Below are 70,812 nucleotides of genomic sequence, written 5' to 3'. Positions count from 1 at the left end.
AATCAAAATCACTGCTCATAGCAATTAATTTAAAACAAACAAACAAACGAAACAACTGAGAGAAATCCTTAAGATTCCCCCCCTTCCCATAATGCAAGACATACACAAGGAATCCTTCAAGCCTTGCCGCCACAGAGCTTCAGCAGAACTTTCCTGTAGTCTCCTGAGCAGTCTCCTTGGGAATATAAAGGTGAATAAATGAGAAGAAGGGAAAAGAGGAGGATAGAGAGAGGAGCAAGGACAATAAGGAGAGAAGGAGAGGAGAGAAAAGATAGAGCAGAACAAAGGAAAAAGGGGGGAGAGGAGCTTCTAAGGGGGAAGAACAGAAGAATCTCAAGGTCAGTTTGCGCTTCACTGGGATAGGCAGCGGACCTTTCAGGTCCTCCCACAAGGGTACGTGCATTTGCCAACATACTGTCATAATCTAGTGGCAAGTGACCTGGCTAATTGGGGAAAACCTGACAATGTCAACTTATATCATTACACTGATGATCTCATGTTGACATCCAACTCATTGGAGGCGGTAGGACAAGCAGCAGATTCATTAACTACTTATCTGCAGGAAAGAGGATGGGCTATGAATCCTCAGAAGGTGCAATTTTACGGGCCTGTCCGTAAAATTCCTTGGGTCAGGGAAGACCAAAGTACTACCCAGTGCTGTAATAGATAAGGTTCAGGATTCCCAGTCCCTACAACAAGAAAGCAGCTGCAGGAGTTTTTAGGTATATTGGGGTACTGGTGCTCCTTTATACCTCATTTAGCACAGTGCTGAGGCCACTGTACAGACTTACGAAGAGGGGGCAGCTATGGGACTGTGGAGAATGGAACAGGATGCTTTCCAACAGGCAAAACTGACAGTTAAACAAGCCCAGGCATTGGGTATATTTGATTCTACTCTCCCAGCTGAATTGGATGTTCATGTCATTCAGGACGGCTTTGGTTAGGGCCTGCGGCAACGCCAGAGTTCTGTTCAGACCCGCACTGGATTCTGGTCTCAAGTCTGGCACAGAGCAGAAGAAAGATACAGTATGATTGAAATACAGTTATCGGCTGCCTACACTGCATGGCAGTAGAGCCGAAAACTTAAACGGCTCAAATCTTAGTGAAGACCACTGCCAATTCAGGGGTAGGTGAAAGATCTGACCCACCTTCCTGAGAAGGGGGTGGCCCAAACACAAACAGTGGCATGATGAATCATCTATCTCAGCCAGAGAGAGGAGTAATCTATCTTCATCTCCATTAAAAGAAGAACTTCAGAAGATCCTTGACCCAGTGACATATCACAGCAATGCACCAAAAGAAACATTGGTCGCTCCACCAGAGAAGAGTCCCGTTCAGGAGGGGAAATATCCTATCCCTGAAGATGCCTGGTACACAGATGGGTCCAGCAAGGGCAACCCGAGCAAGTGGAGAGCGATAGCATACCCTCCCTCCACCAAGACAATCTGGTTTGATGAGGGAGATGGTCAGAGCAGCAATGGGCAGAACTGCAAGCCGTGTGAATGGTTATAACCAAGGAACCCAGTGATGGAATCCTGAATATCTGTACAGACAGTTGGGTTGTGTATCGGAAGCTCACTCTTTGGATTGCACAGCAGGCCACCCAGCTAGGAATGGACTATCCATGCCTGACCAATCTGGGGCAAAGACATGTGGTGAGACATATGGAATGCAGGTAAACACAGGACTGTACGTGTCTACCACATCTCTGGTCACCAACCCCTACAGTCACCAGGAAATGGCAAAGCTGGCCACACTGTCTCAAGTTGATGGATTGAGAATTCACTGCCTGAGAACATTGTCCATTGGTTACACCAGAAACTATAGCATGCTGCACAAAAGACAATGTAGGCAGCTGCTAAAGCACAGGGGCTGCCCATACAGCTACATGACATCACCCAGGGATACTGAGACTGCGACGCTCACTCCAAGATGAGACCAAGATCATTGCCGGAAACAACAGCCCATCTTGCTAGAGGACACAATCCTCTCCAGCGATGGCAGGTCAATTACACTGGACCCCTTCCTCGGTCTGAGGGGGCGAGATATGCCCTGACCTGCATCGACACTGCAAGTGGGCTTCTGCAGGCCTATCCAGTGCCAAAAGCAAACCAGGCATATACCATCAAGGCACTGACTAAACTGATGTCTGCCTACGGGACACCTCAAGTCATCGAGAGTGACCAAGGGACTCATTTTACTGGTGCAACGATACAGGGCAGAAGAAAATAACATCGAATGGCGATTCCACCTGCCATATAATCCAACGGGGGCAGGCCTCACTGAATGTTATAACGGTATTCTTAGAGCTGCCCTAAAGACAGACTCTCAGTCCCTGCAGGGGTGGACAAAAAGATTCCATAAAACCCTGTGAGACCTGAATGAAAGACCTAGAGATGGCAGACCAAGCGCCCTAAGAATGCTACAGACAACATTTGTCTCCCTGCTTAGGATCCAAATTACAGGCACTGATCATCAGGTAAGATCCCATATTGGTAATGAAAATAATCTGCTCCCAGCCCTTCATAATTTAGATCCAGGTGCCCATAGAATAAAATCACCTTGGAAGGTACAGGTAGGACCTAAGTGGTGTTGGCTACTTGCACTTTGGGTGAAATTATAAGGTGGTGGGATGCTCGGTAGTCCCTCCAATAATAGGTCCATGGCCTACTGATATTGTGGTCAACAATCCAATCTTTATTACTAAAGGACCCTATCATGTCCCTATGACAGATCAGGACACCTCCTCTGGTATATAGATATAGTTATGCAGCTGCAGATATCTGGCCAAATGGTGGCTGGGGCATGCCCCAGTGCAAGTTGAAGTGCTGACCCAGGATACGGCCTGTATCTTGCCCTGGAGAGCATACCTTTCTCTCCTGGTACCTCTGAAACATCTGTATTACTCCCTGTATAATCAACAAATATACTGAGTGGTGTGGTTAGGCTGGTATCTACAAATCGTATAGCTAGAAAAATTATCATGGTGAAAAGGGATAATTGGAAATAAATGAAAATGCTCACCCGTGTCCTGGGCTCACAGAAAAAACTCCAAGGGGAGCAATCTCCAGAGAGAGATCCTTCCCGAGCGGCAGTCAGCCCTTACATCGGGTCCAGGAGCGGTGCAGCCAGACTCCACCCCTTCTGGTAGCGCAGCTGAACAAGAAAGAAAAGAAAAAGCCTGGACGTTTGTGTGAGCGTGGCTGCTGATGCCCATCGACGACCCCGAGAAGACGATCCACGCGGGGCCGAACTACCCGAACTACCGCGACCGCCGCCTGCAGCGGGATGCCGAAGTGCCCGCAGAGCTGTTCGTTGTAGCGAGTTCCGCAGCGCCATGGCCGGGCTTCGCCGCCCGCCCGGACGCCCCGCTCCCCCACCTGCGGGCAGCCGCCAGCCCGCGCTCGCCGCTCTCCAGGAAGTCCCGCACGGAGCGGGGCGGCGCGGGCTCAGCCTCGCTGCGGTCCCCCACGTCCCCGCCCTCCTCCTCCTGCAGCGCCAGCCGGAGCCCGGCCGCCCCAGGGCCCCAGAAGCGGAGCGGGCGCACGGCGATGGGCGTCGCCTCGGGCAACCGGGCCGGGGCCGCGCGGGACGCGCGCGGTGATGGCGCAATGACGGCGCGACCGCGGACGGAAAGGACCCCGCGCGGAGCGCCCGCCCCGTTCCGTGGACCGACCGATGGGAGCGCGGCGAAGGCGGGGTCGAGCGGGGGCTCTCTGTCAATGGCGGCTGCGCAGCCGCGGAGCTCCGTGCGGGGAAAGCGGCGTGCCTCGGGGGACGCCGGGCGGTCAGGGGAAGACGGAGCGGGGGCACCGCCGTCGGCCCCGTCTGTCCCCCGTCTGCACCGAGCCGTTCTCCGGAGTCGTCGTTAGGATGGGAGCTGGTTGGGAATACGGTCATTTTTCTGTTTATTGCTCTGTATGTTAAACGATTAAATGTTTAGCATTCCTTTTGCTACATTTCTGCCTGCAGTCATTTCTGCAGCTCCAAAGACCCCCCCGTCCCCGGGCCCACCTCAGTGCAAGGACAGAGTAGCACAGCGGCCGCGTCATAGGACTGCAACCGCCGGCCCCGTTGCTCCCCCCACAAATCCCCTCCCCTCCTCAGCGCCGCGTGGGAAATGGCTGGGCTGGGATTCTGGGAGAGCCGGGGCGGCTCAGCCGGCAGAAGAGGAGGCTCGGGGGGATCCCGGGCACGGCCATCGGTCCCTGCAGGGAGGTGCGGAGAGGGCGGAGCCGGGCTGCGCCCGGCGGTGCCCAGCAGCAGGGCCGGAGGCTCACGCTGCAGCACAGCAGGTTTCCCCGCAGTTCTGCCGGCGCCGCGCTGCTTCCCCCTGCTTGCACCAGGCAGGCTGCAGAGCACGTGCACGCAGCGCACACCCAGAGGTGCCCGTGCCATAGGGTGCGTCCAGCAGCTGGGGGATGTTGGGGTGGTTGCAGAGAGCCCAGAGCTGCGGCTCCCCCAGCTCCTCCTCGCTGCTGCTGCCAGTGCCCCCGTCGCCTCGTTTTGTGCCTGGGGAAGGAGATGGTCACGTACTGAGCATCGGGTGTGTTGACGTGGGGGCACTGGGCAGGACTGGTGGCTCTGGGAAGCTACTGAGGGCCGCAGAAAGCACTGGGCTCATGTGCAGCACTGGGTCAGTTCTGGGTTCCCCAGCTCAAGGCAGACTCTCCTGTACAAGTGCTGCAGGGAAGCTGCTCTGGGGGGAGGTTGTACTGCGCTCATCTCCAGAGGTCCCTTCCAGCCCCTGTGTTTCTGTGACAGGTGGATGTGTGAAGGAAGACAGCCAGCAGGTGGAAGTTTGGTGGCTTTCCAGAGTCAAAGCATGGCAGCCCTGCAATGCCGTCGCATGTTTGTGTGTCATCAGCCACGTCCCTCCTTTTGCTTCCATTCACTGCAATGGGAGCTGAGTCGAGTGCACCTACAGGGATGGGGCACCCACAGCCTCTCTGTGCAGCAGTGCCAGGGCCTCAGCTCCGTCTGTGATGAAATTCCCTGACATTTAATGCAAATCTCCCCATTAAAACCATTCCCCTTTGTCCCATCACCATCTCAACACGTAAAAAGTTCATTTTCATCATGTTTTTCATCTCCCTTGAAACAAAGGAAGTCCACAATGAGCAGCCACACCAAGCGTTGGTGACAGGGCAGGCACAGAGCAGTGCCTGTGACAGTGTCACAGAGAGTCCTTGTGAGCTCAGGGGAGAGGGGCTGACCTCAGCAGTCACGGAACCCCCCGCTGCCACTCTCAAGCTCCCTTGGCAGGTAAGGCAGCAGGCTCCTCCTGCTCCTGGCATTGAGGCCCTCCAGCTGATCCCACTGCCCCCGATCTCACCCCAGTGCCCATTTGGGCATTTCTCCACAGACAGAACCCCTTCAGGGATGCTGACGGTGCTTCCGACACCTGACGCCGCTGTATTTGGATCTTTTGTGCCACCACCGACCACTGCTGCAATGCAGCCCAGCATCGGTGGATCAGTGCCAGTGTCACCGCAACCCCTCCCTGTCCCCAGTGGCACCCACATGGTGCCTCAGGCCTCTGTCTGGCCTGGGGTACTAGGTGACCAGGGACAGGGAGCGCAGCTCCCACCTGGGGGGCCGCCTCCAACTGTGGTTCAGCTGCCACCTGGGGGGCAGCAATTACCACTGTTGATGCTCCTACCTGGGGGGCTGCACCCAGGCATGGCTCCCCCCACGGCCCCTGCCTGCTGCTGGGGGCATCCCCTGCTGGCAGGGATGCTGCAGCCCCAGCAGCCAATGGGGCTGTGGCCTGGGGCCGTGTTCCATGGGGAGCCCCCGCCGCCTGCAGGCAGCTGCCCGCTGCAGGCCCCCAGATGCCCTGTCCTTCCACCAGCACCTTCAGAGCAGCAGCAGGTGCTCCCCGTGCCCTGCACCCTGCCCAGCAGCTGGGAGCAGATAGCGGCGTCCTTTGGAGATGCCGTGGTGCACACAGAGGACCAGGGGCATCCAGCACCCACCAACGTGTCCCCCCGTCCCACCACGGCTCCACACACCTGTAGCACCTCAGCGTTGGAATCAGGTGGTGAATTTGGGGGCTGCAGAGTGGGTGGCAGGCTGTCCGCACCAGCTGGCTGTTGAAAAGCTGGCATTGCCTCACTGGGGATTTCCTTGCTTTTCCATCAGGGACAATGAGCGTAGACATCTCAGAGGACATCATGGACACTGATGACCTCCTGACATGGATGAACAATGGTGAGTTTGGGGGCAGCAGAGCTGGCAGGGGGGGGTTTGCACTGAGTGGCTGTGGGAAAGCTGGAATTGCCTCTGTGGGGATTTTCTTCCCTTTTCCAGAAGTGGCATCCAACACAGAGATCCCAGACGACATCCTGGACATGGATGACCTCCTGACGTGGGTCAACAACGGTGAGTCTGGGCGCTGCAGAGCTGGCGGTTGGGTGTCTGCATTGAGTGGCTGTGGGAATGCTGTGATCATATTCTTGCTTTTCCAGAAGTGACAAGTCGTCTGGAAGTCCCCCAGCAGAACCAGGACCTGGTTGGTGTCCAAGCAGAGGGGACCGAACACACTGAGACTGCGGAAGAGGAAAATGGTCCTGCTGATGAGCTGCTGCCAGAACTGAACATCCAGGAAAGGGCAGAGCTGCTGCAGTGGATTGATGCCACACAGCCACTGAGCCCAGCTGTCCCCAGTAGCCTCAATAGTGCTCCTTTCATCACAGTGCTCTCTGAATTTCCCTGGGCCAGCACGGAGCTCAGCGGAGAGGCAAAGGCTGACGCCAGGCCCATCAGTGACCTGTTCTGGAGGCAGCCAGCATGCTGTGGGCAGCTCTCCAAATCGCTGCCTTGTGGGGATCTGATTGAAGAGGCACAGCAGAGGCAGCCATGGGTGGTTCTCACCTGCCTGGCACTGCCAACCCCCCTGGATGCTCCCGTGCCTCCTTCACCCCACACCACACGACTGATAGAAGAGGTGCAGCAGAAGCAGCCCCGGGTGGTTCTCACCCGCCTGGCACTGCCACCCGGCTGTATCTCCTGCCATGTGCCAGGCAATGACTACGAGGATGGCACCGAGCCGGCCGAGTGCCCAGTGCCTGCCTGCACCACCAGGAAAGGCAAAAGCAGAGGGCACAAACAGCACGCTGGCAGCAACACAACCAGAAAGAGGAAGCTGCCCCTGGGCCAGGATGCTCCAGGACAGAAACGCTGGCGCTAGGCAAAGCTGGGTGGACGCAGCACGACTGGGAGTGTCCTCAGAAACCGGCCCACGTGGTGCAGCAGGAGGCACGGCCAACAAATAAGGCTACCTGTAGCCAGGGCTCCTCACCAGCCCATACAGGGCACATACAGAGCAGTGGCAGTACTCCAGGGGCACCAGCACTGGCCCCAGCCCTACCCCTCCAAACCTGGGCTGTCCACCAACATCGTCTTGGACTGGGACAATGTGGGACTGTGTTAAATTATGTTACGTTAAATCCCGTTAGATTCTGTTCAATTATGTTATATTATGTTATGTTACATTATGTTATACTATTAAATTTTTTGCATTCACTTTCCTACATCTCCACCTGTAGTCATTCATGCAGCACCAAAGCCCCCCCACACTCCCTGCAGACACCTACAGAGCAGGACGGGGCAGCACAAAGGGCCGTGTCCCAGGGCTGCCCCCACCGGCCCCATCCCTTCTCTCCAAAATCCCCTCCCCTCCTCAGTCAGTCTGCAAACGTAGGCACGGGAAATGGTTGGGATGGGATTCTGGGAAAGCTGAGACGGCTCAGCCTGCAGAAGAGGAGGCTCAGGGGAATTCTGGGCACGGCCATCAGTCCCTGAAGGGAGGTGCAGAGAGGACAGAGCCAGGCTGCGCCCAGTGGTGCCCAGCAGCAGAACCAGAGGCACTGGGCACACCACTGCAGCACAGCAGGTTTCCCTGTATGTCACCACTGAGCCCCCAGCATGGGTCAGCGCGGTTGGATATTTTTGCCAATGATCACGATGCAGGAGATGAGTGCATCCTTGTGAAATCCACCAGACATGCTAAGGCACGAGGTGTTGCTGGCACTCCCGAGGTTTTTATGGGGCAGCAGGGAGACTGGAGGGCTCGGGGCAGTAGTTGGGGGCTCTTGAAGGAACTTTGAGGTGCTATGGATTCAGAATTGTTTTTCTTCCTCATGTTTCACACAGAAGGCGGCAGTTTGGCTCAGTACCTCGGGGTAGGCGCAGGACCCCCAACAACGAAAACGTCTGTTGCCTAGAGTTCTGTGTATAGCTCTGGGAAGGATGGAGGGTGTAATAAACGTAGAACATGCACAGGACTTATGATTTACCATGACACAGGGATGACATATTCATATATCCTTTCTATATCTTTTCTATATCCCTCCAGCAGTTGGGTTAAAGCCTCCTGAGATCATATGAATGGTAAATCCCACTTGACCAACCTGATGTCATTCTATGACAAGGCGACCTGCTTAGTGGATGAGGGTAAGGCTGTTGATGTGTTCAACCTGGACTTCAGTAAAGCCTCTGACACTGTCCCCCACAGCATCCTCATGGAGAAGCTGGCTGCCCACAGTTTGGATGGGCGTACGCTCTGCTGGATGAAACACTGGCTGGATGGCCGGGCCCAAAGAGTTGTGGCCAATGGAGTAAACCCAGTTGGCAGCCAGTCATGAGCGGTGTCCCCCAGGGCTCAGTGCTGGGGCCTCTTCTATTTAGCGCCTTTATTAACCATCTTAATGAGGGCATTGAATGCACCCTCAGTAAGTTTGCAGATGACACCAAGGTGGGAGGGAGTGGTGATCTGCCTGAGGGACTGCAGAGAGACCTGGACAGACTGGATCAATGGGCTGAGTATGAGTTTCAGTAGGGCCAAGTGTTGGGGCCTGGGGGCTAGTTTCTTCTCACTGGTGACAGGATGAGGGGAAATGGCCTCAATTTGTGCCAGGAGAGTTTAGATTGGATATCAGGGAAAATGTCTTTACAGAGGGGGTGGTTAAGCACTGGAACTTAGAGAGAAGGAAGTGGTGCAGGACCACATCAAGTGCCTTGCACAAGACCAGGGAGATGACATCAGTTGCCCTCCTGTTGTCCATCAGTGCCAACACTGCATCACAAAAGGCCACCAGGTGGATCAGGCACGATCTGCCCTTGGTACAGCCATGCTGGCTGTCCCGGCTCACTTCTTCATCTCTCAGCTGCCTCAACACCTGTTCTAGGAAGATCTGCTCTATGATCTTGAATACCTATGAGGTCACTGTGACTTACACACTAGGCAGGTGTTGCATGGAAACTTTTTTCTCTGAAGAGAAGCCAAGGTGAATGTGTTCTGGGATAATTAAGCAGAATGTGACACAGCCAGCAGAGTTAAGAAATAGCTCTTTTATTCATTATTGCACGAGCAATCTGGAAAGCCACAGCTGGTGGCAGCAGTGGTTGTCCAGGTGTGGGATGTGGTCCCTGCCCCATACCCCAAGGGGACGGCTGCCATCTGCTGGAGGATGGGAGCAGGGACAGTCGCAGTGCCCAGTGGGGCTTGGGGTGACTCAATCTCTTTTGCATGGCCAGGGGGATGTAGGCCGGGCTGGGGGGCCACAGGGGCTGCGCTGGGAACAGCGGAACTGGGGTGCTCTCTAGTCTGGGGGGGGTGATGTGTTGGGGCTCTGTGGCACCCAGGCTGGATGTCTTATGGAGGCTGCTCTGCATCCCATTCACCTCCACTCACATATGTAAACAAACAGTACAGAGCAGCTTATGTCAAACACGTCCATATAACATCTCCAGATGGGAACGAGGGATCACTCCATGGTACCCTTCTCTCCCTTCCACAAAGCAGCATCTCAACCACAGATGCTGCGTGCCTGCAGTGGCACCGTGCTGATACATAACAATCCATGTGTGAAACTGTCTGGAGACAGGGAGGGGAAGAGAACGGAAAGGAGATGGAGAGGGGAGGAAAAGAGAAGGGTGGGGGGAGCCCCAAAGGCTCTGTCCTTGCAGTAACTTACCTCTGGGTTCCACCTCAGGAACAAAAGCTGTGTCTGAACAGAATACTGGATTAAAAAAAACAGTGTAGTCATCTAGAATTACAAACAGATGAGAGAAGTTCCCATTAAATGCTGTGATCTCTTTTTCCATCAGAGACCAGAGCTGGGTCACGTAATGGGATGGGAGAAAGATCCAGGTTGTTAGTTCCACAGCTACAGAATGGGCAGGGAGACCATCTGGTTGGCCATGGGCAGGTTGCAAAATACTCTCCAGACTGTGTGCATCACCATTTGGACACTCAGGCCTTACTTACTGCAGATCAGTGGTGGGCACAAAGGAAGCTGACAATAAAGGACAGGAGGAAAATGTGCAGCCAGAATTCTGCTCTCCTGAAGTTCAGGGTCCTGACTCCACTTTTTGCCATTCTTCAAGATAACAAACTCCACCAGGGCATGTCACTACAGCACAGGCTGCCTCCAATCTTAACCCTTCTAATGCTCTCCTTTGCATTGGTGAGCACCAGGTCCAGTAAGGCTTCACCTCAGGTTGGTCCATCTATTACCTGGATTATTTGGACCAGGAGATTATCCTTAACAGACTCCAGGAATCTCCTGGATTGTCTGCCACCCACTGCTATCCCAGCAGGTACCTGGGTGGTTGAAATCCCCCATCAGGCCAATAGCCCTCGAGCACAACATCTCCTGCAGCTGAAGCAAGAAGGTCTCATCAACAGCCTCCTCCTGATCAGGTGGCCTGCAGCAGATCCCAACCAATAGATGCCCTTTACTGGACTGATCCTTGATTTTATCCTACAGGCTCTCAACCTGATCATGGCTGTTCCTAGATTCACCTAGGAATGAACAGATACGCACGGGTGAGTGTCAAAATTCCACTGTCCAAAGGGGCAATGGCTTGCTGTTGTTTTTCAAGCAAGCTTCAAGCAGCATCCAAGATGCTCACCGTGTGGAGTTAGCAATAGCTGTTAATTAAGTGTGCTCAAACTCCTTCTAAAGCAGTTATCAGGTCTGATTTCATCTCAAATTAAGCTGTTTGCAAAAGCAAAACTAGCTTATGCATGCTGTGGTTCTAAGTCTTTCTGAGAAATCATTTTCCTTCCAAGGCTGCCTTTTTCACCTTAGAAGAAAAAGGGGGCGATGGCAAGGAATGAAAGGCAGGTGAGGTCAGCTGTACAAAATCCCAACACAGATGGATAAGCTGCATCATTAACAAGTCCAGCTTTTACTGAGGTGGTGACCAGCATCTGTGCTGTTGTTTATCTGCAGTCAGGAATGTCATATCGCCTCTTTTTTCAACCCGCATTTACTGTTTCACAAAAGAGTATCAACTTTTGATACTCGTTCATCAAACTGGGGACGAGTAGCTTGGACAGGTTGGAAGACAGCTGCTCCACACACCCATCTTGGCACGGCAGCTCCTTGCTGGATGTGCCTGTGATAGCTGGTTAGTTCCTGACAGCAATCCCCTCACAATGGGGAGGAGAGCAGCACTTCCACAGTTGGTTTTACGAGCACTAAACAAGCACAACTAAAATGCTCAAGGGAGACTGTCTTAAAGCATTGTCACAGAATGTGTTAGCTATACTGAAGACTAAAGGATATCACTTCCAGTTGGCATCAGGGAGAAGACACAGAATAGCAGAATCACAGAATTGCCAGGGTCGGAAGGGACCTCAAGGATCATGAATCTCCAACCCCCTGCCACATGCAGGGCAACCAACCTTCCCACGTAATGCTAGACCAGGCTGCCCAGGTTCCCATCCAATCTGGCCTTGAACACTTCCAGGGATGGATGGGGCATCCACAGCATCTCTGGGCAGCTGTTCCAGCACCTCACCAATCTCTCTGTAAAGAATTTCCCCCTGACATCCAACCTAAATCTTCCCTCCCTCAACTTAAAACCATTTCCCCTTGTCCTGCAGTTATCTACCCTTTCAAAGAGTTGATTCCCCTCCTGCTTGTAGGCTCCCTTTAGGTACTGAAAGGCTGCAATGAGGTCAACCTGCAGCCTTCTTTTCTCCAGGCTGAACAAGCCCAGAAATATGAGTTTTATCACAAATTTAGGACATCTTCTCCCAGAAATACCAGTTTTCTCCCCAAATGTTGGACATTTTCTCCCAGAAATACTACTTTTACACGCCTGAAGATCACACTTACCTTCATTAAGATGGCATTTGGTCACAGAAATACCAGCTTCTGCCCCCCAAAATGGGACTTTGTCTCTCCAAAACAAGATATTTTTTTCCCAGAAATACCACTTCTCTTAGAAATACCTCCAATTTCAACACAACAATACCACCTGACTCTCCTCAAGATCACACCTACTCCCAACAAAATGGCCTTTTCTCCCACATAGACCGGGTTTCTCCCAAATACACGACATTTTCTCCCACATAGACCAGGTTTCTCCCAAAGATGGCATACATTCCCGCAAAAATACCAGCTTATTCTTTAAAAAACGGCCTTTATTTCCCAGAATACCAGCTTTCTCACAGACACATGTCAAGTTCCAACCAAGTCTGCTACTATCTCCCAGAAACAGCCAGTTTCCGAGAAATACCTGACGTTTGCTCTCCCAAATACTACTTGACACTCCTCCAGAGGACATTGTCTCCCCTATTTACCACGTTTTCTCCCCAAGAGACCACTTAGCACACTCCAGAGGACATTTTCTCCCCTATTTACCATGTTTTCTCCCCACGAGAACACTAGGCACACCAAAAAGACCACCGTTGCTCTCCAGTACAAGATATTCTTTCCCACCTGTTCCCTCTTTCTCCTTCAGCTATGTCATTTCCTCCCAGAAATGCCACTTTTCCCTTGGAAATTTCACCTTCTCTTCCAAAAAGAGGAGATTTGCTCCCAGAAATACCCCTTCTCTTACAACTGCCACACGCTTTCTCCCCAAAAAGCCTCCATGACAATGCCAAATGGGACACTTGCAGCCAAGAAGAGGACACCTTCTCTCAGAAAGACCACTTTTCTCCCCAAGAGAGGAGATTTTCTCCCAATTGGATGACATTTGCTGTAAGAAAGACCTGTTTTCTTCCCTCCAGAGGACATTGTCTTTCCCACTGAGGACATTTTCTCCCAGAAGTGCCGCTACTCTTTGAAACACCTCCGTTTCCTCCCAAATCTACTCCATGACACGCCTCAGGATGACACTTACTCCCCGATTTGGGGCATTTTCTCCCAGAAATACCACTTCTCTCCCAAAGGGATGGCCTTTTCCCTCTCTAGCATCTGTTTCCTCACCAATACCTGGCATTTTCTCCCAGAAACACCAGCTTTCTCACAGATACATCACCTTCCCCCCCCCACATCAGACCTCTTCTCCCAGAAATACCAGGACTCTGCTGAATATTTCCCATTTCCTCCGGAACATACAGCATTAACTCCGCAAGAGGACAGTTTCTTTCAGAAATGTGGCATTTTATCACAGATACACCATTTTTATGCCCAGTAGATCTCATTTTCTCCCACAAATACCACTACTCCAAGAAATAGCTCCCATTCTCTACCAAAAATGCTGCTTTACACTCCTCAGGATCACACTTACCCCCATCAAGATGGCATTTGGTCACAGAAATACCAGCTTCTGACCCCAAAATAGGACATTTTCTCCCCAAGACAAGACATTTTCTCCCAGAAATACCGGGACTCTCAGAAATACCTCACGTTTCATATCAAGAATACTGCTTTCCACTCCTCAAGATCACACTGACTCCCATCACAATGGCCTTTTCTCCCACATAAACCAGGTTTCTCCCAAATAGACGACATTTTCTCCCACATGCACACGTAGCACTCTCCAGCAAATCCAACTCTCCCCAGCGGGTCACCGAGAGTGCCGCTTTCTGCCTTCAGCAGCAATCTCGTTTTTCTCGGGGGCCGAAAATGTGCGACCTCAAGATACCGCATTGCCTGGAAACAGGGGTTTTTTTCTCCGCAGTACAGAAACAATGGCTCATGACTTTCTATAACGACCTCCACGAAAGGACAACGTGTGCCTCTCCTGGAACATCTAGCTGCCTTATTAGAGGGGCTTTTCCCTTCTACTCTGTTCGTCACAGAATGCTGAAGAGTAGCATCGGAAAAACAGAGAAAAACGAAATGTCGCTAGGAATCAAGGGATAAGAATGAGAGAGAAGCCTAGTGCAGAATGCATGGACACAAGGAGAAGTCAGAACCGCTCCTTTGCGATGTGCGCAGAAGAAGCCGCTCGTCGGAGAAAAGCATCCGGCTGAAGTGGCTCTAACTCGGCATCCGAGAGAGACGAGACCACTGCTGAAGGCTGCAAGCGGCATTCGGGGAGAACCGCGATTTCTCGGCAAGCAACTGCAAACTCTTTGTAGCGGTTAACAGAGAGTGGCGCTGTCCACCGACGAGAGATACGTAGCGGAATTGCGATGCCGAGAACGTGCGTTTCAGCATAATACTTTTCCTGAAAACAGGGGTTTTTTCTCCGCTGGAAAGAATCCACAGCTCTCCGCTTTCTGTAACGTCCTCTCCGAAAGCACAACGTGTGTCTCTCCTGGAACATCTAGCTGCCTTATTAGAGGGGCTTTTCCCTTCTACTCTGTTCGTCACAGAATGCTGATGTGTAGCATCGGATAAAAACACAAAAACGAAATGTCGCTGGGAATCAAGGGAAAGACATAAGAATGAGAGAGAAGCGTAGTGCAGAATGCATGGACACAAGGAGAAGTCAGAACCACTCCTTTGGGATGTGCGCAGAAGAAGCCGCTCGTCCGAGAAAAGCATCCGGCTGAAGTGGCTCTAACTCGGCATCCGAGAGAGACGAGACCGCTGCTGAAGGCTGCAAGCGGCATTCGGGGAGAACCGCGATTTCTCGGCAAGCAACTGCTAACTCTTTGTAGCGGTTAACAGAGAGTGGCGCTGTCCACCGACGAGAGATACGTAGCGGAATTGCGATGCCGAGAACGTGCGAATTCAGCATAATACTTTTCCTGAAAACAGGGGTTTTTTCTCTGCTGGAGAATTTCCCACAGCTGTCGAATTTCTGTAACGTCCTCTCTGAAAGCACAACGTGTGCCACTCCTGGAACATCTAGCTGCCTTATTAGAGGGGCTTTTCCCTTCTACTCTGTTCGTCACAGAATGCTGAAGTGTAGCCTCGGATAAAAACACAAAAACGAAATGTCGCTGGGAATCAAGGGAAAGACATAAGAATGAGAGAGAAGCGTAGTGCAGAGTGCATGGACACAAGGAGAAGTCAGAACCGCTCCTTTGCGATGTGCGCAGAAGAAGCCGCTCGTCCGAGAAAAGCATCCGGCTGAAGTGGCTCTAACTCGGCATCCGAGAGAGACGAGACCGCTGCTGAAGGCTGCAAGCGGCATTCGGGGAGAACCGCGATTTCACAGCCAGCAACTGCAAACTCTTTGTAGCGGTTAACAGAGAGTGGAGCTGTCCACCGACGAGAGATACGTAGCGGAATTGCGATGCCGAGAACGTGCGAACTCAGCAGTATGCATTGCCTGAAAGCAGGGGTTTTTTTATCCGCTGGAAAGAATCCACAGCTGTCTAATTACTGTTACGTCCTCTCTGAAAGCACAACGTGTGCCTTGCCTGGAACTTCTAGCTGCCTTATTAGAGGGGCTTTTCCCTTCTACTCTGTTCGTCAAAGAATGCTGAAGAGTAGCATCGGAAAAACAGAGAAAAACGAAATGTCGCTAGGAATCAAGGGATAAGAATGAGAGAGAAGCGTAGTGCAGAATGCATGGACACAAGGAGAAGTCAGAACCACTCCTTTGCGATGTGCGCAGAAGAAGCCGCTCGTCGGAAAAAAGCATCCGGCTGAAGTGGCTCTAACTCGGCATCCGAGAGAGACGAGACCGCTGCTGAAGGCTGCAAGCGGCATTCGGGGAGAACCGCGGTTTCTCGGCAAGCAACTTTTAACTCTTTGTAGCGGTTAACAGAGAGTGGCGCTGTCCACCGACGAGAGATACGTAGCGGAATTGCGATGCCGAGAACGTGCGTTTCAGCATAATACTTTTCCTGAAAACATTGGTTTTTTCTCCGCAGGTATGAATCCACAGCTCTCCGCTTTCTGTAACGTCCTCTCCGAAAGCACAACGTGTGCCTCTCCTGGAACATGTAGCTGCCTTATTAGAGGGGCTTTTCCCTTCTACTCTGTTCGTCACAGAATGCTGAAGAGTAGCATCGGAAAAAGAGAAAAACGAAATGTCGCTAGGAATCAAGGGATAAGAATGAGAGAGAAGCGTAGTGCAGAATGCATGGACACAAGGAGAAGTCAGAACCGCTCCTTTGCGATGTGCGCAGAGCGGCTTCGCTCGTCCGAGAAAAGCAACCGGCTGAGGTGGCTCTAACTCGGCATCCGAGAGAGACGAGACCGCTGCTGAAGGCTGCAAGCGGCATTCGGGGAGAACCGCGATTTCTCGGCAAGCAACTGCTAACTCTTTGTAGCGGTTAACAGAGAGTGGCGCTGTCCACCGACGAGAGATACGTAGCGGAATTGCGATGCCGAGAACGTGCGAATTCAACATAATACTTTCCCTGAAAACAGGGTTTTTTTTCTCCGCAGGTATGAATCCACAGCTTTCGAATTTCTGTAATGTCCTCTCCGAAAGCACAACGTGTTTCTCTCCTGGAACATCTAGCTGCCTTATTAGAGGGGCTTTTCCCTTCTACTCTGTTCGTCACAGAATGCTGAAGTGTAGCCTCGGATAAAAACACAAAAACGAAATGTCGCTGGGAATCAAGGGAAAGACATAAGAATGAGAGAGAAGCGTAGTGCAGAGTGCATGGACACAAGGAGAAGTCAGAACCGCTCCTTTGCGATGTGCGCAGAAGAAGACACTCGTCCGAGAAAAGCATCCGGCTGAAGTGGCTCTAACTCGGCATCCGAGAGAGACGAGACCGCTGCTGAAGGCTGCAAGCGGCATTCGGGGAGAACCTCGATTTCTCGGCAAGCAACTGTTTACTCACCGGAGCGATATAGCGCGAGTGTCGCTATCGACCCACGAGAGCGAAATAGCGGAATTGCGATGCCGAGAACGTGCGAATTCAGCAGTATGCATTGCCGGAAAAAAGGGTTTTTTTTCTCCGCAGGTATGAATCCACAGCTTTCGAATTTCTGTAATGTCCTCTCCGAAAGCACAACGTGTGTCTCTCCTGGAACATCTAGCTGCCTTATTAGAGGGGCTTTTCCCTTCTACTCTGTTCGTCACAGAATGCTGATGGGTAGCATCGGATAAAAACACAAAAACGAAATGTCGCTAGGAATCAAGGGAAAGACATAAGAATGAGAGAGAAGCGTAGTGCAGAGTGCATGGACACAAGGAGAAGTCAGAACCGCTCCTTTGCGATGTGCGCAGAAGAAGACACTCGTCCGAGAAAAGCATCCGGCTGAAGTGGCTCTAACTCGGCATCCGAGAGAGACGAGACCGCTGCTGAAGGCTGCAAGCGGCATTCGGGGAGAACCGCGATTTCTCGGCAAGCAACTGTTTACTCACCGGAGCGGTTCAGCGCGAGTGTCGCTATCGACCCACGAGAGGGAAATAGCGGAATTGCGATGCCGAGAACGTGCGAATTCAGCAGTATGCATTGCCTGAAAAAAGGGTTTTTTTTCTCCGCAGGTATGAATCCACAGCTTTCGAATTTCTGTAATGTCCTCTCCGAAAGCACAACGTGTGTCTCTCCTGGAACATCTAGCTGCCTTATTAGAGGGGCTTTTCCCTTCTACTCTGTTCGTCAAAGAATGCTGAAGAGTAGCATCGGAAAAACAGAGAAAAACGAAATGTCGCTAGGAATCAAGGGTTAAGAATGAGAGAGAAGCGTAGTGCAGAATGCATGGACACAAGGAGAAGACAGAACCGCTCCTTTGCGGTGTGCGCGGAAGCCGCTCGTCGCAGAAAAGCATCCGGCTGAAGTGGCTCTAACTCGGCATCCGAGAGAGACGAGACCGCTGCTGAAGGCTGCAAGCGGCATTCGGGGAGAACCGCGATTTCTCGGCCAGCAACTGCAAACTCTTTGTAGCGGTTAACAGAGAGTGGCGCTGTCCACCGACGAGAGATACGTAGCGGAATTGCGATCCCGAGAACGTGCGAATTCAGCAGTATGCATTGCCTGAAAGCAGGGGTTTTTTTCTCCGCTGGAAAGAATCCACAGCTGTCTAATTACTGTAACGTCCTCTCTGAAAGCACAACGTGTGCCTTTCCTGGAACTTCTAGCTGCCTTATTAGAGGGGCTTTTCCCTTCTACTCTGTTCGTCACAGAATGCTGAAGAGTAGCATCGGAAAAACAGAGAAAAACGAAATGTCGCTAGGAATCAAGGGATAAGAATGAGAGAGAAGCGTAGTGCAGAATGCATGGACACAAGGAGAAGTCAGAACCGCTCCTTTGCGATGTGCGCAGAAGAAGCCGCTCGTCCGAGAAAAGCATCCGGCTGAAGTGGCTCTAACTCGGCATCCGAGAGAGACGAGACCGCTGCTGAAGGCTGCAAGCGGCATTCGGGGAGAACCGCGATTTCTCGGCAAGCAACTGCTAACTCTTTGTAGCGGTTAACAGAGAGTGGCGCTGTCCACCGACGAGAGATACGTAGCGGAATTGCGATGCCGAGAACGTGCGTTTCAGCATAATACTTTTCCTGAAAACAGGGTTTTTTTCTCCGCAGGTATGAATCCACAGCTCTCCGCTTTCTGTAACGTCCTCTCCGAAAGCACAACGTGTGTCTCTCCTGGAACATGTAGCTGCCTTATTAGAGGGGCTTTTCCCTTCTACTCTGTTCGTCACAGAATGCTGAAGAGTAGCATCGGAAAAAGAGAAAAACGAAATGTCGCTAGGAATCAAGGGATAAGAATGAGAGAGAAGCGTAGTGCAGAATGCATGGACACAAGGAGAAGTCAGAACCGCTCCTTTGCGATGTGCGCAGAAGAAGCCGCTCGTCCGAGAAAAGCAACCGGCTGAGGTGGCTCTAACTCGGCATCCGAGAGAGACGAGACCGCTGCTGAAGGCTGCAAGCGGCATTCGGGGAGAACCGCGATTTCTCGGCAAGCAACTGCTAACTCTTTGTAGCGGTTAACAGAGAGTGGCGCTGTCCACCGACGAGAGATACGTAGCGGAATTGCGATGCCGAGAACGTGCGAATTCAACATAATACTTTCCCTGAAAACAGGGTTTTTTTCTCCGCTGGAAAGAATCCACAGCTGTCGAATTTCTGTAACGTCCTCTCCGAAAGCTCAACGTGTGCCTCTCCTGGAACTTCTAGCTGCCTTATTAGAGGGGCTTTTCCCTTCTACTCTGTTCGTCACAGAATGCTGAAGTGTAGCCTCGGATAAAAACACAAAAACGAAATGTCGCTGGGAATCAAGGGAAAGACATAAGAATGAGAGAGAAGCGTAGTGCAGAGTGCATGGACACAAGGAGAAGTCAGAACCGCTCCTTTGCGATGTGCGCAGAAGAAGACGCTCGTCCGAGAAAAGCATCCGGCTGAAGTGGCTCTAACTCGGCATCCGAGAGAGACGAGACCGCTGCTGAAGGCTGCAAGCGGCATTCGGGGAGAACCGCGATTTCTCGGCAAGCAACTGTTTACTCACCGGAGCGGTTCAGCGCGAGTGTCGCTATCGACCCACGAGAGCGAAATAGCGGAATTGCGATGCCGAGAACGTGCGAATTCAGCAGTATGCATTGCCTGAAAAAAGGGTTTTTTTTCTCCGCAGGTATGAATCCACAGCTTTCGAATTTCTGTAATGTCCTCTCCGAAAGCACAACGTGTGTCTCTCCTGGAACATCTAGCTGCCTTATTAGAGGGGCTTTTCCCTTCTACTCTGTTCGTCAAAGAATGCTGAAGAGTAGCATCGGAAAAACAGAGAAAAACGAAATGTCGCTAGGAATCAAGGGTTAAGAATGAGAGAGAAGCGTAGTGCAGAATGCATGGACACAAGGAGAAGACAGAACCGCTCCTTTGCGGTGTGCGCGGAAGCCGCTCGTCGGAGAAAAGCATCCGGCTGAAGTGGCTCTAACTCGGCATCCGAGAGAGACAAGACCGCTGCTGAAGGCTGCAAGCGGCATTCGGGGAGAACCGCGATTTCTCGGCAAGCAACTGCTAACTCTTTGTAGCGGTTAACAGAGAGTGGCGCTGTCCACCGACGAGAGCTATGTAGCGGAATTACGATGCCGAGAACGTGCGAATTCAACATAATACTTTCCCTGAAAACAGGGGTTTTTTCTCCGCTGGAAAGAATCCACAGCTCTCCGCTTTCTGTAACGTCCTCTCCGAAAGCACAACGTGTGTCTCTCCTGGAACATCTAGCTTCCTTATTAGAGGGGCTTTTCCCTTCTACTCTGTTCGTCACAGAATGCTGAAGTGTAGCATCGGAAAAACTGAGAAAAACGAAATGTCGCTAGGAATCAAGGGTTAAGAATGAGAGAGAAGCGTAGTGCAGATTGCATGGACACAATGAGAAGTCAGAACCTCTCCTTTGCGATGTGCGCAGAAGAAGCCGCTCGTCCGTGAAAAGCTTCCGGCTGAAGTGGCTCTAACTCGGCATCCGAGAGAGACGAGACCGCTGCTGAAGGCTGCAAGCGGCATTCGGGGAGAACCGCGATTTCACAGCCAGCAACTGCAAACTCTTTGTAGCGGTTAACAGAGAGTGGCGCTGTCCACCGACGAGAGATACGTAGCGGAATTGCGATGCCGAGAACGTGCGAATTCAACATAATACTTTCCCTGAAAACAGGGTTTTTTTCTCCGCTGGAAAGAATCCACAGCTCTCCGCTTTCTGTAACGTCCTCTCCGAAAGCACAACGTGTGTCTCTCCTGGAACATCTAGCTGCCTTATTAGAGGGGCTTTTCCCTTCTACTCTGTTCGTCACAGAATGCTGATGTGTAGCATCGGAAAAACACAAAAACGAAATGTCGCTGGGAATCAAGGGAAAGACATAAGAATGAGAGAGAAGCGTAGTGCAGAATGCATGGACACAAGGAGAAGTCAGAACCGCTCCTTTGCGATGTGCGCAGAAGAAGCCGCTCGTCCGAGAAAAGCATCCGGCTGAAGTGGCTCTAACTCGGCATCCGAGAGAGACGAGACCGCTGCTGAAGGCTGCAAGCGGCATTCGGGGAGAACCGCGATTTCTCGGCCAGCAACTGCAAACTCTTTGTAGCGGTTAACAGAGAGTGGCGCTGTCCACCGACGAGAGATACGTAGCGGAATTGCGATGCCGAGAACGTGCGTTTCAGCATAATACTTTTCCTGAAAACAGGGTTTTTTTCTCCGCAGGTATGAATCCACAGCTCTCCGCTTTCTGTAACGTCCTCTCCGAAAGCACAACGTGTGTCTCTCCTGGAACATGTAGCTGCCTTATTAGAGGGGCTTTTCCCTTCTACTCTGTTCGTCACAGAATGCTGAAGAGTAGCATCGGAAAAAGAGAAAAACGAAATGTCGCTAGGAATCAAGGGATAAGAATGAGAGAGAAGCGTAGTGCAGAATGCATGGACACAAGGAGAAGTCAGAACCGCTCCTTTGCGATGTGCGCAGAAGAAGCCGCTCGTCCGAGAAAAGCAACCGGCTGAGGTGGCTCTAACTCGGCATCCGAGAGAGACGAGACCGCTGCTGAAGGCTGCAAGCGGCATTCGGGGAGAACCGCGATTTCTCGGCAAGCAACTGCTAACTCTTTGTAGCGGTTAACAGAGAGTGGCGCTGTCCACCGACGAGAGATACGTAGCGGAATTGCGATGCCGAGAACGTGCGAATTCAACATAATACTTTCCCTGAAAACAGGGTTTTTTTCTCCGCTGGAAAGAATCCACAGCTGTCGAATTTCTGTAACGTCCTCTCCGAAAGCTCAACGTGTGCCTCTCCTGGAACTTCTAGCTGCCTTATTAGAGGGGCTTTTCCCTTCTACTCTGTTCGTCACAGAATGCTGAAGTGTAGCCTCGGATAAAAACACAAAAACGAAATGTCGCTGGGAATCAAGGGAAAGACATAAGAATGAGAGAGAAGCGTAGTGCAGAGTGCATGGACACAAGGAGAAGTCAGAACCGCTCCTTTGCGATGTGCGCAGAAGAAGACGCTCGTCCGAGAAAAGCATCCGGCTGAAGTGGCTCTAACTCGGCATCCGAGAGAGACGAGACCGCTGCTGAAGGCTGCAAGCGGCATTCGGGGAGAACCTCGATTTCTCGGCAAGCAACTGTTTACTCACCGGAGCGATATAGCGCGAGTGTCGCTATCGACCCACGAGAGCGAAATAGCGGAATTGCGATGCCGAGAACGTGCGAATTCAGCAGTATGCATTGCCGGAAAAAAGGGTTTTTTTTCTCCGCAGGTATGAATCCACAGCTTTCGAATTTCTGTAATGTCCTCTCCGAAAGCACAACGTGTTTCTCTCCTGGAACATCTAGCTGCCTTATTAGAGGGGCTTTTCCCTTCTACTCTGTTCGTCACAGAATGCTGATGTGTAGCATCGGATAAAAACACAAAAACGAAATGTCGCTAGGAATCAAGGGAAAGACATAAGAATGAGAGAGAAGCGTAGTGCAGAATGCATGGACACAAGGAGAAGTCAGAACCGCTCCTTTGCGATGTGCGCAGAAGAAGCCGCTCGTCCGAGAAAAGCATCCGGCTGAAGTGGCTCTAACTCGGCATCCGAGAGAGACGAGACCGCTGCTGAAGGCTGCAAGCGGCATTCGGGGAGAACCGCGATTTCTCGGCAAGCAACTGCAAACTCTTTGTAGCGGTTAACAGAGAGTGGCGCTGTCCACCGACGAGAGCTATGTAGCGGAATTGCGATGCCGAGAACGTGCGAATTCAACATAATACTTTCCCTGAAAACAGGGGTTTTTTCTCCACTCGAGAATTTTTCACAGCTGTCGAATTTCTGTAACGTCCTCTCCGAAAGCACAACGTGTGCCTCTCCTGGAACTTCTAGCTGCCTTATTAGAGGGGCTTTTCCCTTCTACTCTGTTCGTCACAGAATGCTGATGTGTAGCATCGGATAAAAACGCAAAAACGAAATGTCGCTGGGAATCAAGGGAAAGACATAAGAATGAGAGAAAACCGTAGTGCAGATTGCATGGACACAAGGGGAAGTCAGAACCGCTCCTTTGCGATGTGCGCAGAAGCCGCTCGTCCGAGAAAAGCATCCGGCTGAAGTGGCTCTAACTCGGCATCCGAGAGAGACGAGGCCGCTGCTGAAGGCTGCAAGCGGCATTCGGGGAGAACCGCGATTTCTCGGCCAGCAACTGCAAACTCTCCGTTGCGGTTCAGCGCAATCGACTCACGAGAGCGAAATAGCGGAACTGAGATGCCGAGAACGTCCTATTTGAGCCTAATGCTTTTCCTCCGAAGAAGAGTCCTTTTGTTCCGCACGCAAGAATCGATCGCTCTTGACTTTTTATAACCTTCTCCTTGAGAGCACCACATCTGCATGTTCCCGAATATTCAGTTGCCTTATTAGGAAGTGCTCTCCATTTTTCTCTTTTTCATCGTAGAATACGAGAATTGTCTTAGTAGAGAAGCTTTCCAGTCTATACATTTTCGTCACCGCCTTCAGAATTGTTGAAACATAGAACCACCCAAAAACCAGGACGTATATTTAAGAAAACCTGTATTTCTGCTAGAAAGTGTCATTTCTTTGGGTGAATCATGGTTTTCATGAATAAATGAAATCTCCTTCTGTGGGGAGAAAATGCCATGTATTTGGGGGAAATGGGACACTTCTAGTAAAAAACGTCATCGATTTGGCGAAAGGCTGTATTTCCGGGCGATAATGTCATTGGATTGGAGAAATGTGGTATTTCTGGGAGATAATGTCCTAATTTGGGGAGAAGATGCCGTTCTGGGAGGGAGAAGCATGCATTTCTGAGAGAAAATCTCCTAGTTTTGGGTGAAAGTGTCATCTTGCTAACGAACGTCATGGAGAAAGTATGTGGTATTTTTAAAAAACCTGGTATTCCCTGGAAAGAGTCTCATCTTTTATTGAGGGAGGGAGAGGTGATGTATTGGTGACAAAGCTAATATTTCAGGAAGGAAACGTCCCACATTTAAGAGACAACTGGTATTTCTGGCAGAAAATGTCCCAAACATGGGAGAAAAATGGTATCTCTGTCATTATATGACGCATATTTGGGACAAAAATGCAACTTGAGTGATAAAAAGCCTTATGATTGGGCAAGTGCCATTAAGCCTAATTGGGAGGAAATGGGAAGTATTTCCAAGAAAGCTGGCATTTCTGGGAGAAAAGATGGTATTTCCGGGGGAAAATGTCCTCTATTTCGGGAATGCTGGTATGTCTGGAAGGAAATCTAATTTGGGAGGAAACTGTGATATGAAGTCTAGAAAAGTATGATGGTAAGTCTCATCCTGTGGAGTGTGAAGTAGTACTTGTGGTAGAAAATGTCATCTGTTTGGGAGAATGGTGATATTTGTGGGAGAAAAGATCGTATTTTTGTTGGAAAAAGTCACCTTTGGCATTGTCATGTGGTATTTTTTGGATGAAGTGTGAAGCATATCTCAAAAAAGCCGTATTTCAGGTAGAAAACTTCATCTGTTTGGGGAGAAGGCTGGCTTTTCAGGGAGCAAGTCTCCTTCTTTGGGGAGGAAATGTTCTCTTTCGAATGGCCATATAGGACTTGTGGGAGAAAAAGCCAAGAATTAGGGAGAAGGGTGGTATTTGTGTGAGTAAATGCCATAGGTCTGGTAGAAAATGTATTCTTTAGGATTAAAACATGATAGTTGTGGTGGAATAGATCATGTGTTTGGGCAAAAAGCGGTATTTCTGGGAGCTGATGTCATTGGATTGGAGAAAGCTGGCATTTCTGGGAGCTAATGTGTTCTTTTTGGAAGAAGATGCCATCCTCTGGGTGAAAAATGGGAATTTCTGGGAGAAAATGCCATCGAATGAGGAGAAAGCTAGAACATCAGGGAGCAAATGAGATAACTGAGGGAGAAAAGTGGGAAACGGTGGGAAAGACAGTCTTGTAGAGGAGAGCAACTGCGGTATTTTTGGTGTGCAAAGTGGTCTCGGGGAGAAAACATGGTAAATAGGGGAGAAAATGTCCTCTGGTGTGTACCAAGTGGTCTCTTTGGGAGAAAACATGGTAAATACGGGAGACAATGTCCTCTGGAGGAGTGTCAAGTGGTATTTGGGAGAGCAAATGTCAGGTATTTCTCAAAAAGTGCTTTTTCAGGGAGACTTGACCTCTGAGCTCAAATGACATATTTCTGGGAGAAAATGCCAGGTATTGGTGATAAAACAGATGCTAGAGAGGGAAAAGGCCATCCCTTTGGGAGGGAAGTGGTATTTCTGGGAGAAAATGCCCCAAATCGGGGAGTAAGTGTCATCCTGAGGCGTGTCATGGAGTAGATTTGGGAGGAAATGGAGGTGTTTCAAAGAGTAGCGGCACTTCTGGGAGAAAATGTCCTCAGTGGGAAAGACAATGTCCTCTGGAGGGAAGAAAACAGGTCTTTCTTACAGCAAATGTCATCCAATTGGGAGAAAATCTCCTCTCTTGGGGAGAAAAGTGGTCTTTCTGAGAGAAGGTGTCCTCTTCTTGGCTGCAAGTGTCCCATTTGGCATTGTCATGGAGGCTTTTTGGGGAGAAAGCGTGTGGCAGTTGTAAGAGAAGGGGTATTTCTGGGAGCAAATCTCCTCTTTTTGGAAGAGAAGGTGAAATTTCCAAGGGAAAAGTGGCATTTCTGGGAGGAAATGACATAGCTGGGGGGGAAAAGTGGGAACCGGTGGGAAAGAAGATCTTGTACTGGAGAGCAACGGTGGTCTTTTTGGTGTGCCAAGTGGTCTCTTGGGGAGAAAACGTGGTAAATAGGGGAGACAATGTCCTCTGGAGGAGTGTCAAGTAGTATTTGGGAGAGCAAACGTCAGGTATTTCTCGGAAACCGGCTGTTTCTGGGAGATAGTAGCAGACTTGGTTGGAAAATGTCAGGTGTTTGTGAGAAAGCTGGTATTTTGGGAAAAAAAGGCCGTTTTTTAAAGAACAAGCTGGCATTTCTGGGAGAATATGTCCCATCTTTGGGAGAAAACGGGTGTATGTGGGAGAAAATGTCGTGTATTTGGGAGAAAGCTGGTGTATGTGGGAGAAAAGGCCATTGTGATGGGAGTCAGTGTGATCTTGAGGAGTGGAAAGCAGTATTCTTGAGATGAAATGTGAGGTATTTCTAAGAGTCCTGGTATTTCTGGGAGAAAATGTCTTGTTTTGTTTTATTGTTTTTAATATTTATATATTTTTTTTGTTGCAATTTCAAGGAAACACTTCGATAGAAATTGCTTTTAATTCTTTTGGCATACATAGAAGATGCGAAAATGCACATCATATTTTCACATGAATGTAGTAACACAAAGAAAGTTCAAAGCAGTAACTGATACACTCAATTATAAAAGCTGCCCTTCCTGTGCAAGAAATGTAACTCAGCCCTTGGGCTAGATGCCATTCTGTGTCATTGATGTAAACCTGGCGGATGGTACAAATACTCTGAATTTAAAATGGCATGACTAAAAATGGAGTCTTTCCTCTAGCTTTTAAGTTTTAAGAAACATAAAATATGGACGTATGCTTGGCAACTTTTCCTTTCATTATATACAAAAGTGACTCTCTAAAATAACTGTCAAACTAAGAGGGACTGTCAGAAACCTATCACAGGAGGTAATCTATTTGCTCAGGTTGCTGAAGAGCAATGAAAAAGTAGATATTGAGTTTCAGTTTTCAGCACATACATTAAAGTCCCATGCCTGTAATTAGGTCTCCTACCTTCCAAATAGAATTTTAAAAAAAGTTTGATACATGATTATTTTAAATTATTTTTCTATAATTGGTTAGTGGTATTGTGGAACACATATTTAAGGATTAATGATGAGTAAGATTAGAAATCCAAAAAGTGTAAAATTCCATGCAAACTCAATTAAGTTTCAAGGACATTTCCATCAGAAAGAATGGAAATGAAGAAAGAACGGAGCCCCCAGGCTGGTTGTTGAGTGAGAATTACTGCTTACCCAGCATCCGTTTGCTTCATCAAATGTCCCCCATCTGCTCACAGAAACCTCTCTGAGATGCTTTTCTGAAGAATATTTGGCAGCATGTTTCCCAGGGCTGATGCCTAGAGGAGAGGGTTACATGGAGACTTGCTGTCTATCTTGATGGCAAACCCCTCCTAAGTAGGAATCCAGAGCTGGTGACTCACTTTGTAGTCTTGTATAGGTCTGGGGCAAGACAACATTATGGCAGTGGGGAGATATTCATGGTCAGGCTGGACAGGCCTCTGAGGTCTCTGACCTCTGTGGGTGTCCCTGTTCATTACTGGGGAACTGGACTCAATGGTCTGTAAGAGTCCCTTCCAACTCAAAAAAAAATTCTATGATTCTATGATTCTATGAATATTCCTGGTTTTATTACACGTACAAATACTTATCAGTACTACATTCAAATTGTTTATTCCTTGCTTTTGGAGAAGCTAAAACACTAGCACTAGGAGTTTTAATCAACGTAGATAATAGCTTGTCAGTTGTTATGCACAGTGGTACGTGCACCCAGTTTGAAATTTCAGTGCCATTAATGTTTTTAATTTTTTAAGTGATATGACACAGTACATGCAATCAACAATAATGAACATACCATGGTTCAGGACCCCTGATCTCTCAGCTAGTAATTTAAAATATTTTCATGTGTAGAGACAAGACAAGTATTATGTCCTAAATGGAGTCTAGGTCCCCAGCACTATTTCTCTCTCTATTTGATCCCTAAAAACAACTGTTTTCTTGCCAAAGATTTTGCATCGTTAAATCTCCTTTCTGAAACAATGAATATTGTGTAGTTGCAGGCCACTTTTTCAAACCTGTGGACATTCCCTTTGCTTCTACTTCTTTAAGCAACCTGCAGTTGCAATACACTTTTGCAGTACAGTCTTGAACCTCTTTATTCCTTGTTTTTCAGTCACCATGGGCTGTGTCTGTGCTGTCTTTGTAACCAGGACCAGGGAATGACCTCTTTTCTCCCAGTCAGTTTTCTCAACACATCTACTGGTGTGGATGAAGCAAGCAAAGGCAACAAGAAAAGCAAATACAATTATACTAGCAAGCAGGAGTATCATTTATTATAGATGATAATCACATGTTGGTTTGTCACTAGGTGTGTTTAATCAACTACTTTCTTTTTGAAATAAGAGTGAAGATAAAAGAAAAGTTCAAATAGGATTCCTACATGTCTCGTTTTCATTAAAGATTAGATCTGCTACAACACGATGAACTGAGGATAATATAATGTAACGTCCAAACACTTTTTTTCAAGTAATGTTAACACTGAATGAAAGGTATACAGGCTTCAATGAAATTAGGAAGTTGAGGCCTAGTTGAATGCTATTTGTTGTTGAATGGTATTTGTGACAGTGTTGAAAGAAATGGCTGATGTTATTGTAAAGTTACTGTCTGTCATCTATGAAAAACGGTGTTCTGCACAGGTCTGTGAGTGTTAGAAATGGGCTTTCTTGAAGAGAATCTTTTTCTTGCTCTGACTGGTTTGAGAGCCTATTGTACTGAGAAGCAAAAACAGATTACAAGTAAAACACATAAAACAGAATACAAGCATGTCTATTTCTAAGTTCTCTGGTACTCAAAAATCTAAATACCTATTCATGTAGCTGCATTCATTGCTTTAAGTCATTAGCCAAAAGTAAATACGTAAGGAGAAACAGAGACAAAATTGACTTTATAAGAAGAAAATATGTTTTAATATTCAAAATATTCTAAGTCACCATGCTGCCCTTTGAAGACAGCATTCATGTCTCATCTTGATCATGCTGACAAGCATCTCACGGGTATCTGCTTTCACTTATGTTGATTGTACAGTTTAGTATCTGTAATACTGAAAAGACCTGATGGGAAATGTTACCTTCCAAATTTTGCTCTGTGTATATGCATTTCCTATTTAAACCCTCACTCAGCAAGAGAAGGAAAAACACTTCTCAGTTTCAGTGTAAGTGCCCCATGGAATTTTCTACAGGAAAAATATCACTTTAGATCTGTCAGACAATAACATTTTATTACCTCAAGGATGTTATCTGAACCTGAGGTCTAATATCTAAATGAACTGCAGTTCAGATTATTTGAGATTTAGCAGAAAGACAGAGGGATGGAAAGTTTCATAGAAAGATTCTATGGGGAGAAGTCTCATTCATTTATTGTGGATAAATATGATGAAAAGGTATTCATATACCAAGTTTTAATAACTGTATGGTTAACAGGAGGAACAGTAGACAGCTTTGAGCAGTAGCTGACATACAGAACAGGAGAGTTGGAAGAGTAATATTTCCAAGAAGATTAATTTAATTTAAAGGCAGAATGTTTTTTGGCTATTGGAAAGTTCTCTGTTGTGTTGAGCAAAAGGATATATATACTGGCTGAAAATAAACCTGTAAAAGTGAGGTAATGCATTTACTAAAACAACAATAATTGCTATATCAGGATGGATCATATATTAAAGGCAATAAAACTCTGATTAATAGCTGTCAGGTTATTTCTTTATTTTTCTCAAATATTTATTTGAGCGCAACATACTATAAATACTTTAAAGAAAATGTTTATCTTATATTTGTACATGATTGCACTCAGTAATACATGGAAGAGCAGCCACTGAAGTGGGAGGATCATAAGCCCAATGTATGTGAAGAGAGAGAGCAATAAATTTGATTCTTCTCAGCATTTTTCTGTTACAGGTTTTGAGAAACTTGTTAGATTTTAGTACCTGTAAATGTAAATGAAACCAACATAAAATACCATACATAACCTTATTACTTTAAATAACATAGAAAATATGGATTGGAAGACTCGTGTGCATGTTCTTTTTTTCTGTCTTAGACCTGAATAAAGCTGTAAAGAAGAAATTAATGCTCTAGTAAGTCACTGTCAACTCTTGCAAGTCCATTTGGGAGAAAATTTGACACTCCATTTTTTTTTTCTTGTTGTCCTTCTATCTCCTACTCTCCTTTTTGTGTATGTTTATTATTTGCCTCATTTCTGTGAAAACAAACCAGGCTCCATTAATAAAAGCAAAAACTGTTTAAGGCCATCCATCTTACTCTTTCTCCTCAAAGGTTTGCTGCCACTTGTTCTATCACAGAGGACTGCAAAACTTTTTTGCTCCACATTGTTACCCTCTAAAGATAAAATGAATAAATTGCTTAAGAAGATGTTGAAAGACTCTTAATGGTGCATTTATGATCATAACATACGTATTTGTGAGACCTAAGGATTTTTATTCATTCTATTTTTGTTCAATGTAAAATCAAGATTAACTTCTTAGATTTTCTGGACATCCTCGTTGAATAAATTTAATTTTTTACTCCTTTTCCTTGTACAACTTCTGAAATCTGACAGTAAGAACATTTTTATTTTTGTCTCAAACCTCTTTTTTATTCTTTGTCCATCTATTTTTTTTTTCCCCCTATGATGCTTCTTATAACTTTACCAATTACTTTGTGTTCCATTTCATTACGTTACTTATTTTTGCTTTTTCTTTAGGGCAGGATATGTCTACTGCTATGCATCTGCACAGTTCCTACAATGGAGCTTTGATCCTGGTTGGATTGCTTAAGTGCCATTAACATAAACGTGGTTAACAAAAATAGTAGTTTCAGCTTAGTATTTTTCATGCTAAATCAGGTTCAAAACTAGAAGAATAAAAGTTTTTTTGTAAGAAACATAAACATCCATGTTGATTTCATAAGTGAAACTGATTCTGTTTTTGAAGAGCGGAAGAAATTTAAATAATTCATCTGAAAGCAAAGTTCTCTTCTGTTTTTATATTCTCAGAAGTGAATCATCAGATTAAACTAGCATGCCACAGTTTAGTGGTAAACCTCTAACACTACCAAATCTACATATGTAGATTTTGCTTTAATGTCACAGGCAACAGAATGTAATCAACTAACAAACAAAACAAGCAAACAGAAAATTCACATCCAAATAAACCAGAAAGAGGAGTTTGTAGACACTCTACAGAACTGTTAGCTGTGCTATGCTTTTCAAAAGCTGGAATTTGTCCTACAGACATCTCAGAAGTTGCACATCTGTCCAAGAAGAATCATTGCACTTTATTTCTACTGTACATGTTTATCTTCTATCTTATTCTTCATTACTGTTATGTACTATGCAAAATACATAAAGAAAAAAGCAGTAATCAAACTATACATACTGTGAGCAGGGCTTTGTGAAGGCTGCAGTACTGTACAGAAGAAAGCCTTGAACAGATCTATCTCAAATTCAGGGTAATAATACATTTATTTCCTACCCACATTGCTCATGTAATCCACCAACTATTTTAGGAACGCCTAGATTCTTAAAAATACAGAAATTAAAGTGATTTCCTGATCAACCCTTACAGAAAGACACAAGTTTAAACATGAAAGCAACTATGAATGCTTTGGAGAGAAAAAAATAGAATGTAATGTTAATAATCCCTGTAATGTTAATAAGCTAAGTAACAGTTTCAAAGTTTAGTATCTTGATGCTTTACGGAGCTCCCATAAAATGGCTCTGAGCCTTCCCTTTCTAATGATTTTGCACACCCACGCAACTTGCTCTGTGGGGATGGAAGATAACAGGATTTAGATCCTTGACACACTGCAATTGATTTAACAATAAATATTGTCCATCCTAGTTTTGGGTTACTATAAGATGAAAGCAAGAATGTATATACTGATCTACTGGTTTTCTTTTAAAAAACATTCATCTGATGCTGAAGGCTAATTCTGTAAAGCTGAAACTTAAATCCCAGCAGAAACAGGTTCCCAGATATTAAAAACAAACAAACAAACAAAAAATCATAAAAGTATGTATAATGAAATCTTTAGGCATGTGACAAACTTTGTTTTATATATTATATGATTTCAGAACATGTCACACACACTCACAAACTTTCCTTAGAAGGAGAAGCAGAAGTTTAGATGATGATAAAGTTATGTTCTTACCACATTAGAAGGTTCCAATTTCTTCCTTCTAGCAAGGTCAGTGATATTATTGCCATTGTAGTTGATGCTCTCCATACAGCCTTTGAAATTTTTTCTGCTGTTAGAACTTGGCTTCGCAGAAAAAGGCATGCCTCCAAAGGTTATCTTTGACTGTATCAGAAAATGAAAGACAGTTACTGGAGGACAAGGGCTTAGAATTTTTGCTTACTAGAAAAAGAAAGTATCAAACAAGTACTGGAAAAGTAGGAAAAAGTCTATGATGAAGTCATGACTGCAAATATTTTTGGTGGTGAATTGTATCTGTTATTAGGTTTTCCCAAATACAGAGAAAACATGTATCACAGTTACATATAGACTGTAACGAAGAGAAGGTCTCTAAAAGGAATGCAGTTTTAAATGCTTGGCAGAGCAAAATGTCAGTATTGTTAAGAAACAAGAATTTGTTGGCCAAAGAATGTGCTGTCTGTCTGATCTTGGAGAAGAAAAGTCTGCCTTTCTTTACAAACCTGAATGCAGAAAGTTTGAGAAGTAAAGGTGCCCAGTAAAACCTATTTCAATATGTAGACTGAAACAAACATTAAAATAAAAAAAAATCTACTAAATCAAAAGGGAAGAAGGAAAGTGTTGCTTTATGTAGAACATCCATCAGTTTGGTAGAGTGTCAGAAGTGAGAAGTGGTTGGTGGCAAGTCAGGAAAATAATTCTTCTCTATTCTGATGCTAAAACTAACTAAAAATTGATGATAGGAAAAGAGAAGCAACTGGCACCTATAGAGAGCTTCCCTGTTATAATATTAGCCTAGAACATGGCTTTGAGAGCACAGGGTTGTCAGCAAAAATGAGTCTGAGGGCAGGAGGGAAAACGTGAAAGAGCAAAAATGTTACAGCATTTACAAAAATACATTGTTGGGGAAAAATAATTCCCTCCTCCCCCTTCACCCCCCTTCCATATTATAGTATGTATATAGTTATCTTAATCAAAAAAGTAACCAAGGAACAAAGGCTATAAAATACAGGTGTTGTGCTGTTTCCTGTTCAATCATCCCTTCCCTAGGGAACAATCTAAATACTAAATACTATTACTAAAATTCTGAAAAATGAAAGTAGTATTTCTGACCCTTATTACTACTTGGGAGAAAAAGGAGATATCACATGAAGGACTTGGAATGGGAAACTCGAAGTTACTGTAGACAAATTGTTGGATAGCAAAAAATACAGTGAGTTGTGGCCAGTTTACCAGGCAAAACGTTTACTCTTTACATATTAAATTGCATGGACAAGACAGTGTTATACTACTTTGCATGCCCAGAATGGGAAAAAGCAGATTTCAATTCAAAACTTAAATATCAATAATAAATGGAGACAATTGTGAATTAATTTCTTTTTTATTTAGTTTAAAAACAAAAACAACAGCACAAAAATGTTTCTAAAAATCTGTTTTTACTCATGACTGGAAAATCCAAATGTGATTTCCATGCATCTCGTGGGCCTGAGATAAAGACAATTTAAAAGGAAAGAAAGAAAAAAAAAAAGGGGAGGGGATGCTATGATGGTAATGTTTAATATTCGTGTGGGGGGTGAAAGGTGTACTTGAGTTGCCTAAGCACAAGCTTCTACTGCTATTGGTGATACCTGGGGTAGTGTGCCTTAGTAACCTCTGCTTTCTGCTTGAGGAGGTATGCATCTCTATAAATTCTCTGCCATTTCTGCCAACACCATGGGAGTGCTGCAGATATCTAGGGGTTCTTAAACGTTGTTGTTAGGGGAACACGGTAATTTCTGGAGCTAATGGTAGCTCAGGGATCTCCAGCTCTGCTGACTGTAATAGTAGCTTGAACACCTAACTCATGTGCAGATATCTGAATTTAGATGTATTAATCTGAAACCAAGTTCCACCTGAAGAGTTTCGGTCGAAGAAACCTGCTTGACAAGTCTGTCCAGGTTTAAAGTGGGGCTTTTTTTTAGAGGTCAACACATACGAGGAGGAGCTGAGGTTGGCTCAGCGCAGAGCAGAGGAGCTGAGGGGAGGCCTGATGGCGGCTGCAGCTCCTCACAGGGAGCGGAGGGGCAGCGCTGAGCTCTGCTCTGTGTGACAGCGACAGGGCCCGAGGGAACGGCATGGAGCTGTGTCAGGGGAGGGCAGCTGGGGCTCAGGGAAAGGGGCTGCACCACAGGGCGGTGGGCATGGAACGGGATGCACAGGGCTGTGGGCACGGCCCAAGTGCTGGAGTTCAGAACTCTCAGACGTTGGGTTTGATTTTGGGTGGTGCTGAGTGGAGCCAGGGGTTGGACTCCATGATCCTTGTGGGTCCCTTCCGACTTGGGTTATTTTATGATTGATTTTTTTCTTTTTTTTTTTCTTACACGATAGGAAAAAAGCACCTGTCTGTTGATAAGAATAGTCACAACAAGGTCTAGCCAAAAACAAATTGTCAAAGTGCCAGATTAGAGGAAAAAAAAAAAGGAAGTGCTAAAGGTTTCTGGCAGAAGGAAATAGATTGTATCAGCTGCAAAAGTTGAGATTTCTGAGTTGAAGTCTGAATTGTGCTTTCTGAAGTTTAGTAAATCATGCTGTTTTGATGCTCAGATTTGAAATTTAAAAATGGAAGAGTCAGATAAGACTGTAATATATTGATGCATGTTTAAAACACAGAAGTACTTCCCATAAGCTTTACTTGTCTTGGTTTACCAGGTACCCAGGGAAGGAGTGTTACGTTATTAATACAAACAGTTCAGAAAATGGTTTAGCTACGTGCATCTTGCTAGTCTCTGCATTTATGGCAGCAGCAGTCTCATAAAAGAGGAACATCAGTATCATAAAGCACAATTTGTCTTTCTGTTTTTTCTACTCCGTTGTCACTTGTATTTCAAGCATCAAAATTAAGCTATAAAAAGTGATTAAGCATACTGGTAGCTGTCCAATGCGCTATTATACCATTTATTAAATAGCTTTATTTTTATTTCCCAATTTTTAGGTTTAAATGAAAATAAGGAAAATAAGTGAAATAGAATTGGAAGAAGATTGTGATTTGAAACTGGAAGGAGTAGGGATTTTTCAGTATCAGAAAATATGGCTACTTCATTATTTCTTACTTCTATTTTATATCTGTGGTTGAAATTAAACAATGGTGTCAAATTGTAAAATGATAGGGATTAATGTTACTGTAGTAGTACAACAGGATGAAATGAAGCCCAGATTATTTAAAACCAAGACAGTTGCAGTAATGCTGGTTTTCCATGAGAAGGCAAAATAATAGCGGTATTTAAAATATTTAAAAGCTGTTCTGTCTTTTACATCCATTTCATTACATTCTTGTATAATTTTTTATGGGGGGTGGGGGAGGAATCTTGCCTGGAGAAGCCTTACCAAAAACTGTATGGAAGAATGAAAGTTTCAATGCTAACCATTATCATTAGTCTAGTAGTCAGCAGAAAACACTTTCTTCACGTGTTATTTTCAAAGAAGCATTTTAGGGCTGTGGGACTCTTAACATTCTAACATGATAACCTTGGGTTAAAGAAACTGTTAATGCCCAACGTTTATGAAATCCCAGCATTCAGCAGAATGCGGGGAGAATTTGCACAGGGCTGGCATCAGTTGATAGAGCTCAACTCCCCAGGCTTCCTTCATTTGTGCCTGCATCTTTAGTCTGAATAGCTTCATGCACCTCTGCTGTGCCTGCAAGGCTGAGATTAGTTTTGACTTTTGTGGAAAGTAAAGGAGAAAAAGGCATAAATCAGAAGATTTCAACATTTTTAAAAACATAAAATGCAACCTAGTGCAAAATATAAAACCTGTCAGCATTCCTCACAGGTATGAGGCAGGTCAAAGGGATCCACAATCCACAAGCCTATGGATTGTATATAAGCTGCTCATTCAGTTTACGTGTTTGTCTTTTTCTTGGATGAGAAATAGTTGCTGTTTATTATTTCCTTAAATGCAACACAAGCATTTACTCATAATATCCAATCTGAGAACACCGTTCTTGTAACTGCTTATGAAAATCATAGATACAGAAATCAAAAGAAACTGTTTCAATCTGCTTGCATTTAAGGAAATAGGAAGTCTCTTTCCACCCTTGCGCATATTTAAGACTGTTTTCTGACAAACTGCTAGCTAAAGGCTTCAGTCTTTCTTTTTGTGCTTACTCCCTCAATGGAATAGCTGAGCTTTTGTAACTGTCCCTACTTTGAAGTTTTCTAGTGGATCCAGGTTGGTTTAAGTATCCTCTATTCCTCACTTCTTTCTTTTCTACCATTTTCTTCAAAAAGGAGCATGTTAAGAACATACATTTCTATTCTGTTAAGAGTCTTCTCCTGCAGTTAGCTGGTTAGTAAATAATACTTTGCTTTCAGAAGATAGGAAATGGATTTGTGGTCATTCTAGATGTTTCTTATCAGGTAAACTCTCATATGTATGTGTTGGGGAAATTCTAATCAGTTCTTCAGTAAAGGTATTATGAAAGCTCAGACAGACTGTTCTGTCATTATTTACCAAGAGATCTGTCTCTTCCTAAAAATAAACAAGACTTTTTGAATTAGGATGTAATTTCCTTTTAAACTGAAAAATTGGAGAAAGACATTTTCTCAAGGGGGAACTGCAGTGGTTGGAAAGAATCTCTGCAAGTCATTGAGTCTAACAAAGCTGGTTCCCTACAATAAGTTACAGGAAAACGTCCAGATGAGTTTTGAGTATCTCCAGAGGAGACTCCACCACCTCTCTGGGCAGTCTGTTCCTGGGCACTGTCACCCTCACAGTAAAGAAGTTCTTCCTTGTGTTCAAATGGAACGTCATTTATTCCAGTTTGTGTCCCCTGCTCCTTGTTCTGTCATTGGGCTCCACAGGCAAGAGCCTGGCCCCATCTGCTTGACTCCCACCCTTTTGGTATTTATAAGCATTGATAATATCCTCTCTCAGCCTTCTCTTCTTCAGGCTGAACAGCCCCAGGTCTCAGCCTTTCCTCATACAGGAGATGCTCCAGGCCCCTCATCATCTCTGTGGCCCTCCACTGGGCTCTCTCCAGAAGTTCTGTATTTCTTGAAGTGAGGAGCCCAGAACTGGACACAGCACTCCAGATGTGGCCTCACCAAGGTAGAGAAGAGAGGGGAGATCACCTCACTCAACCTGCTGGCCACATTCTTTTTAATGCATCCCAGGATACCATTGGCCTTCTTGACCACAAGGCCACATTGCTGGTTTGTGGTCACCCTGCTGTCTACAGGGACACCCAGGCCTTTCTCTGCAGTGCTTCTTTCCAGCAAGTCAGACCCTAACCTGTACTGATACATGCAGTTACTCTTCCCCAGATGTAGGACTCTGCACTTGCCCTTGTTGAACCTCATAAGGTTTTTTCTCTCCCTTTCCACCCTGTCCAGGTCTTGTTGAATGGCAGAAAGATAAAAACTGATCAATGCTTCTTGAGGGAAATTCCCAATGTATTTTAGGTGTATACAAGATTATGTAATACTGTGTGAATGTTGTTATGACTGGGTGACAGTTCACCGATCAGTTCACAGATGTTTTTGCTTCTCAATTGTTTTTACAAAATGTAAATAGTATTCATGAGAAGAGAAGAGAATGTGATTGACTTCACTTCTTCTAGCAAAATTTTGGCCTTGGAGCTTTGTATCTGTGCAGACTGGAACCATAAGTCAATCACAGAACTTGCCACATCACCATTTGCTTTGGTAAACCATCACCACCCCCTTATTCAATATTCTTGAAGGTTCCCTTTTAAGTGAATTCAGATCCGGTCCAGCTGTGGAACTTGCAGCTTTCAGCGTAAGAATATTGTGAAAAGAAGAAGTATCACTAGTCTGTACAGGACTAACACATTTCATTTTACATATGACATTCTTAACAATAGGCTTTTATTATTCATTCTTTGTCATATATTAAAATAAAGGATGTTTTATTTTCTTTCATGTACCAAACCGTAATACCAAACAGTTCCATTTGTCTTAAATACTCTATACAACTGCAGATAATTACAGCAACATAAAAACCAGCATTATGACATACCTAGAGGGATTAGTTTGACTTGTGTTTGGTTCCCAGGTCCCAAGATGCCAGTATCTGGGAAAGTGGCAAATGGAAATTCAACTGTGCAGAGGAACAGGAAAAAACCCTATATCTGTATATCAGCAATACAGAAATAATTGATAAAATGCTCAGGAAACAAGCTGTGTTTAACCAGCACTGTCCAATCCAGCCTGTTGCAGGGTCCACGACAGCAGTGAGAGGAAAGAGCAGCAGACAAGACTCCTCTGGCTTGTACCATGGTATTAGTTCTAGCACGCTTAAGTTCTGCATTTGAAGTTACATTAGCAAGCCTGATGTGCTTGGCAACAGCACAACATCTCACTCCATATGTAACGTATTTTCTGTGGCAAAGAACTTCTTTGTTCATAACTCACAGACTTTGCATGTTCATAAAAGCTGTTACATACTTTGGAAAGTCCAGGCATACCTTCAATCCTCCTCTGTATTCGATTCCTACTGACTTCATAGTAACTGCTGTTCCCAGCAGAGCTCAATGACAGCCGGCGCAGGATCGGGGCTGAATTTGAGGTAGCAGTCACTGGCTGAAAGGAATTCCTGTAATACGCTGCACTCCCCGAAGTACGATATTCAGTGGAATTTCGACGGGCTGGGCTTAACAGATTTACTGAATTAAGTGCAGAATTCATAGAGTCCTCAGAAAAGCGATGCTCTTTGGAAGTGCTGTTTTCTTCTATACGTAACGTTTCTGCTACAGAAAACAAAAGCATCAATCTGTTCAAAACGATGGGCTTTGCAGCTTTGTTATTTAATTCCTTGCTATGTTCTCTTGAAGATAATAACAAGCTCCAAGCCTGTTAACAAGTCTCCTGTGAGACAAGACTTACTGAAGAATAGTCATTCTCAAGTAATCACTGGTCCTTTACTACATTAAAAAATTTCCAGTAAGATGTCTAATAGACAAGTTTGAGACAGTCTTCCATAAATCATCTCAGCTGTATATGTTAAATATTATGAGCAGGATGTGGACATAAGGTTTGATTTTTTTTTTCATTGTCTGATATTAGCATTAACACATATGCAATCTCAGTCAAGCATTTTCATTATCTTTCTTAATGGTTATCTTCTGAGAATTTGTTTAGGAGTGCATTATGTTTCTATTTTTTATAAATATAAAAAGAATTTTTTAACATAAAAAAACCTCTCATGTTAACTAGCAAATGTTTAATTTGTTCTACACAGTAGAGGGAGTCTCTAACTTCATATGCAAGAGGACAATTATCATCTGTAGATCTCCATATGTTCGGAGACAATAGCCATCACAAAAAACTGAAGAGACTACATGCAGAGCTGCAGAAGGCTGTAAATCCTAGACTCACATGCACACTAACACAATACAGTCTGATCACAATGCTGCAACTACGAGTCGTTAAACATCAGTGGGAACACCACTCCATTCTCTCATCATTGTATGTTCTCAGCTCCACTTGCACTAGGCCAACATCTAGCCTGAGGAAGAAGTTGGAAGCCTGATGCAAAAATCTGCATGAAACAAATGCTGCTTTGGCAAGAGAGTTAAGAGCTGGAAAATATAGTTAACAGGTTCACAGAAGTGTAAACTCCACATTACCATCTTGAAAATTACTCTATGAAAGTTATAAAACATATGCTAGTGGAGCAGCATATTCTTGGGGGTAACTGGTACAATCTGTGAAACAAGTTCCTAGAATATGCTCTTTATTACTCTTCTTATATGACAACTTCCAATAATTTCTTGGGAAAATTCCAGAATTAAATAAAGGAAGAGTATTTTCCACAAACAAACAAACAACAGCAACAAAAAACACACAGAGAGCTTTTTAAGCACGTTTAACTTGTTCTATTAGCAATTACGTTCTCTCTCCTGAAGTCTGTATAAAACTGGAGTTTAGTGAAGAACTTGAGGTGTATTTCACAGTTATGATCTTCAGGCAACATTATCCCAAAGTGGAACAAAGACACCCAGAGAACCGGTTCCCTACTGTGGTAGTGAGGGTCTGGCGCCCGGAAGATATCGCGTTGTACGGGAAGACAGGGTCCCCCTCCCGATAGCCAATAGCGTTCAGTGCCCAGGTTATATAAGGCTGTTTCTCCCGCCAATAAACGCCATTTGCCGTCCACCACATTGGTGTCAGCGAGCTGATGGACCGAGCGACCTGGGATTGGTCGCCGTGCCGTTCCCGAACCAGGTCGCCATGCCTACGATAGGCAACAAGTGGTGCCGAAACCCGGGATTGTCGCCTGGACAGGTGAACGGCGGCCGGAGCGGCAGGACCAGCCCAGCGGGGAGGACGCTCCCGGACCAACAAGGAGGATGGAAGTCCTTGTGAAGGTCGTATTGCAGTTAGATAAGCAGTGGGGTATCGATTGTAAGCCCAAAGATTTTATTCTCGCTATTGCGAGGCTTTTGCGAATTGGGGCCGTTGACCAGCCGGTGGATATTCTCCACCCCGAAGTGTGGGATAAGCGCACTAAAGCGTTAACTGAGGAGACGATGTCCTCGGGCTGTGGGAGAAGCCTAGAGTCGTGGGGGAGAGTCGTGCGGGCCCTGCGCAGGGCCATGCGGGAGCGGGAGAGCTGGAGGGCGGCAGAGAGCCGTTTGTTGGCCACCCCGGGACTGGGAGTCGGGGCGGCCACGCGGACTTTGCACCCCTCTGACGATGACGTGTCCTCTCAATCGAACTCTGACCCGCCCACGGAGGGACAGAAACGTGCTAAATCCTTCTGGGGTGGGTTAATCGAGGAGGCCAGGGCTGCCGCGGAGAAATCGGAGCCCGAGGAAATTTGGGCTCGACCGCCCCCCTATGCGCCCCAAGATGGCGCCGAGCCAGGAGAGGGAGGGCGGGGGGAGGACGCCCTTGGCGGGAACATCGAGGAGGTGTTAGATAAAGGCGGTGGGAGTGACCGGGAAGGTGAGGGGAGCGTGAGTGAAGGGTGGAAAGCCAATCAGAGCGGCCGTCTGAAGAAATGCCGCTGTGGGGCGAACATCCCGCTGGGCAGAGGGCGGGACGAACCAAGAGGGAGGGAGCGGCCTGCCCGCAAGGGAGGCAGGCGGGGCCGGAGCCTAACAAAAACGTACGAGAAACCGGAAGTGGCCGCTCAGTCGGGCTCTGACTCCGGATCAGACAGTGGCTGCGACGAGTGGTTCGCAATTGACTTAAACTCGGAGGAGGAGGGAATGAATACGAACAGAGTTAAGAGCCGAAATATTCCATCCAAATTAAAGAGAAACCGCGAGGGGGAGAAATCCCTCTTACAGACTGGAGAGAAATAAAGATTGCATGTGCTGACTGGGCCCCATCGGCCACACTAGCGTTCCCGGTCCGGGTGATGGATGGGGGACAGAGGGTCCACTCGCCGATAAACCCTAGGGATATACAAGCAATTGTTAAGGCAATTGCAGATAAAGGGCTTAACTCAGCTATGGTCTCCACCCTTATAGATGGTGTTTTTGGGGGAGACGATATGCTCCCATTTGACATAAAACAAACCTGTAGACTAATTTTTGACGGAGCAGGGATGATTGTTTTTAAACAAGAATGGGAAGATAACTGTGCAAGACAACTAGCTCAAGTAACTGGGGCAGATCACCCACTACATGGTTCCAGCCTGCAGCAGCTGATGGGTACAGACCCAACAATGATTACCCCCCAAGCGCAGGCACTGGGCCTGCGGGCCCATGAAGTTATGACGACTACTCGTGCGGCCAGAGACGCTATTCGCACAGCCTCTAAAGTTATCGTTAAGCCATCGCCATGGTCCACCATAAGACAAAATGAAAGTGAGAGCTTTACACAATTTGTGGATCGCCTCCAGGCAGCAGTCGACTCCTCGACCCTGCCCGCGGAAGCGAGAGGCCCAGTTCTTGCAGACTGCTTACGTCAGCAGTGTAATTCGGCAACCAAAGAGGTCCTACGGTCACTGCCAGTAGGGTCAAGTATTGCGGACATGATTAAGCATGTTGTAAAGGAAGAGCATCTAGCCCCCATTCAGATGGCCGTTCGCACCGCAATAGCTAATGTGATGGCATGTTTTAAATGTGGCCAGGCGGGCCACATTGTGGCAAACTGCCCTCAGTTGGGGGATCCGCCAGCAGCGCTCCCCCCGCACAAAAATCAACCCAGAGGTCCATGTTGGGTCTGTGGAAAGAAAGGACATTTCGCCAAGGAATGCAGATCTAGAAACCAGGGAAACGGGAGGGGGAGAGGGCACCCAGGCCGCGCACAGCCCTCTCCCAATTGGGACATGAGGCGGCCCAGTTACGTCAACCCCAGATGGGGCAAGACGCCCCCGAACCCACTGCTCCCTCGAGAAGCAACCAATTTTATGGTTCAACCAGCGACCCAGTCAAACCTGTCCCTACCTCAGGGACAGCAAGAACCACCTCCTGGGGGCGAGACCCCAGGGTGGCCCTGGCAGTAAGGTGTGACAACCCGCCGGTGGTGTGGGGGATTTGTTCACTCTATAATACCTTAAATAGCACCACCATTAGTGTCCCTTTTCTGATTGATACCGGAGCAGATGTCACAGTTATTCCTGAGACAGATTGGCCCCCACATTGGAAATTGGAAGACGCCCCCATGGTGGGCGGAGTTGGGGGATTAACCCGAGCTCGGAGGAGTGCTCATCTGGTAGCGATCGCGCTCCACACTGAAAAGGGACCGGAGAAAGTTATTACCCTTTTCCCATATGTCATGCCAGGAGTCCCACCCCTGTTGGGGAGGGACGCTCTAGCCCTATTGAAAGCCAGGGTGACAAATTTACCATAAGGGCCACTGCTGCATACCCACTCCCGCCAATTAGACTGACGTGGAAATCGTCCGACCCAGTGTGGGTCGAGCAGTGGCCCCTGTCAAAGCCTCGAATGGACGCCCTTCTTGAACTAGTCGACCGCAAACTACAGCGAGGTCATATTGAGCCTTCCATTAGCCCATGGAACACTCCAGTTTTTGTAATATCCAAACGAACTGGCGAGGGGTTTCGCCTCCTCCACGACCTACGTGAAGTAAATAAAAGAATCCAACCAATGGGTCCTGTTCAAACATTGCTGCCCATGAACTCTATGATACCAAAAGGACTACCCTGTGCTGTCCTTGATATTAAGGACTGTTTTTTCTCGATACCTCTGCATGAGGGGGACAAGGAACGGTTTGCTTTTTCTATCGTGTTCCCAAACAGCCAACGCCCCAACCTACGTTTCCAGTGGAAAGTGCTGCCTCAAGGAATGGTCAACTCGCCTACTATCTGCCAGATTACAGTGGATCGGGCATTGGCACCGGTTCGACACAGTAACCCGACTGCAACCATCATTCAATACATGGATGATATCTTAATTGCTGCACCGTCAGGGAGCCAGGTGGACCAGTTGGTGTCAATGGTCTCAGAAATTCTGAAAACAAATGGGTTCGAAATTGCAAGCGCGAAAATTAAAAGAGGACCATGTGTGACTTTTTTGGGAGTGGGGATCACAAGTTCTTACGTGACCCCCCCCCCAGATAAAAATCCATCGAGACGTCAAGACACTCCATGATGTGCAACAGCTAGTAGGGTCCTTGCAATGGCTCCGCAACACTGTCCTGATCCCTCCCGAAATCATGGCCCCCCTGTACGATCTTCTAAAAGGAAAAAACCCATGGGAGCAAAAAACTCTAACGACGGAAGCAATGAATTCCCTTGATTTTATCGAGCAACAGGCATCATCAAGCACGCTCGCGAGATGGAATCCAGATGTACCACTTGACCTGTATGTGCATTTTACTGAGGGAGGAGGAGTAGGGGCACTAGCCCAGGGGCCTCCTGAAAGAGCTCAACCAATACAATGGATAGTTCTGGGAAAACCGTCACGTGCATTCTCTCCAGGAGTTGAGTGCATTGGCAACCTCATCTTGAAAGGCAGAAAACTCGCCCTAAGACACCTAGGCATCAAACCCGCCAAGATATATTTACCCTTCCGCAAACAGCTCCCAATGCAATCAGTGGCGATGTCAGAATATTTAGCTATAGCTCTCGTTGGATTTGGCGGAGAAGTCCAGTATGCTACAAAACCCCCCTGGACTCAAATGCTGGCAATTGTTGACATCGACCTTCCACCGAAAATCATGAACCGGCCCCAACAAGGACCAACGGTTTTTACAGACGCATCCTCAGCTACCTCAACTGCTGCGGCGGTATGGCAATCAGGAGGAGAATGGCACTGCATTAAAATGACCGATTGTGCGCTCTCAGTTCAGCAGTTGGAAGCAACAGCCGTAGTACTAGCATGTGGACTGTTCCCAATGGAACACCTCAACATAGTGACCGATTCGATGTTTGTGGCCAAGCTCTGCTTAGCCATGTCGGGACCTGGCGTGTCAACATCCAAAACAGCTCTAATGCTGGAAGAAGCACTTTTCTCCCGAAAAGGCACCATATCAGTCATCCATGTCAACAGCCACAATCCAATCAAAGGATTTTTTCAAATCGGTAATGACAGAGCAGATGCCGCTGCAAAAGGGTTGTGGACGCTAAAAGATGCCCGTCAGCTACACGAGTCTCTCCACATCGGAGCTAAAGCGCTAGCGAAGAGATGCAGGATCTCAGTCGGTGACGCAAAACACATAATTGCCACGTGTCCCCACTGCCAGAAAGCACCACTGTGGTCTAGTGGAGTCAACCCCAGAGGCCTTAAGGCCTCCGAGGTGTGGCAGACGGATTTCACACTATGTCAATTGCTGAAACCTCGAGCATGGCTAGCAGTAACTGTAGATACATACAGCGGAGTGATCGTGGCCACACAACACCTTAGAGCCGACTCCAAAGCAACCATCCAGCATTGGCTTACGGCCATGGCGTGGCTTGGCGTCCCTAGTCAGATTAAAACAGACAACGGTCCAAATTTTGTCTCTAAATCAGTCCAGGCATTTGTTCTGAAATGGGGCATAACCTTAACACACGGCATCCCATATAATAGCACAGGACAAGCCATAGTCGAACGAGCGAATCAAACGCTGAAGTCCAAATTGGAGGTATTGGCAAAAACAGAAGGTTTTGCCAATGTTGTTCCCCCAAGAGACCAAGCACGCCTGCTAGCAACCGCTCTTTTAGCACTCAATCAGTTCCCTAGGGGGGAAGAGACGAATAGCCCCACACAAAAACATTGGGCCACTCAAGCGCTAGAAGAAGGCCCGTTAGTTGTAATTAAAAACGAGCTGGGAGAATGGGAACGAGGGTGGAGGCTAGTCCTGACAGGGCGAGGATATGCGGCAGTCAGAAAAGATGGTAAAGTTAAGTGGTGTCCACTTAAGTGTATTAAACCGGACCTTCACAACAAAACTAACGAGAACTGTGAGTTTCTGTCCACAGGACTGGATCATCGAACGCCCTTGTAACCTGTACGACCCAACGGTGAGAGAGGACGACAAGTTGACAAAACACCCTGATATCTACCTCAGCTGGACCAGTTGCGATGATCGTAATGACACTGATCTTCAGACCCTACATACTGAATAGACTTGTGTCATTTGTTAAGAGCCAATTAGAAGAGGCTGACATCACGTTGGTAGAGCACCAACAACTGTTATAAGAATGTTCTTGTTCAGAGCACCTTATGTTTTCTATTTGAGTTTTCTATTGAAGATTGTTCTATTTGAGTTTTCTATTGAAGATTGTTATATATTGTTATATTTTACCTAATTTAATTGTGCATAGGGAGGGGGGATATGTGGTAGTGAGGGTCTGGCGCCCGGAAGATATCGCGTTGTACGGGAAGACAGGGTCCCCCTCCCGATAGCCAATAGCGTTCAGTGCCCAGGTTATATAAGGCTGTTTCTCCCGCCAATAAACGCCATTTGCCGTCCACCACATTGGTGTCAGCGAGCCGATGGACCGAGCGACCTGGGATTGGTCGCCGTGCCGTTCCCGAACCAGGTCGCCACGCCTACGATAGGCAACACCTACTTAGTGAATTCAGTAAAGCAAGACATGCAATCCACCATAACATCTATTAAACACAACACTTGTGGCAAAAAGAAGCTTTTAAGTCCACAAGCCCTTCTCTTTCAAGTACACAATCCTCAAGACAATAATGATAAACTTTCTAGTTTGATCTGTATCAAAAAAGCAAAGCAGTGGCTACTGAGGTTTTTGGAGAAAGCAAACTTTTATTTGTCGGCTTGAAGTAGCTGCAGCAACTTGCTAAAAGGAAAGCAATAGCCATCTTTCTATAGAATTTCAGAGATACTAACAGACACAATCAATGATAAGCACTATAATATTAAAGGAAACAAATGAGAAAATTAGATCAGTAGAGAATGAGACCACCAAATGAAGTCTCAGTGCAAGACTGAAAGGCAGAAGTAATACTTCAAATGGCTACAGAAAAGCACTATGAAGGAGTCCAAAACTTGTAGATTGAAACTTCATAAGTTTTTAAAGGTATGATGAAATACTGGAAGCAATATTCCACACCAGAAAGTTTCAACAGGAGTATTTCAGCAAATATCAGCCAACTCCATACAATGTCTTATGAAGGAATCTTTTTATAGTAATCAAGCAGAGATCCCAAATACATCCGTTAAATAATCATTTTATGTCACTCTTTCCATGATCGCTCAAGACATAAAGGGTTTTAAATTGACTATTTTACAGAAGAATTTAATTGCATTTACTCCAATTATATCCCAGGTTTCTTTCTGATACTACAGATCCTAGTTAAGCAACTGTAAATAGGGATGGCAAAGAGAAACTCTGCTTTGATTCCCAAGACACTAGCATTTGAGCTTAGAATCAGAAAATCATACAATGGCTTGGGTTGGAAGGGACCCTCAAAGATCATGAAGCTCCAACCCCTCCACCATATGCAGGGCCACCAACCTCCCTATTAAATATTAGACCAGGCTGCCCAGGACCTCATCCAACTGGCCTTGAACACCTCCAGGAAGAGGGGTGTCCACAGCCTCTCTGGGCAGCCTGTTCCAGCACCTCACCATTCACTCTGTAAAGAACTTCCCCTGATACTCAACCTAAATCCTCCCTCCCTCAACTTAAAGCCATTTCCCCTTGTCCTGCCATTATCTTAAGCTTATCTTAACATAGCTCCTCAGGTCACATACACAAGGTGGGAAAACTGGCATACTTCATAGGATGATCATCTTTTAAAATAGGTGTTTCTGTCCAGCAGCTATACTATCCCAATCCACTCCCTTTCAATTCATCTAGCCTCCCTACAAACCAACCCCAACTGCAGTCTTGTTATTGAAAGCACGGTAACAGGTATGAGAGCTGATTCAGAATTGGTGTCTGACAAATACAGTTTTGCAATTAACGGAGCAACAAATGACTCTTTTCCTACTTCGACATGTGGAGCAGATGCGAGTAGTAGAGGGATGGAATGAGAACAAGTTTTTTTCTGTTACAAACAGAATTCACATTCTTACTCTCAACTATTCCAAAATTCAACAGATCTCAATGCTCTCTGATTTAGGTTTTGTAACAGAAAACTGAACATCCCTCATCTGCTTAAGCCTTCAAAGAATGCTTCTGCCACTTCAGTTTTGTTAGATTTGTAATATGGAATCAGCAGTCTCTTGACCTTTGCCCTGTGAAATAAATTGTTATGCTGCTCCTTTAATGTATTTCCATCCATTACTGCATGGATGGCATCACATCTGCAATAGAACCCAACATTCACCACCAAGTAATCAATCGATGCCTTGTAAAAAAGGGCTGATCTGAAATAATAAACACATTTTCCTTACTCTGTCTTGTATCTGAACAGGTATTAACCAGACCCAGTTGTCCCACAGCACTGGTAAAATACTGAAAGCAGAAGGCACTGCCATGTGATCTTATGCTGTAAGGCAGGCCCTGTAAGTAATAACTGAAGTTTTATTCTCAAGTCAGCACCAGACACCAAGGGTTCATACATGTATGAGTCCCAATTAGGAAGTTCAGGAGTTAAATATGTTAAAGGCTGCTATTTAATGATTTCACAATGCAGCAAGCTGTTAATGACAGGTAAATTCAGCGGAAGTAGAACTTCCATATGCAGAAGATCATTAACAACATCAAATTTACTACATCTAAGAGCCACTAACAGAGCCCAGTAAGCCATATCAATTTTATCTACAAATATCAGTCTTCCAGAGGTGAGTTTTTGCACACTTGAAATGTACAAAAGATCAATGAATAACTGTCTCACCTGAAGCTGGAAAGCATCAGTTTTTCAAGTTAATTTGGTATAGACTTTCTGCACCGAACGTTTACTGTTTCAAGACCTCAAGAGGAGATGAGCAATTGCTTGTGCATCCGTTGTTATAAATCTAGATTACAAGTATGTGTGTGTATATGTAGATATACATGCCATAATTATTATGCTTTTCTTTTTCTCTATCTCATTTTTTCCCTCATTTCTCCTCTCCATCTCACTGAGATGGGGGCAGTGAATGAACAGCCACGTGACGCTCAGTGATCTGCTGGGTTAAGCCACAATGCATCACCATATCTTAAAGAACTTGCACGCTGTAAAAGATTTCTTCTTTTAAGAACGTCAGCTTGCCTTTATAAAACACACAGAGTATCTTTGTAAGCAGATTCTGTCAGAAAGCGATCTTCTAACTCAATCCTGACTATTACAAAAATTCAGTACAGTTCTAATTATTAAAGGCAGCCATTCAACCTCACATGAAAACAGACTAGAGCACGTTTACACATGTATTTTTTGCCCTACTGACAAAGAATGCACACACAGCACAGAGCACCCACCTGGCACCTAAGAATGAAGTTCTTACATTTTATTGCTACAACAAACACAGAAGTGTTGAGTTTGAAATTTCAGCAGGATTCTTCCAATCAAAACATTTTCCTCCTGCTTAACTGACCGTAACATTTGCAGAAGTCACAGACAACTGTAAGCTTCTACAGTTTCAAGGAACAGAATAACCCATATTGGAAAATTCGAGACCAAAAATAAAGCTGTCTGCATAACCGAATAAAGGCAGATCTCACTACAGATCTATTTTCCACTGATGAAAAAGCAAATTTGCTTGCTGTTCTTAATTACAGTATTTGTAGGGCATTTCATAGATGTATTACAGCATTAAGAACTCTCTCCTCTCACCCCCATTCTCATAAGCAAATGCTTCCCTCTTGCTGCTTCCACATTCTATCACCTCATTAGTTAATTATTGCTTAAACGCAAACATACACTACCTGCATATGTTATAATGGAGACTTTGTTTTACTTTCTCATACACAAGAATACAACTAAACTATAAAGCCAGAAAGGTAAAATTTATGCAACTATGACTTAATTACTGTCAGGCTCTTAGCCTTCAGGAGAAGTACATCATCAAGATCATAGTGGGTTTTTTGTGTCCCAATTAGAACACCACCATTAAATGTATGACAAATAAACGTGTTAGGAAGCAGAACAACTCCTACAAGATAACTGACTTTCCTTCTACTTGTACACACCATGTGAAGGACAGCTCAAACTCTGAGGTGCTCGCAACAGTCCAAAGCAAACACCTTGCTTCTCACAGGAAGAGATGGTGAGCAACTGCTACACATCTGCACGCTGACAAAAGACACGCTCAGCATCCTCACAACATTGCTCTGTTGTAATCTAATGTCTGGATGAACATAAAAGCTCCTGAACAGTGCACGGACTCAGGATTCCAACACAAACAAGAGGATTCTCTCTCTTCAGCCCTACATACTTTCTGCAGACCATCAGACCACTGCTACCGAGCTTCTCCACAGCTGTGTAGAGACAGCTACTTCATGTGGAGTCTCTGATTGTCTTCTCGCATCCTTTTAAGTGGTATGACATTCTCATTGTGGCACTTTGATATTGTCACCTTGTGTACAGTCTGACTGTGATTCATAGAACCACAGACTGTTCTCTTCTGCACATAATCGCACATCTCTTTTTTCTTTTTTTTCTTTTTTCCCTACAGAATACCTCATATTTCCCCGTTTCCTATGTGTTCCTATCTGCCTCTATGTTACCACCCACCTCAACCCAGCAGTACCGAATGACACATTCCTTTTTTCATACCTTTTCCCCCAATGTGTGGAAATCCCACTATCCCCCATCACACCATGCGCACTAACCATGTTCCTCAATGCCACATCCATACATTTCTTGAACACCTCCGGGGATGGTGACTCTACCACCTCCCTGGGCAGCCTGTGCCACTTCCTCACCACTCCTTCTGAGAAGAAACATTTCCTAATATCCAACCTGAACTTTCCCTGTGCAGCTTGAAGCCATCACTTCTCACACTGTTGCTGGTTACCTTCACAATTGGTCTGTAGTGTTGTAGTTTTGCAGAGTTACTCAACCTAACTTCTCCATTCTGCTTGCTTCCCTCCTGCCTGCGCTCCTGGACTGGTTTGTGACAGCTAGGCTAGTCTTGTACTACACTCCTTATCTTTTCTGTGCGGACAGATAGTTCATTCACAATCTTGAAGCAGTTTCTTTGAGTAACTGCCAGGTTTCAAACATTTTTTCATCTGTGTCAGCTTTCTGGGACATCATACTGAGTTGTTGTAGGGGTTCATTGTAGTCTATCTTCATGAGATATTTTTATTTTGACATCCTTGCTTCTTTTGAAAGTGATGTAATTTCCCTGCAAAAACCTGCAAAGCCATGCATACATGTATGTATGTATATACGTACAAAATATGTATGAAAGCATAAGTATAGCGTATATATAAAAACATGTATGCATGCATGCGTACATACTATATACTGTAGTATATACATACATAACTCTCTCTGTTTCTAAAGAATAACGAGAATTTAAATATTTCCTGGCTTTTGTGACCAATTAATTCAGATTAAGACCCATAAAAGTAAACAAAGGATGATGGGTGTGCCATCAGCAAACAAGCTTGTCACACTGCTGGCAAATGGAAACAGGCATGACTCCTTACTCATTTTTCTAATAATCCTGTGCAGAAATTGTTGGCTTTGCATCCACTGCCGCTAGTTAGGTGAAAGTGCTATGGATCCCTTTAGCTGTAACATTCTGCCATTTTTGATATTAAAATGAATTTGAAGAAATACATCAACTTCATCTATAAAAGGGTTCCAGGATCAAAATGCTCATCAGGGTACAACACGCGTGCCGACTTACTTACAGGGAGATTTCTTATAAGAGAAGCAGGTCTAAGACATCTGTTTATCTCCAATTTAAACAACTTAATTTAGGTAGAATTATGTGTTTTACAGCTATTCACGCAGTTGCTTACTAGAAATATCTGATTTAATTGCAGAGATGTTCTAGACCTAAACCAGGGTCTATTTAAGACAGAGAAAGCTCTGCATTGACAATTTTTATATTTGTTGTGGTTACATCATTGAAGTGAATACATTGTGTTTATATTAAATTGTAAGAAGAACCATTTTTAATAAGCTTTAACATTTTAATTTGATATCCTCTTCTGATTTAAGTGTGGCCTTATGACTCTCCATAGAAAAAGATTATTCTGCCCACACTGAGGCTAAATGACAAAACCCCAGTAACTCAAAAAAAAAAAAAAAAAAGAGAAACAAATGACTAATCTCAAAAGCCTTTGGAAATATTATGCAAATATACCACAGCAATAGAAAGTATCAGATGGGATGAGTCACATCAACAAGTTACCATGGTTTGACAAGTAGCAAAAGCAGAGTAAAACCACTCTTTCCTAAGTCTCTCTGTGAGGTTTAAGCTGACACGCTTCACTTCACATCTGAGGCAGACTACAAATCGGCACGAGCTACTGCACCTCAGCCATGGCACAGGCAAAAGCTTTCCTTGTCCTGGAGTCAGCTGCACAGAGAGGCTCTGCTGCTCTGGTCCCTGCCACGGCTGCATTTTATCCAACCCATTCCTGTGCTCATCTGAGCCCACGATGAGTCAGTGCAGAGAAGCTAACTGCAGATATCTCCTAGCTTTGCCAAAATGTTTTCTGTGCTTCACTGGGTCAGCTCGTCACCTCATCAGCAGGGAGGCTTGGGATGCACTACACGGACAAGGAGGCAAGGAGAGCAGGAGCAGAGCAACTTCTAGGGGCAGCTAGCCATACATTCAGTTAAACTGTACCATCAAAACACATCCTTGCTCTTACAGTCATTAGCCCAAACCAAGAGTTATTAGAGTTGCTTCCAATTTATCTCCTAATCCATTTCAAGGGAATTGTTTTTCTACTAAATAGCCATACAGGAAGCTTCAAATGTCACCTATCTGCCTGAGTGATTTCACAAAAAAGACTGACATGTTTAGGAGAAAGACTTCTTGAACTTGCAGTAGATCGTCCATAAGCACAAAATCCATGCCACTGATCAATAAATATCTCCATTCTCAGCTGTCAAGGGCTATAGACATACCAGAGAAATACACTAGACTCAGTCCTTTTGACTAAAAATACCAAAATCATACGTAATCCTCATATGTATTACAACACAATGTAATCACCTTCAGATGGATGAGCATCACTCCTCGGAAGCTTAGGGGAAAGGGGAGCTGTGTATGGTGGAGAGTCCTGAGAGTATCGTTTAACACTTCCGTTTTCATGTATTTCTTCTTTTGCTGTGAAAAGGAAAGATATCACCAATTTATTATGGTATAAAAATGCTCACAGGGAAAGTCAAAGTACAAAAGCAAAAACATACATCAAGTCATTCACCAGGTAACAAATCCATTTCACATAGAATCGGTCATTCAATACAAACTTCAAAAGCTGAAGTAACAGCTTAGTTTATACTATCATCATCCAAATTTCCAAATTTAGGCTACTTTCCTGAAAAGTATTAAAGCAAATGACTTTTATTTGATGAAATGAAACAAATACAATTTCTCTACTGGAAAAAAACAAAACAAAACAAATAAAAACCGAAATACCAAAACCACCACAATACTTTATTTTCTAAAGCAGCACCTCTAAGACTGAAACTGCATTGATGTCAAAGTTTTCTCAGCTATGGCTCCTGATAACCCTTGGACCGGGACTCATAATACCAGCACTGCAAGCCATTTGATGGGAGACCCTGAGCATGTTATTTCCCTCTCACTCTATATACCCCCAGAGTACCAAAACTCACATAAAATGTCACAAGCAGCCAGCTGCAAAACCCACCTTCTCTACTAGACTGTATGCTGCAGAATTTAAAATTTTGGAGCCGCCACTGCGCAAGGTGAACAAAGAAGGAAGAAAAGAGTATTTAATGTTGTAGGATAGGCTGAACTGAATCATCTCTCAGAGCAAGCCCCTTCTTATAAGGTAGTAAGCATCTTTCTCCAAGGTTATTTTATGATTCAAACATAAATTGAACAGGCAAAATGTGAAGTTTTGAGTCTGTTCTTTTAGTAACCCAGTGGTACAATACATATGTTTCCTACTTGACCACAAGAAAGAGTTAGCAGAACAAAATGATTTCTGCACATGTGGTATGAGCTATCCCAACCTGCCACAGCACTTGTGCTCTGGAACGAATCCTCTAAGAACTGAAGAGTATTCATTTCAATCAATTAAAGTTATAGCAAAGCAGATTAAAATGTTAAATTTCATAAAGTAACCACACTTATCAAAAATATCAGTACTTGTAAACAACACCTGTTTGATAGTACCTGGTTTGTTCCTATCGTACTCCGTGGGACTATGTGCACACCCCATGTAGGGGCTGAAAGGCTGGCTACTGAAAAGATTATCGCATTGAAGACTGTGGCAGAGTTTCTCCAAGAAACGTAGGACAAACGATGCACTGTTTACAGAAGGAAGATTGATGGCATGCTTCTCCCCATCAAAGGAAGCTGCGAATAAGAAGAAGATGTCAAACAGCCCCTGAGCATCACGAAGTATAGCAAAACACTAACAAGTAAAGGAGAAGACATTCAGCTTTGATTTAAAACATGCAAGACATGAGAGGAATAAACAATCTTTCTGGTGTTGTCCTTGATCGCCGAGGATCGCCGCTTCGGAGCTGTTTCAGCCAGAGCCGCAGCGGCTGATCGCGAAGAACACGTGGATCTCGATCGGTTCCCTCTTCCGGGGGTCCCCGAGACAACAGAGAAGCCCGGCAGCTCTCGCGAGAGCGGCTGACGCAGCGGGGGCGTTGCCAGGGCAACGCCTAGAAAAAACCTCCAGCGTCGCTGCCCACCAGGGCGGAGAGGAGAGGCGTTATCACTGTGAGGTAAGTGGCAGGTGCGGGGTCACCCATTAACGACCTGGTAAGGGGGCGAGGGCAGAGCCAGCACTATCAGCAGCAGGGTAGGGCTGATCGGTCACGCCCTGTTAAGGCTATTCTAGTTGTGCTAATTAGTCTTCAGGTTCTCCATGGCTCCACCCCGGCGGAAGGCTACTGTCTCTAAAAATAATGTGGGGACCCAGACAGAGGCCCCCTGCACATGTAAAAGAAAGACTGCCAAGAAGAATGCAGAGACGCAGACTGAGGTCCCAAAACAACATGCTAGTGTGCAGGTCACTGGCTGTGATGAGTGCCAGAGCCTGGCCCTTGCAGTGCCAGGCGATGGAGGCAGCACTTGTGTAAGATGTGACCAGCTAAAGGACTTACTTTGCCTTGTGGTCAACCTGAAGGAGGAGGTGGAGAGGCTAAGGACCATAAAGGAATGTGAGAGGGAGATTGATTGGTGGTGCCAGTCCCTGTCAGCTCCGAGATCTTGGCACACAGCTGAGGCTCTGCGTGGAGCGTGTCACCCCCTGCCGCCTTGCAAACAGGTAGTAGAGGGGAACCGGCAGGTAGACTGTGTTCCTGCTGCAGTGCAAGGCAATTTGAGAGCAGAGCAAGGCAATCTAAGGGAGGAGGAGGAGTGGAAAAGGATACCGGCTCGGCGAAGTGGGTGTCCTCCATCCCGACCATCCTCGGCTCCCCAGGTGCCTCTGCAAAATAGGTTTGAGGCCGTGAATCTCGAGGGAGAGGTGAGTGAGGGGGTGGAGGGAGGTCCACCTGTAAGGTTGCCTCGGGCGAAGCGGTCGACCCCACGCCTCAAGACTGCCTCCGCCCGGAAGGACAGAAGGGTGGTTGTCATAGGTGACTCCCTGCTGAGAGGAACAGAAGGCCCTATATGTCGGCCTGACCCTACCCGTAGGGAGGTGTGCTGCCTCCCTGGGGCAAGGGTCAGGGACATTGCTAGGAAACTTCCTGGTCTGATTGGCCCTTCTGATTATTACCCATTATTGATAGTTCAGGCTGGCAGTGATGAAGTCGCTGAGAGAAGCCTGAGGTCTATCAAGGAAGACTTCAGGGGACTGGGGCGGGTAGTTGAAGGAACGGGTGTGCAGGTGGATTTTTCTTCCCTACCTTCAGTGGCAGGGAAGGATACCGAGAGCATCCAAAAAACCCGCCTCATAAATAAATGGCTAAGAAGTTGGTGCAAGCACAGGAACTTCGGTTTTTTTGACCACGGGGTAATTTACTCTGCGCCTGGCATGATGGCTGCAGATGGAAGTAGCCTGTCTCCAAGGGGTAAGAGGATCCTAGCCCAGGAACTGGCAGGGCTCATTGAAAGGTGTTTAAACTAGGTATGAAGGGGGAAGGGGACAGAATGAGGGCCACTGGGGTTGAGCGGGTAGTTCGTGGCTCAAAATGGAGTTCGATGGGTGAAAAGGGTGGAGTTCAAAGGGATGGAGAGAGGCAGGGGGGTGCTGCTTCCCTAAAGTGTCTATACACTAATGCGCGCAGCATGGGAAATAAACAGGAAGAGTTGGAGATCTGTGTGCGGTCACAAGGCCATGATCTCATTGCGATCACGGAGACGTGGTGGGACAGCTCGCATGACTGGAATGTTGTCATGGAGGGCTGTGTGCTTTTTAGGAAAGATCGGCTGGCGAGGCGGGGTGGTGGAGTTGCTCTTTGTGTGAGAGAGCAGCTAGAATGTATTGAACTCCACCTGGGGGAGGGTGATGTAGCAGTGGAGAGCTTGTGGGTGAGAATCAAGGGGCAGGCTGGTATGGGTGACACCGTTGTGGGTGTGTACTACAGGCCCCCTGATCAGGAGGAGGAGGTTGACGAGGCCTTCCACAAGCAACTGAAAGTAGCGTCGCAATCCCAGGCGCTAGTGCTTATGGGGGACTTCAATTATCCAGATATTTGCTGGAAAAGCAACGTGGCCAGGCACGCGCGGTCCAGACGGTTCCTGCAATGTGTCGAAGACAACTTTCTGATGCAGATGGTGGAGGAACCGACGAGGGGAGGGGTGTTACTCTCACAAATAAGGACGGGTTTGTTAAGGAAGTAAAAGTTGGGGGTAGCTTGGGTTGTAGTGACCACGAGATGGTGGAGTTCAAGATCTTGAGTGGAAGGAGCAAAGCAAAAAGTAGGACTGCTACCCTGGACTTTAGGAGAGCCAACTTTGATCTCTTCCGGGACCTACTTGGAGCTATCCCGTGGGCTAGGGTGTTAGAAGGTAAGGGGGCCTGTGAGAGCTGGTTGGCATTTAAACAGCTCTTCTTCCAAGCCCAGGATCGGTGCGTCCCTGTGAGCAAGAAATCAGGAAAGGGTGGCAGGAGACCTGTGTGGATGAGCAAGGAGCTCATGCACAAACTCAAAGGGAAAAAGAAGGTCCATGAAATGTGGAAAAAGGGTCTGACCACTCGGGAAGAATATAGAAATGTTGTCAGGGCCTGCAGGGATGCGACGAGGAAGGCTAAAGCCCACCTGGAATTGAATCTAGCAAAGGTGGTAAAGGATAATAAAAAAGGCTTTTTTAAGTATGCTAACAGTAAAAGGAAGACTAGGGAGAATGTAGGTCCCCTACTAAGTGAGGAGGGTGTTCTGGTAATGGGGGATGCTGAGAAGGCGGAGATACTGAACGCCTTCTTTGCTTCTGTCTTCAGTGAAAAAGCTCCCCCTCGGGAATCCCAGGCCCTGGTGGTTAGTGAGAAGGTCTGGGGAATAGAAGACTTCCCTTTAGTCAGGGAAGAGGCGGTCCGAGAGCGCCTAGGCAACACCAATGTTCATAAATCCATGGGACCCGATGGGGTGCATCCACGGGTGCTGAGGGAGCTGGCAGAGGTGATTGCTGAACCGCTCTCTATCATCTTTGAGAGGTCTTGGAGAATGGGGGAGGTGCCTGAAGACTGGAGGATAGCCAATGTCACTCCGGTCTTCAAAAAGGGCAAGAAGGAAGATCCAGGTAATTACAGGCCAGTCAGCCTCACCTCTGTCCCTGGAAAGGTGATGGAACAGATTGTGCTGGATGCCATCTCCAGACAACTGGAAGAAAAGGTTATCAGGAGTAGTCAGCACGGGTTCACCAGGGGGAGGTCGTGCTTGACCAACCTGGTAGCCTTCTATGATGTTGTCACTGGCTGGGTGGATGGGGGGAGAGCAGTGGATGTGGTCTACCTTGATTTCAGCAAGGCATTTGACACTGTCTCCCACAACATCCTTATAACGAAGCTGAGGAAGTGTGGGATAGATGAGTGGACAGTGAGGTGGGTTGAGAACTGGCTGACTGGCGGAGCACAGAGGGTCGTCATTGGCGGTGCAGAGTCTGGTTGGAGACCTGTAACCAGCGGTGTTCCCCAGGGGTCGGTGCTGGGACCGGTCCTGTTCAACATCTTCATCAATGACCTTGATGAGGGGGTAGTGGCCACCCTCAGCAAGTTTGCTGATGATACGAAGTTGGGAGGATTGGCTGACACGCCTGAAGGCTGTGCTGCCATTCAGCGAGACCTGGACAAGCTGGAGAGCTGGGCAGTAAGGAACCAGATGAGGTTTAACAAAAGCAAGTGTAGAGTCTTGCACCTAGGGAGGAATAATTGCATGCACCGGTAGAGGTTGAGGGATGACCTGCTGGAGAGGAGCTCTGCGGAGAGGGACCTGGGTGTCCTGGTGGACGACAGGTTGGCCATGAGCCAGCAGTGTGCCCTTGTGGCCAAAAAGGCCAATGGCATTCTGGGGTGCATTAAAGGGAGCGTGGCCAGCAGGTCGAGGGAGGTGATCCTCCCCTCTACTCTGCCCTGGTAAGGCCTCATCTGGAGTACTGTGTCCAGTTCTGGGCTCCCCAGTACAAAAAAGACAGGGATCTCTTGGAAAGAGTCTAGCGGAGAGCCACAAAGGTGGTGAAGGGCCTGGAGCATCTCCCCTATGAGGAAAGGCTAAGTGATCTGGGTCTGTTTAGCCTTGAGAAGAGAAGACTGAGAGGGGACCTGATCCAGGTCTATAAATATCTAAGGTGTGGGGGGCAAAGTGGCGAGGCCAGTCTCTTTTCAGCAGTGTGCGGAGACAGGACAAGGGGAAATGGCCAGAAGCTGGAGCATAGGAAGTTCCGCACCAGTGTGCGCAAGAACTTCTTTACGGTGAGGGTGACGGAGCACTGGAACAGGCTGCCCAGGGAGGTGGTGGAGTCTCCTTCTCTGGAGATATTCAAGACCCGCCTGGACGCCTACCTGTGCGACCTGGTGTAGGGATCCTGCTTTGGCAGGGGGGTTGGACTCGATGATCTCTGGAGGTCCCTTCCAACCCCTACGATTCTGTGATTCAGTGTGATTCTGTTTAACACGTTTATATCCAAAGAACTGGTTGTACCTTCCATTGGATCCATGCCACTTCAAATTTGCTCTATGAGAACTTATTTTCAGAAAATAACACTGGCTTTAAACGAGTATAACAAATCTATTCTCTCAACATCAAAATCTTACGGGCAATTTCAGTTGTTTGCTTATAAAACAGTACCTCTATACCACCTATTTGCAGGAGATAACCAAGAAAAGATCCATTACAGCAGTCTTGCACACCCACACAACTCGAAGTAGCGTTTAAGTCCACACAATGGAAAAAGCTCATACTCCTACCACCCAGCCCACCTGTTAAAATGGCGCTTTGTGCTCCTACTCCAGGCAGGTAGATCTTATTAAACGCTTGTCTTTTTTTTTTTTTTTTTTAAACTGCAGCTCAGCAAGAAAACGCACGCACTAAGAACACTATCGTTGTTTCAAGCAAACACAGAAAACTATGCGAAAGGATGAATTCGATGCCCTTAGGCTGAAACGCGATGAGGGAAAAATGATAGTTCCACACCCTCACGGAGGGCAGAACGCTGTCGGGAGCGGGAATCGCGCTCGCCGAAGCAGCGCCGTCAGGCGGGGCGGCGCGCAGCCGGTGACAGCGGGAGCCGGGGGCGCTCAGCATCCCTCGGCAGCGCGGCGCGGCGACCGACAGGGCACCGCTCACAACTTCCCTCCCGCAGCACCGCAGCACCTCCACACTGCTCGCCACAAGCTCTCCGCACGCCAACGGGTTTCCCAACCCTCCTCGGCTTCGCGTCCTCCCACAGCCGAAGCGACGAGTCGCGCGGCTCTGCCCTCGCAACTCCCCCCGCCCCGCGCACGGAGGCGGCCCCCAACCGCAGCGCCCAGCCGCAGCCCCCAGCCGCTCCCCCCCTCGCGCAGCGCCACTCCGGGGTGCCGCCTGCCGCAGCGACGGCGGCGGGGAGCCCTCGCGCCCACAGGCGGCCTTCCCGGGGTCTGCCCTCTCCGCCCCCCTCCCACCTACCTGAGGGCAGCCGGCATCCGTCCGCGCGGCGGCGCACAGCCGGTGGCACCGCGCGCACAGCCTGCCTGCCTGCCTGCCGCCCTCCCTCGGACGAGGGTCCCCTTAGACGAAAGCACAGCCCCAGCCCGGCCGCTACCGCGAGGGACCGCGCCCGCGGCCGGAGCCCGGGGGCCGCGAGGAGGGAGGGCGGAGCGCCCGGTGACAGGTGAGGACGGCCCCCGCGCCGCTCCCTACCTCGCGCCGCTCTCCTCGCAGCCGGCGGCTCGCTTACCCTCGACCGCCGCCGCCCCCTCGCTCCGTTCCCCCGCCCTACCGCGGCGTTCAACGCGGCCCCGCTAGCCGCGAGGCCCCGCCCCCCGCCCCGCACTGACGGCTCTCTCCGCCAATAGCGAAGAAGACGGCCGTCCTCGAGCTCCGCCCTCACCTCCTTCGACCAATAGGAGCTATCCGTGGTGCTGCCCCTCCACCTTCCCGGCAGGCTCGGTTGGCTCGCAGCTGCCGAGCAACGGGCGCGGGGCTGCGGGTGGGGCCGCTGAGGGCGGTGGCCGGGTGAGGCCCCGCTGCGGGCCGGGGTTGGTGCCGCGGGATTGTGCCCGGGGCTCCTCGTTCGGGAGCTTTCGCCTCATAGATGGACGTTTTTTGTTCCCCTCCCCTTTTTCCCTCTCGGCTCAGCCATCAGGAGGATGGAAATATCTCCCGCACTCACAAAGCTGTAATCTCGGCTTGCAGATTGTGCTGCTGGAGCCTGCGGGGCTGTGCTTCCTGCTCTGCTCACGGGAATTAAAAACGTGGGTGAAAAATAAAGCTGCTTCCGGATGCACTGCGTGTCAGATGCATCGCAGCACGGTGCAGCTCTACCGTAATGGATGCTCCATCCCAGCTCCCATTTTCCTGGAGTGCTACAACGGTTGTTTAAATGAGAAAACCCTGTGGAGTCTGCTGGATGCGGTGTGCCATTGGTTGCAAATGGCCAGCCCAGCACTTCCCACATGAGGATATGAACCTCAAAAACATCCACACAGGCATGGCCACCGAGTTTAGGGCACCGTGGTCCTTAAAGACCAGGTTCTTCATCTGCCACCCTACACAGAGCGTATCCCCAGAATTGGGTGGTGAGGTGCTTTGGGTTAGGCGAGGGATGAGGTTCTGAAGTGAATGCCGTCACCTCTGCTCTCGGAGCATCAGCCCACAGCATGGAGTGCTGGAGGGCATGAAGGATGTGGTTAGTGGGCAGGGTGGTGATGGACTGATGGTTGGACGAGATGATTTTAGAGGTCTTTTCCAACCTTAATGATTCTATGGCATCCCCTCCAGGTGCAGCTCCATGGACAGAGGTGCTCAGGAGCGCACCTCATACCTCCCAGAAAGGTGGGCGCTCAGTGGAACCCAGCGAGGACAAGTCCAGTAATAAGAATCCCTGAGATGTGGTCAGCTAGGGCATCAGACCCATGGACCATCTACTGGATTTTCCAAATCTCCCACCAGGCCTCCTTGTCAAAGCCTCAGAGATTTGTTATTCAGGAGAAGCCCTGCTGTAGCCTCCTAAAGAGATGATTCGTGGTTCATGGCAGGCAGTCAAACTGATTGTCTGAAACACTTGCTCACAAGTCTGCCAAAATTCCCAGTTTATGGTAAGATCTTCCCACGGTACTGTGTCAGGAGTGTATCACGTCACCCTTAGCTGGAAGAATAACTTGAAGGGAATGTAAGTAGAGATGTGATGCTGTAGTCCGAAGAGTGGTAAATGTGCTACCAGTGTTTGTACTCCTCATACCGTCAATGGCTTTTGGAGTCCTCAGTTGGTCCCCTCTGATATAAAACTATGCATTATGCTCAGGCAAGAAACACCTTAAAGGCAAAGCCTTTCCGCCCCGCCCGGTGCCGCTCCCCGCTGCCCTCCCACCGCTGCTGGCAGGTGGCAGGAAGCGTGTGCTCCTCTGCACGAGGCACGAAGGGCTCCTACCTCGGGTGCGGAGCAGGCTGCTCCCACCTCTGGTGCAGGCAACCGGGCTCCTGGGAGTCGCTCCTGGGAGAGCAGGGGATGCCGAGTGCCCGCAGCCCGGAGCTGGCCGCAGGACGGCCTTGCTGCACCTCCTGCCGCCGCGGTGCTGCCCGGATGGCTTCCAGCCAGGCTCTGGCCGCTTCGGCACAGCCTCAGGTGCCGGGCAGCAATTCCCACAGCGAGCACGCCCCGAGCCGGCTGCCAGGCCTTGGGCAATTTCACAGCTCGTTCTCGTGGCACATCTGCACCCGTGGGAGAGAGGGGAGGATGGGGGCTGTGTTTTGTCACGCTAATGAAGCGTCGCTCTCTGCTCCGTCCCTTTGCTGCCTTTGCTGGGGACATTCGCACATCCTTGCGGTCGCACATCCCCACGTTGCTGTCCTGGCACTCCTTTAACTCCTCTCACCCGTGAGCAGGTCCCAGAAGAGGCAATCTCCGGCTGCCCTGCTCTCGAGGGCAGCATCTCCCTGCAGCTGGCTCACTTCCTCACTGAGCGCTGCCCATGGCACTCATGGCACGTTTCTCCTCACTGAGCAAGTGACTTCTATTGCTAACAACTTCCTATCCTGCTTTCTCAATTCGGTCTTCTCTGCAAGGCATGAGCATGGTTAAGCTCTCTGTGTACGAGGGCCAGCTCTGCTGTTCACTTATGTAGATCTACTGACTTTAAGGTCAGCCAGAAGGAACCGCCCTTGGGGTAACCGGGGGTTTGTGTCCGGAGAAGACTGCTTCCTTTTCTATTGCATTTTCTCTGGGGCAAAAGTGGCTCCAAGTTTCACTTGGCAATGTTTAAACTCTACGCATCTTTCTGCAGGGGATGTTCCTCTGAACTTTGCCGTGATCACAGCCGCATCTCTTTCCTTTGTGCTGATAACCCAGCTGCACGCATGACCAAAATTATTTCCTCCGCTCACATCAAAGTCTTCTAGAAAGCAATGGTTTTGTAACAAAAGGGCCAGTATCCCTATGGCAGAGGAGGTCAACACATCCTCTTCTGACTCTGCTCTTGAGAAGAAAAAAAAAAAAAGAAAAAGAAAAAGAAAAAGAAAAAGAAAAAGAAAAAGAAAAAGAAAAAAGAAAAAGAAAAAGAAAAAGAAAAAGAAAAAGAAAAAGAAAAAGAAAAAGAAAACAAACAAGGAAGCTAACAAAGAAGCCCACCCTAGTCTAGTCTGGGACATGGTTCACCAGATTCTTCCAAGTGTTCTCACTTCTGTCTCACTCAAGGCTAAACAGAACTTCCATATGTGTGGAAGAACACAGATCATGGCCTGAACAGGATGACTTGTGGAAAATCAAACTCCATAAGCACAAAGTGGTTATAAAGCAGGTATATTTTGAGTTACAGCACTGCACACACACGCTGGGTACTGAGGGAGTAGCCTCTCCTAACATGCACACCGTAAAAGGACAGTTTAAGGATATTTATAGAGACCAGTTACACATATGCAAGAATAGGAGAGGATATTACGATTGATTCTAAGGAAGGAGGCGTAGATTATTCTGATATTACCCTTAGTATAGGAGGAGATATTCACTGGTTCCAAGAAGTTATAATATTCTCCACCCCAACTGCTGAGTTACTGTGGCTTGCAGCTCTTATTCCTTGCTGTAGTGGAACAGCAAGGAACCAGTAAGTGAGCACGAGTGCCTGGAGCGGTGCGAGAGATGCGTTCCTCGGCTCACCTCCCCCTTCTCCAGGCTGCTGCTAGGAAGGGTGAGTCAACCCCCCTCTGACGTCCCCCCCGAAGCGTCTGCGTGTGGGAATGTAAGAAAAAACTGCACGGAGCAGCAGCTGCGGAGCAAGATAAGCGGCATGAGAACCAAGGACACCAGAAGAAGAAGAAAGAACATCTCACGGCTCTGATTGGCTAAGCACCTGTGTGAACGGTTGAGGAGTGTTTTGCAGAATGCTCTGTTAACATGTATAAATAGAGTAGTGCTTAACAATAAAGCAGACTAATAGCCTTTAACCACATTGGTGTGCTGTTATGTCTCTAGCGCGTCCTGAGAGTCCAGAGACTTCCCCACATTTGGCGCCCGAACAGGGACCCTTCGTGGGACGATTCGGGGAAGTGGACAATGGCAGGACGGTCGCGACAGAGGTTGGCACCGTGTTGCGGTAGCTGGGTTAGGCGCCGACGTAAGTGCTGCGGTTAGCTGGAAGCGGGGTCGCGACCCGCCCTCTGTATCCACGATGGAGTGGGAAGCTGCGGAGAAACTGCCGTTAAATATTCTAAGAGAGGGGAGCAGTCATCTCCTAAAGGCATGGCCGAGACCCTGGTGCACTGGGCTCGGAAGAAGGGACATTTGTCAGAAGTGGCGCTGATATTCAGCGTCGACAAATGGTGTGATATTGGGGACTGCATGTGGGAATCAGTCATTAATGGTGGAAAGGAAGAAAAACTACTGCGGCCCCTTGACCCCTTGTGGAGGTCTGTTATTAACTCTTTGAAAGCTATGCAAGCCAAGCGACAGGCAGCCGCTGCAGCTATGCAGGCACTGGCTGGTACAACAACTAATTTGGCTTCAGAGTTTGACGTGCCTGTTCGGGGTATCACACACCCTGTGTGTTCCTCGGCGGGTCAAATAAAAGCATTGGTAGGGGCTGCAGCTCCTGATCTTTCAAATGACACTGCTACTGAGTCATCTGCAGTAGTGCAGCAGGAAAAAAGGACTATATCTGACATCACCCCTGATGGACACTGCCAGGAGCAGCCTCCTGCCGAATCAGAGAGCGTCGGTGAGGGTGAGGGATTAGAAAAACTGGATTGCAAGGTTAAAATATTAACAAAGCGATTATGTAATCTGGAAATCTGTATGTGGCAAAAAAAAAGATACGGGGCCTGACGGAGGCTCTCAACTAGTGCCTTCTACGGGTCCTGACCTACCGACAGTGCCTTTTGCTCCACCGACTCATCCGGCAGCGCCGCCCGACTGAACTACGGAGAGCTCGTTTCGCGCGCGCCCGCACCGTTCTGCGGGACAGGGGCTGAGCGGTCGGGATCTGTGCGGAGTTCACTGGTGAGGGAGCAGCCGGTAAATCTTGCAGCGTTACAGTTAGTTGACGTTTCAGAATCAGCCTGTAGTTACCTTAGCATTGGTTACTTTTCTCAAATGGTAAAGCAAAAATGTTCCTGAATTTCCAAAAACTGGATTCTCTTTCTATGGAGAGTTTTGGGGCAGGGTTGGCGCAAAGCTCCGGGAGGTTTTTGTTACTATGACAGCACGGCTGCTAAACTTTTATCTGTTTGGAACCAAGTAATGGAAGGGCTTAAACAAATTCAACAAGGAAGAATTTCTTCCGTCTATTCCCCATCGCCCTCCCTCCCACCCCCGTCGCTACCCCTCGGTGCAGAAAGCAGCCCTGGTCCGCATTCCGCATTCGGTCCGCAGCTCCGACCCCACCCCTGACCGCGGGGAAAAGAAATCGCGACTCCCTCCCTTCCCTCACCCCCCCACCCCCCATCGCTGCTGCCCTCGGCTCCGTCCCTGGCGCTCATCCCGCTCCCACCCTCCGCCCCACCCCCGTTGCTCGGGGTGACGCTGCTTTCCTCTACCCCGCCTACGTCCCCTCACGCTGCGTCTCTGCAGCCTGCGTGTAACTTAGAGCCAATAACGGACCTGCTTATATTTCTAAAGGCATTCGAACTTCCCTCCAAGAATAGGGTGTTAGATATATTACAGGCATTCCTCATTCTCCCACTGGACAAGCTATCATTCATCATACTCATCTAACATTGAAATCCATTCTTAATAAACAAAAAAGGGGGAATATGGGAGACACACCACAAGAAAGACTGTAAGTGTTTTGCTTTCTCTGTGCCATCTGTCAATAAAGTGGAGCCAGCCTCTCGGTATCAATGGGTTGTACTGCCTCAAGGCATGAAGAATTCTCCAATTATGTGTCAGATATTCGTAGCCACACCTTGCAACCTATTTGTAAAGCAAACCCTCATATGATTATTTATTATTACATGGATGGCATACTGTGCTGTTCAGGAACAGCCTTTTGATAATAGCTGGGAAATGCAATTAATCTCCCATCTCTCTCAATTTGGCCTTACAGTGGCACCGGGGAAAGTGAAACGCACCTTTCCTATGTTAAATTTGGGTTGGAAATTATCAGATGCTATGATATGCCCTCAGACTGTAGAATTGAAAATTGACATTTCCACACTCACTGACTTACAAACTCTTTTAGGTCGCTTACAATGGCTACGGCCAACGGTTGGCATTTCCAATGTTCAATTAGAACTGTTGTTGTCAAGAGGGAGATGTGCTAATGATGCTATCCTATTGACGCCTGAGGCTAAGCAGGCTCTAATTCAGATTACCGCCCAGATTCAATCAGCAGCTAGCTACTGTCAGTCCTTACATCACAACATCTCCCTTGTCTTGTATGTCCAGGAGAAGCATGCTGTCACAGTCATTTGTCAATGAAAACAAAAACAAACAAACAAACAAAAAAACCCACACTTCTCCTCAAAACAGGCCTACTAAACAATCTTCTGCTTCTCCTTCTGTGTTTTTGTTTTTTTTTTTTTGCTGAAATGGCTGTTTCCCCCTGCTCAGCCTCGGTCGTCCTTGATGACTCGTATCAATATAGTAGCTGAACTGATTCATGTGGGCAGAGAGAGAGTTCTCTGCATAGCGGGGCAAGAACCTGACGATATTAGTTTACCTTTTACCTTGCTGTGGGCAGAGTGGGCGTACTGTCACTCCCTCTCCTTACAGTTTGCTTCAGAAGGGTACCCTGGTCATTTTCATTTAGAACGCCCTGATCAGCGAGTAGCGTTGTTTCTGGAAAAAAACTGACTGGATTGGAATACCTCGGTATTCGAAATGATCGGTGGATGGTCGCACAGTATATACTGACACTGGATGCTGGAGCCACAAAGCTGTCTGTGTGTGGTGGGACAATAGCTGGAAGCATCAGTTTGTGCCAATGGAGCTGCAAGACAGTTTACAAACTATGGAACTAAAAGCAGTTTTATGGGCCTTTAGTGTGTGGCCAAATGAACCTCTAAATGTTGTAACTGATTCCCTCTACGCGGCTGGCATATGTCAAAGAATTGAGGATGCCCACATTAGAGACAACAAGAATGTGTGCCTTATCTCTCTGTTTTTACGTCTTAAACACACATTACGGCGAAGAAAGGAACCATATTGTGTCATCCACATTCGCAGTCACCTAAACACTGTTGGTTTAGGGCAGGGTAATGCTGTTTGCTGATAAATTGGTTGTTGTAACTCCTGTTAATCTGTTCGATGCTGCTCGTATCTCTCATGAGATGTTTCATCAAAATGCCCGTGGTTTACATAGACAGTTTAATATTGGTGTGAATGATGCAAGGTTGATAGTTCAGACATGTCCACAGTGCAGTTACCATAACAGTGGCCTTGGGCTGGGGACTAATCCCCGAGGATTGAAAGCATTGGAAGTGTGGCAAACGGATGTCACCCATATTGCAGAGTTTTGGTTGATTGCGATGTGTTCATGTTGCTATCGACACTTACTCTGGATTTATATGGGTTTCTCCCTTAGCGGGTGAATCTGCTAGATACGTCATTAAACATTGGATTGCATGTCTTGCTATCTTGGGACTTCCAAAACAAATTAAAATGGATAATGGGCCAACCTAAAAGTTGCAGTCAGTACCGTCCTTTTTGCAAAAGTGGGGAGTTCAACATAAGTTCGGGATCCCACATGCTCCTCCAGGTCAGGCTATTATAGAGCGCACACATGCTACACTAAAAACACAACTAAACCGAATGAGCGATACACGTGATGTGCCAGATCGCCTCATGAGCGTTCTTTTCTCCCTTAACTTCCCTTTTGTACGAGGAGGCTCATATAGCTCATACATGCTATAACCGTGCATCATTCAGGCACTGGTATGAGAATGCTATCTGAGACTGCAAAAGTATCTTGCAAAGATCCATTGACTGGAGATTGGAAGGGCCCAAGTACTACCATACTTGTAGAAAGAGGTTATTTTTGCCTTTTCACAGATGATGGCCCTATTTGGATTCCTGCTCGCAGTGTTTGCCCTTGGTGCAGAAGCACTACCTGAACCGCACCAAATCAACTCGTGGCAAAATATGTGGGTCACCTGGACTAAATCAACAGGCTGGACCAACTTCTGCTTAATACTTGCTTCTGCCACTGATCCCTTCCAAACTTGTTTTATAGGGATGTTGTTTCTCAATGATTCTGACTTTTCTGCTTACTCCACAGGTAGTTGCAATGTACTGGATACTCCAGATGATTGTTCTTTTTTAAACTTCTTAGGAGTCTCAATACCACAATACCCTGGGACTCACAGGAGTTAAATCTTCTTGGAACTCAAAAGGTCGGTAACACATCTAAGGGATGGAAGAAAACATGTTTTATGTTTGGAAATACCAGGAAATGTTTTTGGGGGTCCATGTTACATTGGTAAATTCACTATATTTTCTCTCACTTTCCAGGACATGCGTGATATCCACTCTAAACATAGCGCACGGGTAGCATTTAGCTGTCCTTATACCAGGAGCTGTTGCTAGGAATAGGCGTTATAACCATTAGTATAGTTATCCGTATTGTAAAATGCTTACTTAACAAACTGTCCACTACTGTCTTGCTTGCGCAAAAGGAAGAAGGGGGAATGGTTGTGCGTACTGCCACTGCAGCTCACGGAACCCACAAAAAGAACGGTGTCAGGATGTGAAACGATGAGAAAGACTGAAACCAGGCTTGAAACGACCATGAACTCATAGTGATTGGGATTGTGTGCTTCTTATTATTATTTGGTTTTGCTTTGTAACTTGTTGTATTTCAAACAGCAGAGTAGTAACCGTTGTTGTGTGGTTTTTATTTTTTTTTAATTTTTTTTTAGTAATAGATTGAATGTGAATTAACAGGATTTAATGTTACTAATGCTGAAATCTATGGAGATAGCTATTTTAATGTATTAGTAGTGCTAAGACAAAACCTGGAAAGGAATCCCAAGCAAAGGGATGACCTTATATTATAGAATGATTAACTCTCTTTCATCCCACTATTCGGGAATTTAAAATATGATCATGAAGCACCTGAGACAAAGGCACACGCTAAGAGAGTTAACCTTGATAGTTTATTCTGCAAGCAGATGTTCCATTTGGCCTCTGTATCACGCACTGGCCATGTGGATGCAGTGTACAAATGGAAAATACTCTTTGGACCCTGAGAAGAACAAAAGAAAGAGAGAATCTGTGGTGGGTGAGAGAGGAAAAGTGCACCTTGAAGCAGGGGACACCCTGCTGGCACTGCCTATCGCATTCACCACCCTTTTTCTGCAGGTTGTTGTTTCTCGAGGGTCAGTAAGTAATAATGCCCCTAGTTCTATCTGGCATGCAAAGTTCCTCAACTATTAATTTTCTATTAGCCCAAAGGCACAATCATGAGCACTCTAAAAGCATCTGTTGTACAAATCTTAGTGATTTTTCAAAATCAATATATCAGAATATATAAAAGTTGAAGACTTCTTTCAAAGCAGTTAGAGATTAGCACAGAATGGGGCCCTTGGGGATTTATTTCCAGGTTGCAGAAAGTTGGGCTGCAGACCAAACACGTGTTTGTTCTTTTTAGTAGGTTAACAGTATTTCTTGTCATGATGTTATGTTTGCCTTGTTTCCTTTCTCACACTTATAGTATTGTCAATCGAGGCCTTGATTGAGTTATACTGATTGTATTATTAATATAATTAGTGTTATTATTTTATAGTACGGTAGAAGTTTGCTAATAAACAAAAAAGGGGGAAATGTGGGAACGTAAGAAAAAACTGCATGGAGCAGCAGCTGCGGAGCAAGATAAGTGGCATGAGAACCAAGGACACCTTCAGAAGAAGAAAGAACATCTGACAGCTCTGACTGGCTAAGCACCTGTGTGAACAGCTGAGGAGTGTTTTGCAGAATGCTCTGTTAACATGTATAAATAGAGTAGTGCTTAACAATAAAGCAGACTAATAGCCTTTAACCACATTGGTGTGCTGTTATGTCTCTAGCGCGTCCTGAGAGTCCAGAGACTTCCCCACATCTGCGTCACTTTTTCTGCTCTACACCTCCTTACCTAGTACATAATTCCAAAACAATTCTAAAGAAATAGTCCCACATCAATTCCCCCCTTTTCTACAATCTTGCAATTGTCACGTCGCTAGATGACACCATTCTCACCTCAGGATTTATGAAGAACGCCCCGCTTTCCAACTTTTAGTGTATCTTATGCTGTTTCCATTAAACATACTCAAGAAACAATGTAACAACACATACGAATATTCCAAGAAAGAGTAAGACTACACAAGCCTTGAAGAGTTGCTTTAGCCAGGCAAAGCTCGGTAACCAACTGGTTAATCTGCTCCACAGTTCTGTAAATCCAAATGAGGTGTTATCCAAAATAACTTGGTGGATCACCTGAATTTATTCCCATAGTTTAGTGTGCACATCTGTTTCTTTTCTTTGAGTTCCATCAGTTTTGATTAATTATAGCGTACACCCCTACTTCTTTGGCTGTCAGGAGATCAAGAGCCATTCCTTTCTGCAATACTACTTGACTAAGAGAGGATACCTCTGTCTGCAGTCCAAGTCTAGTGTCCATAGCTGAGTTCATGATATTCTCTAGTGTAGCTGCTATATTGATAATTGCCTTTTCTGATTCACTTACTCCTAGTCTAGGAAAAAAACATCCAATAAAACTACGGAACCCAGAGGGCCTGTCTATATGGGGGTTATTACCTGCTTCACCCTTTTCCAAGAGGTTCTCAGTATCCCTGGAGGAGGCGCTGTTCCATTGAAGCACTAAGTATCCTCCTCATAATGTCCTTTCTAGTTCTCAGGAAGGGTCTCACATTGAGGCCTGTCAATAGTTGTATACTGAATTTAGGTCCTTTTTCCTATTGTCGTGATTTTATTTGCACACCTACACCTACTTCCTGCTCCTCCCATAGTGTCCAATTGGTGGAGGGAATCCCACACTGAGGGATTTCCATTCCTCCATCTCTTGGTAAGGCTGTACATATCCAACAATCAGGGAGCTTTAGGCTAACCGCTAGTGATATTTGAATAGGTGATTTCACGCCAGGCTAAAGCAAGTGCAATCTATAAACACATTCTAAACTTACTGTCTCTTAATCCTTAGCTCCAATGGTCCAGTCTTCTTAATATTCCACTGGGGTTGAGATGTCTTCTTAACTCACGTGTAGCTCCACAAGCTTGCTCTTTCACCTTGATCGCTGGATATGATATGATATGATATGTTCTGGAACCCCAAATCCTGGAATTATCTCTTGTAACAGTACTTTAGTTACTCCCTGCACCTTGTTGGTCCTGCAAGGGAAAAGCC

At 46.9% G+C, this 70,812-nt stretch overlaps 2 protein-coding genes and 1 long non-coding RNA gene across 12 annotated transcripts in view; 1 reads left to right on the top strand and 2 right to left on the bottom strand.

Moving 5' to 3' along the window:
* The window catches only part of LOC116238873 (uncharacterized), a 12,332-nt gene extending 8,810 nt beyond the window's left edge, over positions 1 to 3,522 (bottom strand). Inside the window, exons 1-2 of one of the 2 annotated variants that reach the window (XR_016460806.1) lie at positions 3,381 to 3,522; positions 3,025 to 3,156 (exon numbers count right to left, since the gene is read on the bottom strand). This is a non-coding gene — a long non-coding RNA (uncharacterized LOC116238873). Of the gene's footprint in view, positions 1 to 3,024; positions 3,267 to 3,380 lie in introns of those variants that run through there. The other variant, XR_004168997.2, reaches the window with a different exon arrangement.
* Positions 3,523 to 5,309: 1,787 nt separating this feature from the next.
* LOC116238874 (uncharacterized) lies at positions 5,310 to 7,522 on the top strand. The gene is made up of 4 exons (XM_031608795.2): positions 5,310 to 6,040; positions 6,145 to 6,213; positions 6,313 to 6,384; positions 6,471 to 7,522. Exons 1-4 carry the CDS (start codon positions 5,383 to 5,385, stop codon positions 7,190 to 7,192), a joined length of 1,521 nt encoding a protein of 506 aa, XP_031464655.1. The 5' UTR covers positions 5,310 to 5,382; the 3' UTR covers positions 7,193 to 7,522.
* Positions 7,523 to 26,580: 19,058 nt separating this feature from the next.
* Positions 26,581 to 61,145, bottom strand: LOC149913916 (sex comb on midleg-like protein 2). 9 transcript variants are annotated; one of them, XR_016460837.1, is made up of 6 exons: positions 60,159 to 61,145; positions 53,565 to 53,747; positions 52,413 to 52,526; positions 38,399 to 38,680; positions 31,930 to 32,079; positions 26,907 to 27,066 (listed from the first exon to the last, which is right to left on the bottom strand). XR_016460837.1 is itself a non-coding variant. In XM_090128550.1 (5 exons), exons 1-5 carry the CDS (start codon positions 55,080 to 55,082, stop codon positions 32,030 to 32,032), a joined length of 933 nt encoding a protein of 310 aa, XP_089984676.1. In that variant the 5' UTR covers positions 55,083 to 55,975; the 3' UTR covers positions 31,937 to 32,029. The 9 variants fall into 9 exon arrangements, 3 of the variants coding, with proteins under 3 accessions (XP_089984676.1, XP_089984674.1, XP_089984675.1); XR_016460838.1 differs by lacking the exon at positions 60,159 to 61,145 and adding an exon at positions 59,877 to 60,152; XR_016460836.1 differs by lacking the exon at positions 60,159 to 61,145 and adding an exon at positions 59,724 to 59,864.
* Positions 61,146 to 70,812: the final 9,667 nt, after the last annotated feature.

The sequence above is a fragment of the Phasianus colchicus genome, chromosome 33 (genome assembly GCF_987193195.1).
Source record: "Phasianus colchicus chromosome 33, bPhaCol1.hap1.1, whole genome shotgun sequence".
In the NCBI taxonomy this organism is placed as follows: domain Eukaryota; kingdom Metazoa; phylum Chordata; class Aves; order Galliformes; family Phasianidae; genus Phasianus; species Phasianus colchicus.
Note: the sequence above shows the minus strand (reverse complement) of the source record. Positions and strands in the feature narration are given on the sequence as shown.

Bases quoted from the DNA above. Each gene is read 5' to 3' on its own strand.
- LOC116238874 (XM_031608795.2), top strand. From the start codon at position 5,383: ATGCTGACGGTGCTTCCGACACCTGACGCCGCTGTATTTGGATCTTTT. The intron at 6,041-6,144 runs GTGGTGAATTTG...CTTTTCCATCAG, and splicing joins CACCTCAGCGTTGGAATCAG to GGACAATGAGCGTAGACATC. The intron at 6,214-6,312 runs GTGAGTTTGGGG...TCCCTTTTCCAG, and splicing joins CCTGACATGGATGAACAATG to AAGTGGCATCCAACACAGAG.
- LOC149913916 (XM_090128548.1), bottom strand. From the start codon at position 55,082: ATGTCCCTGACCCTTGCCCCAGGGAGGCAGCACACCTCCCTACGGGTA. The intron at 53,748-54,778 runs GTATCCTTTTCC...TCTTATTCGCAG, and splicing joins ACACCCACTTCGCCGAGCCG to CTTCCTTTGATGGGGAGAAG. The intron at 38,681-52,412 runs GTGATTACATTG...TGTTTTCTGTAG, and splicing joins TGATGCTCATCCATCTGAAG to CAGAAACGTTACGTATAGAA.